We start from the raw sequence: 72,089 nt of genomic DNA on the forward strand, positions 1-72,089 counted from the left end.
CTGAAAAAAAAAACTTTTAGGATCAGTTATTAAAAAATAACCGATCCTAATAGTAGTAATCTGGATCGGTTGTTTAAAATAACCGATCCTAATAGTAGTAATCTGGATCGGTTGTTTAAAATAACCGATCCTGATGTTTTATTGAAGCTAAAAAAATATTTTTATTTATTTGACCAGCTTCCATATATATTTTGCTGGCCAGCATCCTAAATATTTTTTTTTTGCACAGTAAGAAACAATAATCAAATATCATATACACATCCTAAATTAAATATCATACACATCTTAAATTATTACAAAAAATTCATGTTCATACAAAGTTTTGTGAAGCATTACATATTATAACAAGAAATTTAAATCCAAAAAAAATTAATTAACAAACATACAAGTGACTAATTGAGCTATTTCTTCAATTAACACACATTTATGCAATTAATGTAAAGCACAACAATAAAAAAATCAATAATTACCTCTTTTGTAATCACATCACTTGAGATTAAAAAAGATCCTAAAAATAAAAAACAAAGGTAACAATTAGATGGAAAAACATTTTACAATAAAAAATACAAAAAAAATGTGTTTTTAAAGTATAATAATGAGAAAATTAGATAAAGCTAATACCGTGATAGTTGATCGGCCGGATGATTAAGTAACTTGAGCGAGATGTCCTCAAGACTGTAAAACAATATACAAACACCATTAATTAATTTTTGAAATAATAAACAAATTAAAAACTGACACAATTGAGCCAGAGGTGCGAGAGGCTCGGCTTTGAGAGGAAGAGACGGAGAGAAAGAGAGAGAGAGACACGGAGGAGAGGGAGAGACAGAGACAGAGAGAGAGACACAAAGAGTACTGAGGATTTGAGAGGGAGATACGGAGACACAGAGAGAGAGACGCTAAGTTGAAAATGAGAGGCGCGAAATGAAAATAAGAAGAACCCTAAGCAGGTTATATAGGGAGTAAATAGTATTAGGATCGGTTGTTTATAAAAAACAGATCCTAATAGTATCAGGATCGGTTTTTTTATAAAAAACCGATCCTGCTACTAATTTTTTTTTGGCAGAACCAACTTTGAAAAAAATAGTATCAGGATCGGTTTTTTATAAAAAACCGATCTTGATACTATTTTTTTTTTATTTATTTTTTTTGCAGAACCAACTTTGAAAAAAATATAATATCAAGATCGGTTTTTTATAAAAAACCGATCCTGATACTATATATAAGAAAGATCACTGAGGTAAACCCCACTCATATTGATGGTCTATCAACCATCAAACGGCTACCATTTATTTTTTTTTCTGTTTGGTAATGCATGTACACAGATAAATATTAAGAAAAATGTGAAAAATATAAAAATTATTTATTTGTGTTTGTATGGCCAAATCAACTCTACTATGATCAATTTTGTACAATTTTATTATTATTAATGGCATCAAATCTTTAAATGGAATGTAGACCGTTCATTTCTACATGATCATCCAACGATGGGTCTGTAATTAAATGACATGTAATAATTTTTAAAATAATCAAGATATAACATGGAACATTAATAACGTAAAAGTGCCGAAGGCCCGACAACTGTAAGTTTTGATCCAACGTAAATTATTTACGGCCGTGCGATGTTGCTATATTGTTTTGCTTTGATGAACTAGTACACGAATTCCGAATTGTATCAAATTTTATAATGGTGAAATTAATATGACATTCTTTCATTTTAACGGTTCTGATCGACCAAATGCTAATATTCGTATTCGTTTCTTCACAACCCTACACAACAAGGGTTCAAGTCCTATGTATATTATTATATGGCACAAGTCATTGATGCATGATGCATGATTGTATAAAAAAATTCAATAGTCAAAATGACTTCAAAATGAAATATCAATGTCAAATAATTAATTATATTATCACATAAATTTTAATAATATAAATTACATTAATTTTCATCAAAAAAAATTTATAATTGAACCATATGCCATATACAACAGCCATATATATATTCTATTAATCACCACACTAATTACATATAACACAAATTCCTAATTACATATACTTCTCAATATTAAAATTACAAACATAAATATTTTAAAATATTGAAAAAAAACTAATTATAAAATGAAATTTGCTATCTCAATTTTGAAGCTGTCACTGTGCCAATTTGCTTTCAATCCGAACAGAGCATTTTAGACTACATACAGCGCACCACACAAAGTTGGTTCTGCAAAAAAAAAAAATAGTATTAGAATTGGTTATTTGAAATAACTGATTCTAATACTATTTTTTTTTTCAAAGTTGGTTCTGCAAAAAAAAAAAAAAGTATCAGGATCGGTTTTTAGCAATAAAACCGATTCAGATACTATCAGGATCGGTTATTATGTACAGAACCGATCCAGATGCTATTTTCTGATATATTTTAATTTGTTAGATGTATTTAAGTTATCTGGATCGGTTATTATGTATAGACCCGATCCAGATGCTATTTTCTGATATATTTCAATTAATAAGATTTATTTGAGATAAAAATAATATATAAGATTTATTTGAGATATTTCAATTATCAGGATCGGTTTTTTGTTAGAACCGATCCTGATAGTATCAGGATCGGGTTTTATAAACAACCGACCCTGATAGTTGAATTATTAAGATCGGTTATTTAGAATAACTGATCTTGATAGTATCAGGATCAGTTCTAACAAAAAACCGATCCTGATAGTTCATAAATCAGGATCGGTTGACAATAAAACCCGATCTGAATAGTTTTTAAGATCGTTTTTTTTAAGAAAACCAATTCAAATACCTTTTAGGATCGGTTGGCTCATATAACCGATCCAAATAAGCCGATCCTGATTCCAGTTTTTACACTAGTGAAATGAGTTATTTTGCTATAGTGATATAAGAGTACCAATAAAATTCTAGTGACATTATCGTGATACATGTTTTGGTTTATATATAAGAGATTGGGCTACTCATGCGGTATACATAACAGATCATTCCAATTTTCTTTTTTCTTTGACCTGAGAATGGTGAAATTCGGGAGTTGCTAGCATGATGAAACTTTCTCTTAATTACATAATTAATGGTTATTTTATATTGTATTATGAATGTTAAATGGAAGAAAGCATAGGTAATGTAAGCGCTAGCTGGACTTGGTGAAGCAGCAGTTGCCGAGAGCCTCATGCAGCACAAGTACACTTCTATGGAAGAGGACGTACCGATGCTGCATTCCATAATAGGTTTAATTTTTCAGTTTCATAAATCATTGTTAAATTGGTGTTTTTATTCCAAATTGGATACATAATTAAAGTTACTACAAATATTGTATGTTGGTTGGTATTTTGTACTAACTTTGGTTGGCAACGATTAATTATTATATCTGACAAAAAAATATGTTGGTTGGTATTTTTTTTAAAAGGTTGGTAGCAGCTACCAAGATTATATTAATAAATGTGTTCACAAGGTTGGTAGCGGCTACCAAGATTATATTCAATTTGTTAATCTTATAATATGTTGTATGAGCTTTTATGAGATGTGCCTTACCATAAAATAAATATTGTTTACATCATCATTATAACAAAGTAGACACTTTTTGCGAGGGAAAAAACGCATTTAAGACGGACGTCCGTCGCAAAATGTACCGTCGCAAAAAGAAAAAACTGAACAATTAATGAGAGTAGTCCGTCGCAAAAAGTCATTTTTTATCCTCGCGAAAAGTGTCTCATTCTTGTATATATGCCAATTGCATTAAATTAACCAATGTGGTTTTAACCAAACATCAATTCGCTTGACTCTCAGTACAAATTGGAAATATAATTATTCCATTGAAGTGCATGCTTCATTTCATCTGGCTATTACGACCTTGTCAAGTTAATTCATAATCAGATATAGTAAGGGACCATCTCTTCTCCTAATTCATCAAGACCCGCATTGCTAATGTTTGAGTCGCCATCTCTTGTGTCAACTCGATCAAGTTCAGTTCTAACTTCTCAGCAGCCTCCCCATGGTTCTAATTGACAATATGACACATCTGAGCATTATAAAAGCTAACAGAAGGTCAATATCGGTGATGCAATTATTTTGGTGTTTATCAAAATTGTGACCCATTTTAAATTGGATCAAAAAAGGTTTATATAGATCAAATTTTTTGTTTGTGAGAATGAGACAAGACTCAATAAAATACAAGTTCAGGTGACACCAATTATGGAAATCAAGGGGGTCGCACACATATGCTTAGTTTATGAAATTAAGATCATTTTAATAACAAATTTGTGCATATTTGACACCAATAATATCAGTACTAGATATTATGAAGCTAAGAGGTAGCAAGCTAGCTCATTAGTTTTGGATTGATCTTTAACTGGTCTTAGGAAATAGTATATATGCTCTTTCATTTGGTTCCTTCCAGTTGCTTATAAAGAAGAAAGTGATTATTCTTAAAATTAAACATATGAAATAGGTTTCTAATTATTTTTTAATTAATATGTCTGCAAATTAGCATGAAACAGCTTTGAGGTTAGTATATTTGTTGTTTCATTATATTCATTATATTCATTGTTTCATTATATTCATTGCATGTTATCAAGTAGTAGGTAGGAAACACTTTGCTTATTATATTAATAAATATATGCCTGTTGTTTATATATTGTTAATAAGAAAATTTCCCAACGATCCTTAGGAGATAACTAATTTAAGTTTGTTGATGGCTGTTTACGAGTAACATCAATACAATTTTTTAATGCGCACTTGCAATATAATTTAGTCTTTCATCAACACACAACACATTCAACTATACTTTATATTAAATGATTAATTGTTCCCATGACATCATGAGGGAATTATATATATGATGCTTTCGTGCAATGACGAGGACCATTTTTTTGGGGTTTATTGTATATGTTAATTAATAATCACAAAAACAAAAAATTGGTAATTAAGACGTTCCAAATTATGGCCATCATAAAATTTAGCGAATTGATGTTTGGTTAAAACCACATTGGTTAATTTAATGCAATTGGCATATATACAAGAATGAGACACTTTTCGCGAGGATAAAAAAGTGACTTTTTGCGACGGACTACTCTCATTAATTGTTCAGTTTTTTCTTTTTGCGACGGTACATTTTGCGACGGACGCCCGTCGTAAATGCGTTTTTTCCCTCGCAAAAAGTGTCTACTTTGTTATAGTGATGATGTAAACAATATTTATTTTATGGTAAGGCACATCTCATAAATTAAAGCTCATACAACATATTATAAGATTAACAAATTGAATATAATCTTGGTAGCCGCTACCAACCTTGTGAACACATTTATTAATATAATCTTGGTAGCTGCTACCAACCTTTTAAAAAAAATACCAACCAACATATTTTTTTGTCAGATATAATAATTAATCGTTGCCAACCAAAGTTAGTACAAAATACCAACCAACATACAATATTTGTAGTAACTTTAATTATGTATCCAATTTGGAATAAAAACACCAATTTAACAATGATTTATGAAACTGAAAAATTAAACCTATTATGGAATGCAGCATCGGTACGTCCTCTTCCATAGAAGTGTACTTGTGCTGCATGAGGCTCTCGGCAACTGCTGCTTCACCAAGTCCAGCTAGCGCTTACATTACCTATGCTTTCTTCCATTTAACATTCATAATACAATATAAAATAACCATTAATTATGTAATTAAGAGAAAGTTTCATCATGCTAGCAACTCCCGAATTTCACCATTCTCAGGTCAAAGAAAAAAGAAAATTGGAATGATCTGTTATGTATACCGCATGAGTAGCCCAATCTCTTATATATAAACCAAAACATGTATCACGATAATGTCACTAGAATTTTATTGGTACTCTTATATATATAGCCCAATCCCTCGTGATACAACATTGGTTTTAGCTTGGTTTTGGGCTTGGGCTTGGGCCTGGGCCTTACTTTTCTCCATGCTCTATTGATGAATAATGAATGTATAAGCAGTACTTGTACAGCGCATATCGATGTAGAATTGCAAGGGGAAATGTTTGAGTGCAAAATTCAATAATTCAGCTCGACTTTTGATAAAATTTGGTCCCTTAGATGTTGTTCAGCACAGTACTGCGAAGCAAATTATGTATTAGCATCTATTATAGAAATTACAACTTAAGTTTTACCTTTTTTGTTTTTTCTACTGACTCTGTCAGCTTTTTCCGAAAAAAAGTTTTATCTTTTTCGCTACAAATGTTTCTACAGATATTTCTATTATATAAATTACTTTTACTAGATGGTCATAATGCAAATATTCATAATTCTGAAATTTTAGAAGTCAATGTTATAATGAATAGAGCACTTTTAATGAAATAAATGATAATAGTTTTCAGGCCCAAACATATCTAATCCAAATTCAATCAAATTTGTGCTCAATTTTATTATCCAATTAATAAATCGACCTAACCAATTGCTGGTATACCTATCACGAATAATCTGTGTACTGTGCAGTGTTGTTTGCTGAAGCACCATCCATTAACATGTACACACATACAAACAATACAGGAAACAAAATATACATTTGAAATTGCAATTTAACCTGAGTCACAGGCACACAGCAATAACCACATCATGAACAGAACTTCATAACAGCCAAAAAAAAAAAAAAAATTAAAATAGTTCAGGAGTACCTTAATCCAGTTTCATCGAGTTCTTGGTAACAATTTATTTTTCTAACTGGTTTCTAGAATCAGAACATAACATATTATTTCAAATTTAACAAAAATATGTAAAACACAAAATCAGCCTATGCTTTCAGTTATTCGCATCACTGTCACCTACACTTTCACCCGCTTTGAAAGCTCATGCTCGACCCTTCATTGATATTCCATCCTTCAATCCATACACACAACAATAAAAATTAATGTATCAAGAGAGACTTTGAAATAGCATATTAAACAATAACCTTACTGAAAACAGTTATTTTTATAATCAAATCAGGTCGTTTTTTCTTCCAGAGGGATTCGAGAGAGACTTTTCTATTATTATAATTTTTTTGTTAGAAGGTTGGTGATCATTAGCAAACTGTTTGCATTATCATATATAGACATCCGCAAAAATAAAGGGACAAGAGCTTAGTTAGCAGCAACAATGCAAGTAATATGAAAAATGAAATGTTCATTTGCTGAACCAGGAGCAGTTTTAGGCCGTGTTCGGCAGCTCCGTTCCCATAGGAAATTGATAGGATTTGAGACTAATTCCCACTTAAATTCCCAAACCCGTTCGGACAGACAAATTTTTTTCAATTATTCCTATATTTGTTCCCACCACAGTTCCTATATCAATGCAATTTGGTAGGAATTAAAAACGGAGCTCGGAGTGAATTTGTTTTTTCGCATCCCCTCTCTTTTTTTCTTTCCGCAAATTACAGTACAAATAAAACTAAACTTTTTTTTTGTCTTTTTCCTCTAGTGCTTTGTACCTGCTTGATAAGCGGTATATATAAGCACCCTCTGTTCTCTATAATTTTAATGGTGGGACTAAAGACCAAAACTGATTCGGACACAAATGCACTCATACATCATTAAATATTTCCTGTTGGCGCTCTCTCTATGTACTTTATTTATTATATAATGCGGATTAAAAAATTGAACCATGATAATGGTAAACTAAGTAATAAGAAGAAAACAAGTATTATACTCATTAAATACACCTTATTTAATTATAAAAATATTTGTATTTTATAAAATAATGATATGTTATGATTCAATATATTTAATTAATTATATGTAACAATTTTATTAATTAAAATAATTATATAAAATTATGTTTACCAAATGTTACAATTTACAACCCATTAAAATATTAAATTTACAATATATTATTCGTCTAAATAAATAGATGGTGGTACGACAGTTTTTTTTCATTGTAATTTTATGTTTAATTAATATAAAAACAATTTATATTTAATTACTTTTTTATATTAAGCTAACTTTAACTTAATTGGTTAAAATCAATACAGAACAGAACGCTATACTATTCAAAAAAGATAATTAAATAAAAAATCATTTATAACTAAACTAAACTAAAAACAATTAAATAAATATGCATATTTCAAAATAAATCAAGATTTCCCGCAATTAATCCCATGATACAAACGAACACTCATTTTCTCATATTTTCATAATTAATCCCATGCATTCCATACCCGTGGGTTCCCACTTTTTCAAAAGTGAATTTCCATTTCCATTCCTATTCTCATTCCGTAATCCCGTGACATCCGAACACGCCCTATAAGTTAACAAATCCTATCAAGGAATTATGATTACAGAATAAAAAATTTTATTGTTCTAAAATTTAAATACTCAAATAAAAATAAAATTACGAACCTGATAGATTTGATTCCCAAATATCACTTTCTAAAATATCTCTCCAACCCTTTTCATCTGCTTCATGCCTAAGGAGGCTTGCAATTGATTTCACAGCCAATGGTAATCCACCACACTTTCTCACAATTTCCCTTCCCATATTTACCAAGTGTGGTGGCACACTGCCACTTGTACCACTAAATGCATAATGCTGAAATAACTGCCAGCACGAATCTTCAGGCAAATTAGTTGGGGTAAAACAGGCCGTTGCTTGCATGACCTCTGCAACCTTTTTATTTCTTGTTGTCACGAGAACTCTGACCATATTTGCTTCTTTAAAAGGAACCCAAAAAAACTCCCATAGACTTTGATTCTCGTTCCACACGTCATCTAAAACAAGCAGTATTTTTTTTCCCTTCACAATTTTTGCAAGCTCTTCTTGTAATGAACTCAACTCACTCACACCACAATTTATATTAGAGATTGATTCAATGGTTGCTTTGATGAGTCTCTTGACATCAAATCCTTCATAGACACATACCCACCCAAATAAATTAAAGAAATATCCATTCCTCAAATCATTGTAGACAAGTTGGGCAATGGTGGTTTTTCCGATGCCGCCTACGCCAACAATTGAAATGACTGAAAAGTATTCTTGTTCAGATAGTATGAGACCGATGATCTCTTTTAGTTCAGCACCTCTACCAAAAATGGTCATCTCATCTATCATGTGACCTGTTGGAGATCGTAAAATTGCAATGTCAGGACACCTGCAACATTGAACACGCACATAACAAATTGGCCCGGATGGAATTAACCCAGCTGGCAGAACACAAAGCAAATCACAGTATTCGATTTCCAACTTTATAAGTGATGATGAAATGCTCTGCCTTTTTAGAGAGGAATCACCGAAGCACTCAGTAGATTCCACTTCCACCAACTCCAATTCATCTATCTTCAGTAATTTCAGGGCTTTACAGGAAAAAATTGTCAGTGTTGCCAACATATCTAGAGCCCCTAGTCCAGTAATTAACTCTAGGTTGCCACAGTCATCAATATACAAATTTTCAAGCCGGGAGGGTAGCCGCTCCAACTGCAGAATTTGAAGACCAGAACATTCATGAATCTCGAGTCTTTTGAGAGTGTGAAGATTGCTGAATGCAAGAGATTGAAGATTGTTACAACTCTCTAGCGAGATTTCTTGAATTGACTTCAAGGACAATGGATCTCTCATCCATCGTGGTAATGTGGGAGACTGATAATTTTTTATTTGAAGTTCCTTGAGGTTAGGATGTGGCTGGAGGTATTCTAACAAGGAAAAATCTACATCATCTGCCCCAACTACCCTGCCCACTTCAAGTTTATCGAACCATGCCAAAAAATCAAATTGATCTATCTCACCTTCTTCTGATATGATGCTTAACATCAGCTCTGATTTTGCACTGGAAGGAAGTTTTGTAAATTCAGTCTCCCAACATAAATCCAAAGTTTCAAGTTTGCACTTATTTCTCAAGTTAGCATGCTGGGCATCTTCTAAATTAATCACGTTCTCTAATCCTTCAAAGTTTGTCATTAATCACGTTCTCAAGTTAGCATGCTGTTCATTATTACGAATTTTAAATAGTACATAAAGTTTGTCATTAATTTTATAATTGTATTATTTATATTATTAATCTAAATGCTTATGTATGTTATGCTTGCATCATTGTTAGTATAATTTGTCAATTATTCATTCTATGCTCATATTCATAAGTGTCAATCATCCATTTCTTATCCACACATATTAGCATAGATATGGTTTATTTATTTCCAAAATTAACTTGACTACAAGACTTTTTTTAATAAAAAAATATCATTATAAAAATTAAACTTTCGAAACAAAATCCGAAGGATAATCTTAGTATAGAAAGATTTACAAGGTTCATCATGTACATATATATTAGCAAATTTTCAAATGATAAAATAATCATTTATGTGGAATAGTTGACTTGACTTAGGAAGAAACTTGACAATTATCATATCAAGGCCAAAGGATATTAGTAATTATCATATTATAGCCAAAGATTATTTGTAGATAAAATTAAATTACTATAAAATAAAACAATACATAATATAAATAATGAATGTTTTGGTTTGAATTTGACATATCCATATGCATAAGGGAGGCTTGATTAATAAAAACCCAAAAAAGTGTTAGATTATTTCTCTTTGTCTAATAATGTTATTAATAGATTATTACCTACTATTTCACTAAAGTAAAACCCAAAACAAATTTCTTAGTACAGTTACAAAATTATTTAGATTTTGAATTGTATCTAGTTTATTACCAAGTATAGTTGCATGGAGACTTGGAGTTGTTTTGTCTTGATGAAACAGTTGAATGGAAAAGTAGACAAGTTTTTGTGAAATTTTTGAATAGTTTTTATAAGAAAACAGAAAGAGGCAGGTAAAGCAATAAAGCATTCCTCCTATAGTTCTGTATAGTACACTATGAATTATGAATGAATCAAAAGTGAGTATTACTTTATTTGGAAAAAAGGTTGGAGACAGCTCATATAGCTTGGTACTATTTGGCTAAAATTTATAAGTGTACTTTGAGTTGCAGATGTCATCAAATATATATTATTTCTCTCCTAGGTAACTTTTAGTATGCCATAGTAACTTGGTTAATGTATCAGTTACTTTCTTGTACTACTTTTATTTTGAATCAACGTTACCAGTTACCACTTGCATGTCACATGTAAAGTTTGTACGTAGTAAGCATTTTTTATTTTTTGATGAGTAGACTAGAACTACTACTTACTAGGGTAGACATCTATCTGTTTGTCATGGTTTTATGAAGCATGTTTATGTTTTTGTTGAATAATAAAAAATGAGGCATGCAACTGAGAATTTTTTTATCCGTAGAAAATATCAAAAACAAGAGAGGTGGAGAAAGAGTACAACTGAAATTTTATGAATACAAAGATCGATATAGATTTTACCGATCTAAACCGCATATTTCTGGCATTCTCATACGAGCAGCATAGCATAAATCAAGAACTAATAGATAATGAAGCCACATAAAATCCAAACATATCTAAACATGTACAAAAAAATAAAAAATTAGTTTGGTTTGATAAAATCTATACCGATCCAAACTTTAGATAGTTTAAATCAGTAAAATCTTAGGGCCTGTTCGGATGTAATCCCAAAAATATTGTTCACGTGGGAAAAAAAAAATTCACTCAGACTGAATTTTTTTTCCCACGTGAACAGTAAATTTCAGTTCAAACTTTTTCTATTCCCGTTCCTATTCTCATTCCCACTGTGCAGCCGAACAGGGCCTTACTGATCCTTGTACTTATTAAAAAAAATCAATTGTACTCTTTATGTTTCTCTCTCTCTCTCTTTTTTTTTTTTGGTATTTTCTACTGATAAAAAGTTTCTCTATGCAACTAATCTTTATAACGCAACATATTACTGTTAGATATTAAAATTAGAGTGAGTCTATGGTACTATGCATATTACGATTTGGCACCGTGCTACGGCTCTATATTTGAGTTTTCAAATCCTAACGGTCGATCCGAACCGTTCATCTTGTTCTCCATATTAATATGTGTTTGGAGACCAAATTTTATATTTTTTAAAATTTTTTTTACTATTTTTTTAGATTTATTGAAATTCACTGTTTTTGGATGGTCCAGAATTTTCAGATCAAGTGATTTTCTAAATATCTAAAAAAATAGTAAAAAAAATTCAAAAAATGTAAAATTTGGTCTCCAAACACATATTAATATGGAGAACAAGATGAACGGTTCGGATCGACCGTTAGAATTTGAAAACTCGAATATAAAGCCGTAGCACGGTAACAACCCGTGATATGCATAGTACCATAGACTCACTCTTAAAATTATTTTATCAGAACGGAGAGGGCCTATAAATTTGGAAGCTGTTTCGGCCCATTTAAGCCCATTTTAGAAATCTAGTCCTTGTAATTTTCTTTGTTAAGTACATAAACCTTTGAAAGGTGGTCGTCTGATTTGACGGATATTACAAATTTCATTGGTGGAGCCCATAATTGTGGTCATATTGGGCTTTGATTTATATTTTGCAGGCTTTTGGAAACTTCTAGTCTTAGAATTGTGGTCATATTGGGCCTACACACGTCGTCTGAGACTTCTTTTCATTGGTGAAGCTTTTTCCATTCGGTTCTCATATTCCCATGCAAAAATGCTATCTTGCAGAAATATCATGACAGGTTATATGGTAAGAAGACAAATTAAGGAAAAATATATATATATAGAGGTAGGCTAATATACAATCGATTGTTCCTGAGGTCCCGTACAACTAAGTCATTTTCTAATTTTTAAAGTCCAAATGATCGATCCAAACCGTTCATCTTGTTCTCCATATTAATATGTGTTTGGAGACCAAATTTTACATTTTTCTGAATTTTTTTACTATTTATTAAGCCACTTTGAAAACCGCTGATCCAACGGTGGCTTAACAAAATAGTAAAACCAGAAGCTACCGTTGGATCAGCGATTTTCAAAGTGGCTTAATAAATAGTAAAACAATTCAAAAAAATGTAAAATTTGGTCTCCAAGCACATATTAATATGGAGAACAAGATGAACGGTTTGGATCGATCATTTGGACTTTAAAAATTGAAAAATGACTTGGTTGTACGGGACCTCAGAAACAATCGATTGTATATTAGCCTACCTCTATATATATATATATATATATTTGATTTTTCAATTGTAAGTTGAATGCAATATGACGGTTCACAGTTTATATTGCAGCGGGATTCTAAATAAGAGTTATGTTAGCAGTATTATTTGAAATTCCATTTCACATAATGATTAACTCGATAGTTATTTTAAATATCATAACTACTAAAATAACCCTCAAATTCTGTTTCTCTCTTCTTTTTTTCATATTTCTACCGATAATTTTTTTCCAGGCAACTAATCTTTATAACACAAGATATCTGTTCTAAGAATAAATAAAATAATGCTAGCTAGATATCACTCTAAGATATTCAAATTGCTTTATCAGAACAGAGCGGGCCTAATAAATTAGGAAGTTGTTTAGGCCTATTTAAGCCTGTTCCAGAAGTTTAGTGTTTGTAATTTTTGTATGCTTTTGTGAGAAAGCACCTCAGTCACCTGGTTGTCAACTGGTACTTGTAATTAACTGTTTCAGAAATCAAATGAGCTTTTAGCCTTTTTAAAAAAAAAAAAAAAAAAAAGGGACTTTGTAATTTTCTCTATTAAGTACATATGTTTTTTTTGTAAGATGGTCAGATTTGACGGATAGTACAAATTTCATTGATGAAAAAAATGCCTTGAAAATTGTATCCCCACCTAAATATATGAATCATGTAAATAAAGATTTTATTGAAAATGTTAAAATACTAAAAACGAAAACATTATTCATGAAACCCATGACTGTGCATTTTGTTTGGTCTACATGCAAATGAAACACCATTATTGTCAAACAAAAGATAAAAACAATTTAAGCATTCAAATGCTTGGCATCTCTGTACCAAATAGTATTAATATAGTTGGGCCTCCACAGCCCGTCTGAGATTCATTTCATTCGTTGAGCCCAGTATTGTGGTCATATTGGGCTTTGATTTATGTTTTGCACGCTTTTGGAGACTTCTAGTTCAAGTCGAAGGCACTAGGCAAGGTGATGCTTTTTTTTTTCTTCTGCTGTCATATTCTTCAAGGAGAATTTCATATATACCACTCAAAAACTGAGAAATTATGTATTTACCATTCAAATTTCTATAATTACATATTTACCATCCAAAAATCTAATAACTAACATATTTACCTAATTAATAAAAAAATAAGACTAATTAAGTTTAAGATTATATAAAATATAATAAATAAGTTATTTAGTCTCTTCTTATTTTCTACCCCTTCTTTTGCGCACATATTTCCATCCCATTTTTTTAGACATAACTTCTGATTTTCACTTAAACTCTCTTCTCATCTCGTCTCTCCCGCTTAAACTCGGAGAGAAGGGGCAGCAGACTTAGATATAAGAATTCCAACTCCAACTTAATCGTTTTAAAAAAAAGGAATCACTCCAACTTTTTCAACAAAATAACTCATATTGAATTCGACGCTGATATTGTAACTCGTTATCAAAAGTAGTAACTGAGTTTGGGAATCTTTGTTTTGCTACTGGCTCAGTTTGGGATATCTTTTTGTAATATTTTTTTATTGGGTATAAAGGAGAATGGTTCTAAGGAAAGAAAGAGAGGGTGCTAAGTTAATCCTTGATTAATTATAGTTTTAAGAAAATTAAACATAATTAATTTGAGTTTAGGGGTATATTTGATATATACTAAAGTTATATTGGGTAAATATGTGAGTTATTAGATTTTTAGATGGTAAATATGTAATTACAAAAATTTGAATAGTAAATATGTAATTTCACAGATTTTGAGTGGTATATATGAAATTCTCCCTATTCTTTATGTAAAGATGCGATTTTTTTTTTTAAATAGAACAAAATATTTTTAACAAAAACAAGCATTATTGATTTGAATTCTACAAAAAATGATTCCACCCATCCGCAAGATCAGTAGAGATACAAAGACGTTTGCTTCACTGGATCAGTGGAGCCATTTTATGACTTATCTAAACAATTTGTTGAGAGAAATCAGCAAACATGTTTATGCCTCAACCAATCCACATAATCAGTTGCAACCTTGGTAATAGTTGTCAATTAATTTTTCAAGTGTAACTAGCTAAGGTACAATATTTAATACAACTTTTAAATTATGGCGGTTCGCAATATTGTAGCTAGCGAGATTCCAAATAAGCGCTATGTAAATAGCAGTATTATTGGAAAAGCCATTTCAAATTGAAATATTGTACCAACATTTGTCAGGAAAAATAATTACTACATTCAAATTCAAACCATAGCAATGGAATACAAAGTTCAAAGATGCGATTAAAAAAAAAAAAAGGTTCCCAGCATTTTGCACTTTTTTAAATATTTGGAACGAGTTCTCTTTCGAAAAGACCACCAAGCCTGTAGCGCACTAAAAATAAGGGCCATTCACCAATGATCTTGGAGAGGAGTGGAAGGATGGTGCATAGTACCAGTATGAGAATTGCAAGCCACAAGTTGTTTTGCGCAATCACCGTGAACAAACCGGTACCAAACGCAAGTGCAGTAGCCACGTAAGCACACCACATGAGAGCCCTTGTTGTTTTTCTGTAATTGACCAGGAAATCCAAGTCCTCCCATGTCCCCAAAATACAGAGAAATGCGACAGAAAGGGAAGAACACATGGCTATGGTGTCAGAGATGAGGAACACCTGAAAAGCAACTTTCCTTGAAAAAATGGGTAGGCCGGCATCGGCGGGATCAGAACTGAATCCTCCTGGCAATGTAAAAGCCGCAGCAAAAGTGATGGTAGCGAGGAGGGCAGCGACCAGAGATGTGTTTTGCGTGTACTTTGTTGTGAGTGACTTCACCTCCTGAATTCCTTGATTCTTGATTGTCTGTTTTACGTAAACTTCTGCTGCGTATTTCCATGGTGATGGAATTACATTTGACAATAATGTGAACGACTCATTCTGTGACAGCAAAAAAAAAAAAAAAAAAATTATGCATGATTTTTCTTGTGCTTATATAAAAAAACACTAGTTACATCATGATCATTAGAATTAAGGACATGTACAAATTTTAATACTAAATTTAAGTGTCGCGTGTAAGAGCAATGAAAATGAATTAACTTGTAATACCCATTTCAAAGTCTTCCATAAGGCTTTCTGTGCGTGGGCTCTGGTAACTGCATTATCCCCGAGAAAATTAAAAGCAGTGCAATCCTGTTCTGCATGGGTTAGTAAAGAACGAAGGATCTTTGGGTTGCACTTGCTAGCAGCCAAATGCAAGGGAAGCTGGCCTTTGTAGTCAGCTTGGTTAATAAACCTATGAAGTTGGGGTGTTCTTACTATGTAGTTGATAATATCCAGTTTCTCATTTTGAATAGCGTGATGGAGTGCATTTTCCCCAGATATGCTGGTAATATATACAGAATCTGGGCAAGTGTTCAGGATCTCTTTTGCAATTGACAGATGGCCCATTTGCGCTGCTATAATAAATGGAGTAGATCCTAGTTTTGCATGCCTCATATATGTGAAATTATCATTAAATTATAAGAATATCTTAACTAGATCGAGATTGTTGTCAGTTACAGCTCTCTCGAACGGAGTGTATCCACGTTTGTCCTTCTGGTATGCTAGTTGGGGACGTCTTTCCAACAGTTGCTTAGCTATACCTAACAGTACATGCCACGATAAAATTACAACATTTACCAAGACCACCTAAAATCTATAAGTAAGTGGTTCAAATGTGTGCAAGGATTGAGCAACGATAGTCGCTCCAAGAGTTTCTGGAGTGATGGCAATAACAGCTCGCTCCAAGGCTTGAGCATAGGCTGGGAAATGACATGAGACAACTGGGCGATGTGGATTTCAGACTTTCAGGTATAGGCAACAGGGGCACATATAGAGTTGGTGTGGTAGTTGGGAGGTACAGTTACTGGTGGGGTTGCTTTTGTGCTTCATAGAGTTCTTAGTTTCACAAAACGAAATGAGTACTTTTGACTTTTGAGTTTTGTCTTCTGACTCTGAATGGTTGGACTTCAGATAATTTGAATGAATATTTAGAGTGAAATTAATCAGGCTGCAAAATATTACTTTTCTCAACGGAAGTACATAAGGACTTAACTACAGTTGTATAAAAAATCTCTAATCAATAACCCTTTGATCGGAATAAAAACCAATCAAAATAGAATTCAATTCAATAGAAAAGAGACGAAAAGAATTGATTTGAAAATGAATTTCCTTGATCAGAATATGGATACAAAAGGAAAGAATTCAATTCTAAGTAGTAAGAAATAGCCCTAAAAGTTCATTGAATTACCAAAATTGCCATGAATAACAAAAATGCAAGAAGAGGGTTAAAGAGAAGACGCAAACTCACCCTCCACAGCTTCGCCTCTTCTTCTTCCCTGTAGCCACGAACCTCGGAGACCCACAACTCCTCTCTGTCTCTTATTTTTCACTTCAGCCACAAATCACGAGACTCACAACTCCGCCTCTCCGCCTCTTCTTTCTTCTAGCCGGAAGCGGTGTAAAAAGAGAGCCCAACGAGGGTAGTTGTGTATTTTTACTTTGACGAAGATGATTCTCATCAAATCTCTTGCTTTTGCGCTGGATTTCCCTTCGCGATTTCGACGCCTCCAAATCGCATAAAATCTTTTCTTTTCCCGCTCGTCGCTCTCTTCCGATCAGGCGAACAGTGTCAATTCCATTTCTCTTTCTCGTTTGCACGAGAAAACCTCCCTTCCGATCAGAGGGTAAGTATGAAAAATAACATGCAAAGGTTTGGGCTTATAAGTAATGAACCTGTGTATCCGGATAGCACAGCAACATACAGAGCTGATATATCTTGTGGGCCAAAATCCGTGGAAAACGGGATTTGTAGCAATCGATCTACAATGTTAGTATATCCTCTCCGGACCGCCATAAACATGGGTGACTCCCCTGCGTTGGTTATTTGCACGGACAGTCGTGGCTCTATATCCAAGAGCTGGAATGCCAAATTTTCAAAGCCATTCTTAATGGCAAGATGGAGAACATTTTCTTTGCGCCTATTGATCTTCAAAAGCATGCGGCTCAACAACCTCCCTTCTTCCAAATCATCTTGGTGCATATAGTGTAATGCAGCAGTAATAATTGCAGAAGCCATCAAACGGTTAGGTGCCATCAGAGCGGCCATCAGTGGGGTCTCACCATCAGCGTTGGTTCCGTTGAGGAGGTAATGGACCCTGGAAGTGTCGCTGGACAAGACTTGATTTGCAAAGTCATGATGGCCGAGCATGGCAGCAATGTGAAGGCAGTTGTTCATGTGACGGTTGGTACAGAGCAGGATATCAGGGTTGGCATCCATCAAGTTGATGCAGTGGCTGAAATCACCTTTTACACATACCTTGAAGAACTCTCGTCGTTGTTGTTGGTCCATTGGGATAAAAGGTGGGTTGGAAGGGGAAGCTGATAGAGATGAAGAGGAAGTTGATAGAGATGAATTGCTTATGCTTTGTGGTAGTTGAGTGTCCATTGGGATAATAAGTGGGCTGGAAGGGGAAGCTAAGCTAGCTGAAGAGGAAGTTGATAGAGATGAATTGCTCATGCTTTGTGGTAGTTGTGTGTCCATTGGGATAGCAGGTGGGCTGGAAGGGGAAGCTGAGCTAGCTGAAGAAGAAGTTGATAGAGATGAATTGCTCATGCTTTGTGGTAGTTGTGTGTCCATTGGGATAGCAGGTGGGCTGGAAGGGGAAGCTGAGCTAGCTGAAGAGGAAGTTGAGAGAGATAAATTGCTCATGGTTTCTTGCTTACTTTGTTGGTAGCCTTAATTTGTGTATTGATCTTGAGAAGATAAAATGGATTTATATATCTAGCAAGTTAAGAAACTTGTCGCACGTTCTCACATGTTAGCTAGCTGTACACAACTTACAAACAGAAGATTATCATTAATTAAGGAAAATAATATTTTATTTATGTTGTATATGATTAGTTATCCTTATTTCGTAATTAAAAGAGGACACCTTTCTAAACAAGAAGAAAGTAAAGAAAAAAAAAATAGACTTGGATAAAGTCTTTTCGAATACTCAGAAGATGGATGCCCTAAACGCTTATACCACATCTAGATTTGAGATCTTCGATTTAAAGGTATACTTGTAGTCAGATGAGTTAATTTAGTTTTTTAGTTAATTAATCTTCAAAAAATGAATGGCTCTTTTGCAGTTTTTATTAGTCTCTTTCTTCAAAAAATGAGTTAATTTAGTTTTTTAGTCAGAAAGAGAATGGGCACTTATGATCAAGCCCGCTCTTTTGCAGTTTTTATTAGTGTTTTATTTACTAGTTAAGTGTTGAGTTAATTCTATATAATTCCATTTGGAACTGTAAATAATTCTTTTTTATCAATATATTGTTGGCTGGCTTCTTGCCAGTTGACCTTAAAAAAAAAAAAATGAATGGCTCATATAAATGAGATCTGCTTAATTTGCTGATGCAACTATTTGTTTTTATTAACAGGAAGCTTAAATTCGAATAGTGGATTATAACTAGTACCTCATGGCTTCTCTAAAAGATAAGATTTCACTTTGTCTGAATTTTGGAGTCTTGTTGTGGCATTTTTCTTAAATATTCATTAGATTTATATTTACTAAGAGTGAACACGATTTCCCTATTTTTTTTTTTTTTAAAGTTCCTTCTAGTAAATATTACTCTAGTTTGAACTTAAGTACATAATAAAAATGTGTATAACTTAATAAGACGAGACAAAGCCATAATCTTCTCAAAGCATAATGCATGATACATTTGTGGATTATTATTATTTTAAAAAAAATAAAATAAGGCCTGACAAAGTTAATGATTCTTGCTTTCACAATACCAACCCTTTTGCAAGATTTAATAGACCTGTGTTACCCTGATACTTCATATATAGTTTGTACCAATATCGGGTAGGTACGTGTTTGATACGCTCCCAATACGTATCTGATACGCTAAGTAGCATATGGGATTATTTTAATATATATTTGACTTGTCGATACGGTGTCTGATACGTCTCAAATACGTCTCAGATACATCATGATTATTTTAATACATGTGGAGGATCTTTTAGTTAGTTTAATTTGTTATGAAGTATGACTTCAATTTTATGGACTTAAATTTTAGAATAGTGTATTTGATTTGAATTTATAATGGATGTTATGGACTGTGATATATATGTCCATCTTTCAAGTTTTAAATTAATTGACAAGTTAAATTTGTTGTAAGTTCATGACAGTTCAGTGAATGATTGTGTAATTATGCATTTGTTTTTCTGCTATATTTGTAATAATACATGTGTTCAATCAATTTTTAAACTGCCGTGTAATACAAGTGTTGAATTAATAATATAATTAAAATAATAAAAATAATATATATGATAAGCATATTGTATTTTAGATTTTGAAAATTACTGTATCTTTGTATCCATATCGTATCCAATACGATGCCCTTACCCGTGTCCATACAACAAAGAAGAGATACAACTATAGGTTAATTCTTAAGAAACCGAAGGTTATTTCCTCACACAACAACTCTGTTAATTTGTTAGTCATTTCCTATTTTTGTTCAGTACACATTAACAGCTTGGTACAGATATGTGTGATCTGAGCTCGACTATTTAATTAATGCCCTTGATTAATTAAACAGATAAAGTGCGTAGATCTCGAGATCTTCCATTAATTGAGTTGGGCCCTCCATGTGATCAATTCTTGGTTTCTTCCGAAAATTATATATACAGAGCAGTTGAGCAACAGAGTTACTGAATTAATTAATCAAAATTAAATGAATGCACCTCAGATCTACCTTTATATATACTATAATTATTTCCTCCATGTGATTGCTTTGTTGCTTCGATAAAGACTGACAGAGTTCTCATTTCTTAAAATGGATTTCAAAATTTAGTTCACCGTGAACATATAGCACACCGTCGACACCGAACTATATATACATGCAACAACCAAGCTTTCAATTGCATATTTGCACCTAACATAATCATAAGATTTAATTTCCAGTTTGTATATCCACTGAAGATTTGTATATTTTTAAATTTGAAATAAAAAATATAATATCGTATAGTGCTTGGGGAAGTAAACAAGTTGTTGCTATACATTAACGAGGAGGGTTCCAATGCCTCATGTTTTTCATATCTCATCATAGCTCATATCTTATATTTTCATTTTCAAAGTTTAAATTATCGATCCGAACCGTTCAACATGATATCCAAACTAAAATATGACTGGAGATAAAATTTTATAATTTTTGGAATTCTTTTACTATTTTTTAAGATGGATAGAAAATCACTATTTTTTAAACGGTCGAAAATTAGTGATTTTGTGCCTATTTAAAAATAGTAATTTTTTTTTCCAAATATTCTAAAATTTCATCCCCAGTCATATTTTAGTATAAATATCATATTGAGCAGATTGGATCAACAATTTTGCCTTTGAAAACGAAGATATACAATATGAGATATAATGAGGTATTGGAACCCTCCTCTTAACATTATTACCAATTTAAAAAATTTAAGAAACAACTAATTTCTCTTCTTTGTGTAAATAACTTTTCTCTAATTTCTCTTCTAAATACACAATAGTATATACTACATTCAGTATTCATTAGATTTATAGTCCTTAAAATAAATATATATGCCTCTAGTTTAAACTTAAGAACGTGATAAGAAGGTACATGCATGACTTTAGTGGCTGACTTGACTCGGCCGAGTAGTAGCGGAATTGGCCGGATGCGAACTAATTTTTTCGGAGTAGACTCAAGGGGATATGACCAATTTCCACTCAGTCTGTTGCTTCTAGAGCAAAATAACCTCGTTTTCTTAATTCAATTGAACCAATTTTGCATTCTTACATGACCAATTGAAGGGATTTGGGACAGAAACATAGATGTGACATGCAACTCGAAAACAAGAAAAAAGAAGTTTAAACATTATAAAATATAGAATAGACATGATGTACGAGCGAGTGTACTGTTTTGTTTGAAGAATATAACTTGATTCATTGTGAACTGTGTCCATACAAGTTTAAATAGACAAGGTTAGACAAAGGTGACCTGTTCTGATGCACAGATTAAAATATTGAAGACTTCGCGTAGTTGAAGACCTCGTAGATAATTTTTTTTTTTAATATTCTCTTTCCATTTTTTAGTACATTTTTTAGAGTTTTGATAGTCTCATCTCATTATTTTCAAACTGAAACATAAATAGAATCTCTGTAATGAGTTCATAATGTGCACAGAGGCACTACTGTTAACCCACTACGTATTTAAGAGAACATGAACTAAAAATCTTTCACAAATTATGAAATTTAAATCATTACTCTTTTTAGCGTGCCAATCTTTAAATTTCACTGTCCTTCCTCATGCATGTGTCCACGCTTCTTATAGTGGTGACACTTAGAAGCAGGCACGGGTTTTGTACTAGATATACTTGCATTGTTAATACCAGTAGCAGTATTAACTTTATTTTTACCCAGCCCACAAGTTACCTACGTAAATTTCCAAAACTTAAAAAGAGCTTTCTGATTTCTGCACAAAAAAGATTACCCACAAGTTACCTACATAAAAAAAAATCTTCACAAAATTTAGCATATTTTTTTAATTTCTGAATTTTATGCAATTCTGCCCTCATAAACTACAAGGCAGTGGCAATCTGTGGTTGTTATTTTTTGTAAGACAAAATAGAAGAGAGATTAAGAAAACAAATTATATTGTAATCTTATTTTCAGCTTTACATGAGTCTCTATTTATAATTACAAGACATTCAAAAAACTAGCTAGCCATTGAAATGCATTATTCTATATTGCTATTAATTACAAACCACTATTTCCTACAGTAAACTATTTCCTATAAGACACTTTCCTATAGTATTAAATAAACTAACCATTATAATTTGAATTCTATTTCATATTTTAACTCTATCTCTCAAGCTAGGAATGTATATATCGTACAATCCTAGATTGCTTGTAATTTTCACAAATGGACTTCGACCCAAAAATTTGGTGAAGATATCATGACGAGTTGATCTTCACCTTTTATGTTGTTGTACCAAATAGTAATAACATAGTTCGGCCTCCACACCTCGTCTGAGTTTCTTTTCATTGGTGGAACCCAAAATTGTTGTCATATTGGGCCTTGATTTATATTTTGCACGCTTTTGGAGATTTCTAGTTGAAGGCAATAGCTAGGTAAGGTGAAGCTTTCTCATTCTGTTCTCATATTCCCATGCAAAGATGCAATTTTGCAGAAATATCATGACAGATTATATGGTAAGAAGACAAATCAAGGAAAAAAAAATTATATTTGATTTTTCAATTGTAAGTTGAATGCAATATATATGAGGGTTCACAGTTTATATTGCAGCGAGATTTAAAAAAAGAGTTATGTTATTAGCAGTATTAATTGTTGGAAATGCCATTTCACATAATGATTAACTTGATAGTTATTTTAAATATCATAACTACTAAAATAACCCTCAAATTCTTAATAGACAGCATAACTAAAATTTGAACTGAAAAACTACGGTAACTAAAATGTGTTCTATTTTCATCAAAGTCGCTATTGTACACATATCATATAAATACTTAAACCTTACACTAATAAAAAATCAATAGCAAAATGATACTTTGGATAGGTAGAATCTATATACCGATCTTTCTAATTATAAAAAATCAGCTGTACTCTTTCTATTTCTCTCTTCTTTTTTGATATTTCTACCAATAATTTTTTTTCCATGCAACTAATCTTTATAACACAAGATATCTGTTCTAAAAATAAAATAAAATAATGTAAGATATCACTGTTAGATATTAAAATTGCTTTATCGGAACGGAGTGGGCCTAATAAATTAGGAAGCTGTTTAGGCCCATTTAAGCCTATTCCAGAAGTTTAGCCTTTGTAATTTTTATATAACTTTGTTAGAAAGCATCTGAGTCTCCTGCTTGCCAACTGGTACCTGTAATTAATTGTTTCAAAAATGCAATGAGCTTTTAGACTCTTTTTTTGTAACACCGTGAAATTTTAAAAATATTAATATTGAATTAATATTTAATTGTCAAATTGAATTGAATAGATATGGAGATATATATGTGTAGAGGGAAGTATTGAAAATATACAAATTTCACCTTTTATTGAATATGGAACAAATTGGAGGGTCTATTTTGAAAAATGTCCAAAATGCATGTAAATAATTCAACTCCCTTTCTCCCTTCGTTGCTCCCTTGTGTGTTTGCTGCCAAAAGAAAGAGAAGGAGAGATCATCTCTTCTCTCTTAAAAATCCACCAAGAAACCTTGAGAAATTGAAGAAAAGAATGGAAATTGTTGAGAATCTCTCTCTAGTGGCCATCTAGCTTCTCCATTGGTACTCCTTTTCTCTCCTCTCTCATCAAAAATCTGAATTTTATCTCCATTGCTAGGGTTTTGCTCAAATATGAAATGTTTGTATAAATGATGAGTAATCTATCTCCATTATGCTTCTAGGTTGTTAATTTAGTGATTCTCTTCTCAATTCTATCTTAATCTTGATTTTCTATCTAGGGTTTGGTTCAAATCCGAAAATTAGAGAAATATTTTGATTTGCCTAGTCTAATCCAACAAACAAAGGTGTTGATTGGTAAGTTCTTCTCTCACTCTCTTAAAATCTGAAATCAATTTGGTGTTGATCTCTTTTCTTTGTTCCCTCTTTTGTGTATGGTGATAATTAAACAAAGTCATAATATTTTTGATGAAGTGCTAATATTGTCTCCGAAAGGCTTAATATTTATTGTGTATGGTGATAACTAAACAAAGTCATAATATTTTTGATGAAGTGCTAATATTGTCTCCGAAAGGCTTAATATTTACTGTGTATGGTGATAATTAAACAAAGGCATAATATTTTTGAGGAAGTGTTAATATTGTCTCCGAAAGGCTTAATATTTATTGAGAAAGGCTTGATTATTTATTCCAAAATAGATGATACTGATTGAGAAAGTCTCTATACTGATTAGGAAAGTCTTCATATTAAATAAAAAGGAATTTTAAATCGGAAGGCTATTAAATAGGTCTCTTTTATTTGTTCCCTCTTTGGTGTATGTTGTTGTTCAATTGGAATCCAAAAAAATGAACTTTGCATATTCTATGATGTCCAACGTATTGAATCAAAATAGCAAGTGTTGATGAATAAACTTGATTTACCATTAAATTTGTGACTGCACAGTGGGCAGATTTTTAGGCTGATTAAGAAGCTAATTTGAATGGGCAATTCTAAATCATTCTGGACTAATGAACAGTCTATTTGATGCGTCTCGGAGTCTAGTTTCTAGTGGTTCAAGTTTCAAGTTGTTTGGAGTTTCCTATAAAAAGTTATTGCAGTTTTAGTAACCAAGGGTCAGAATTTAGGGCTGCTGTCTATAATTCTGTTTTTCATTTATTTTGTGTTCTTGTTTACTCTTTCTCCAATAGCGCTCTCTATTTTTAACACCAAGAAGGTGGATACAAAGTTATATGGATTATGTTAAGGAAAGTATATATGTTAATATAGGTGTAGGCTTGGTTGAGCAAGATTTTGCGGGATCTTTCGAGACGTCCGAACCATAAGTGCGAGATACGCTCTTCATAATCAGGTGCGGGGGTTCACGGGATCTGTTTTGGATTCTATTACTTAGAATTAAATAACGGTACATGTATATATATATATATATGTGCTTATATATATACCGATTGAATTGTTAATTGACTTATTGTGCGTGACCTCATGTTGGATCTCTATTGTTAGCATTATTTGCAGCATTGCATGAAAATAAGTAATGATATAATTGAATTGATATGATATTGTTGATCTAGCATGTTGGTATTGTTATTCGATTGATTGTTCTATCGTTTTGATAATTGAATGGAACCACAGTACTGAAATGTGAAGAGGGCAAAGGATAAGTTAATTGTGAATGAAATGAGTGAATTGTAGGGACGATGTCTAGCTAGCTACTAGACTTTGTCTCAGGGCCCATATGCGCATACGGTGAATAACCCTAATTGTGGAGGGTATCGGTAACCAAGGAGAAAGGCAGAGCTAGGTTAACTGATACCAAAAAGGTAGAGTATAGCAGGAGGATTGAAACTGTGGATAATTGATTGTTATTGGTCTCTCTTTGGAAGAGTGACAACCCGTTGCATGATCGGGAGATATGCAATCCTAAATTGGAAATTGACGAATTGATATGGATGTTTGACTATAAACCAGACCAGAGAAATGTTAAGCCAAATGAGATGGATAGTCGATATCTATCAATTGTAACCGGACTTAGCAATTGTATCTGTTATACCAAACCATTCCATGAATTCTTCGATTTCATTTGATTGTGATATGAGTTGGATTTCAATTGCTTCTATATATGTTGCATATGCATTTCTTTTATCGAATTGTTGAATTGAAACTCGTTGCGGGTTTATTTAGTTCCGGTAATGGATTTCTTACAAATCCAGTAGCCCTGACTAAATTCCGCACTGAGAAAACGGTTGACAAGTTTTCTCACCCCCTATCCCCTCGGGGAACTTTATTCTTTTGTATGTGTTTGCAGGTAAACGCGAATAGAAGGGATTCGATTGCTCGACCAGTGAGGTTTAAGCCGCATAGCGATAGGGTATGCCTCACATTGAGTCCATTTTGATGTCGATAGGGTTTTGGTATGGTATTTGTGTATAACCATGTTATCGGACCGTGTCGAGTGGTTTTGTAAACCTAATTGTATATTAAACGTTTACTGTGATTTAATATGAATTTTTTTTATGTTTTAAACTGTGTATAAAATGTTAATGGGAATGGTTTATATTGATTTGGAAATATGGGGATCGATCGAGTTGAAATCGGGGAAAAGAAATGGTATAAAATGGGAATTGATTTGGGATTGTTTAATCTTTCAATTATATAGTTATTGCACGAACTTATATATACTATTGAGTATATTATCATCATCTATAAATGTATTTGTATAAACATGATTTTAAATCGAATTAAATGAGAAGTGGTGATGTTGTAAACCGATATTATGTTAGGTTTACACCGTAATTGCCTTGTGAATGTATAGTCATCTATATATTCACGGCGTAACTGCACGACCCCTAGTTCCGGGGTGTGACATTTTTTTAATATAAAAAGGGACTTTGTAATTTTCTCTATTAAGTACATATGTTTTTTTCTAAGATGGTCAGATTTGAAGGATAGTACAAATTTCATTGACGAAAAAACGCCTCGAAAATTGTATAACTAACATTAATCAATCAACAAGAAAATATCCCACCTATATATATCAATCATGTAAAGAAATTTTTATTGAAAATGTTAAAATAATAAAACGAAAACACTATGCATGAATCCCATGACTGTGCATTTTGTTTGGTCTACATATATGCAAATAAAACACCATTATTCTCTTTTCTTTCTTTGTATTTTCTACCGATAAAAAATATTATCGGTAGGGAACCAATATTTACAGCGCAAGATATCACAGTTATATATTAAAATTGTTTATCAGTACGGAACGGGCCTAATAAATTAGGAAGCTGTATCGGCCCATTTAAGCCCTCTTAAAAATCTAGTCCTTGTAATTTTCTCTATTAACTACGTATGCTTTTTTATGATTGTCGTCGGATCGATTGACGCATAGTACAAATTTCATTCATGAAATAAATCCTTTGAAAATTGTATAACTAGCTATTAATTAATCAACCCATGACGACTGCATGTGCATTTTGTTTGGTCTACATGACTACATGAAAATGAAAAATCATTAATTTCAAACAAAAGATGATAACAATTTGAGCATTCAAATATTAGGCATCTTTGCACGAAATAATAATATATTGTTTTCATTGGTGGAGCCCACAATATATTGTTTTATATTTTGCAGGCTTTTTGAGACTTCTAGTTCAAGGCAATAGCTATGTAAATATGAAGAAGAACCAAACAAAAGCAATGACATGCAGCGACTAATTATTTTATGTTTGTTCTTTTTATTTTGTTTTTCTTCTTCTATTTCTTTTTTGCAGATACAAGTTTGTTAGAGTTTTTGAGAAGAGGGAGAAGAGCTAAAGGGAGGAGAGACACAGCATACTGAACTTTTTAACTTCTCTCTCATAAAAAATTTAAATTACATATCATATATAAGAATGCATAGCTAGCCCAATGGTCCAAAAGCAATTTCGATAATAACATAACATTATACATTTGATTTTTTTCTTCAGAGTCATCATACAACGAAGGCTCTCAAATTTTTTAAATAACGATCCAAATCTCTACCATGAGTTAGGATTTGATTTTGCACGTGTTCAAATATTTGGAACGAGGTCTTTTATAAAAGTACCACGAAGCCTGTAGCGAACCATTAATAGAGGCCATTCGCCGATGATCTTGGAAAGGAGTGGAAGAATGGTGGACAGTACCAAAATGAGAATTGCAAGCCACAAGTTGTTAGGTGCTATGACTGTGAACAAACCGGAACCAAACGCAAGTGCAGTAGCCCCATAGGCTGACCACATGAGCACCTTGGTTGTTTTTCTGTAATTGAGCAGGAAATCCAAGTCCTCCCATGTATTCGAAATGCAGAGAAATGCAACAGTGAGGGAAGAACACATGGCTATGGTGTCAGAGATGAGGAACACCTGGAATATTGCTTTCCTTGCAAAAATGGGTAGTCCAGCATTGGCGGAATCAGAACTGAATCCTCCCGGCAAGGTAAAAGCTGCAGCAAAAGTGATAGTAGCGATGAGGGCAGCGACCAGAGAGGTGTTTGAAGTGTACTTTTCTGTAAGTGATTTGACCTCCTTAATTGCCTGTTCCTTATTGGTCTTTTTTACTTCATCTCTTATAAAGTATTTCCATCCGGAGGGAAATACATTTAACAATAATGTGATCGACTCATTCTGTGTAACAGAAAAAAAATAAAAAAATATGCATGATTAGTCTTGATCTTGTATAAAAATAAAACACGAGCATTATCATGATTGGAATTAATGAAATGTATAAACTTAATACTATATTTATGTGTGTGTAAGAGCAATGAAAATTAATTACTTACCCATTTCAATGTGTTCCATAACGATTGCTGTGCATGGACAATGTAGAATGCATGATTCCCGTTAACATTTCTGGCAGTATAATCTTGTCCTGTATGGGTTATTAAAGAATGAAGGAACTTCGGGTCACACATTCTAGCAGCTTGATGTAGGGGAAGATTGCCATTGTTGTCGGCTTGGTTCATAAGCCTATGAAGCTGGGGTGTTCTGAGTATGTAGTGTACAATATCCGGGTTCTCAAAATAAATGGCATGATGGAGTGCATTTTGCCCAAATTTGTCGGGAATATAAACAGAATCGGGGCAGGTGTTCAAGATCTCTTTTGCAATTGATAGATAGCCTTTTTGCATTGCCATAAGAAATAGAGTATTTCCTGTTATTTCATTCTTCAAATATGCGAAATTATCATCAAATTCTAAGAATATCTTGACCAGATCGAGATTGTTGTCAAGTACAGCTCTCTGGACAGGATTCGTTTGATATTTGTTTGTACGCCATGCTAAATGGGGCCTTCTTTCCAACAGTTGCTTAACTATACCTAACAATACATGTCACGATAAAGTTACAACATTTACCAAGATCAGTTAGAATCTATAAGAAGTAAATGGTTCAAATGCGTGTAGAGTTGGCATGGGAGTTCTTAATTTCACAAAACTAAGTGAGTTCTTAACTTCAGATAATTTGAACGAATATTTCGAGTCAAATTAATCAGGCAGCAAAATAATACTTTTCTCAACGGAAGTACATAATTAAGGACTTAACTACAGTTGTTTGTACAATTGCATACAAAATCTCTAATCAATTAGTATGAACAAATAACATGCAAAGAATTGGGCTAACAAGTAATGAACCTGTGTTTCCAGATTCCACAGCAACATACAGAGCTGAGTCGTCTCCTGGGCCAGAATCGATCGACAATGGGATTTGTAGCAATCGCTCTACAATGTTAGAATATCCTCTCCGGACCGCCATATACATGGGTGACTCACCTGTGTTGGTAGCTTGCACGGACAATTGTGGCTCTATCTCCAAGAGCCGCAATGCCAAATTTTCAAAGCCATTCCTCATGGAATGATGCAACACATTTTCATTGCGCCTATCAACCTTCAGGAGCATGCGGCTCAACAACTTCCCTTCTTCCAAATCATCATGCTGCATATACCGTGATGCAGCAGTGATGATTGCAGAAGCCATCGATAGGTTAGGCGCCATCAGAGCAGCCATCAGTGGGGTCTCACCATCAGCGTTGGTTCCGTTGAGGAGGTAAGGGACTCTGGAAGTGTCGCTGGACAAGACTTGATTTGCAAAGTCATGATGGCTGAGCATGGCGGCAATGTGAAGGCAGTTGTTCATATGAGGGTTGGTAGAGAGAAGGATATTAGGGTCAGCAACAATCAAGTTGATGCAGTTGCTGAAATCACCTTTTCTGCATGCCTTGAAGAACTCTCGTACTTGTGGGTCCATTGGGATAACAGGTGGGCAGGAAGGGGAAGCTAAGGTAGCTGAATTGCTCATGCTTTCTTGCTTGCTTATTTAGTTGCCTTAATTGGGTATTGATCTTGAGAAAATAAAATGGATTTATATAATTAACTCGACAAATTAAGAATTGAGGATATATATAATAGATGGGCTGAATAGCTGATGGTTGCTTGCTTGTTTGCTTAGTTGCCTTAAATAGGATACTTCCCAGTGAAAGATATAAAATAAAGATTTATACAACTCGACAAGTTAAGAATATTGAACTCTCATGAGATTGCCAGTGGGCTCAATCATTACTTCCCTTTTTGTTTAGATTGCTTACGTTTAGCTGAGGTTTTTGAATACTTTTGCTTTTTTAAATTGAATGCTTTTCTTTTTTAATTTGTTTAGGTTAAGCCGAGGTCTTTGAATACTTTTTATTTTCTAAATTGAATTGATGCTTTTTCTTTTGAGGCCTTTGAATGCTTTATCTTTTTTGTTTTAATATGCGTCGGTCCAGTAAATATGTGTGGGGTCTAGAAGTGTTTAGAGACTGGTACCCTTTCATATATAATTGCAACCCATTCAAGATTAACTGGATCACGAAAACAATTTCCAAAAGATTAATTTTCTTAATTAATTGAATTCGAAAGTTTACCCCAACTTTAATTTAATTCAAAAATTCATTCAAATTTTCCAAGCTTATTTTTCGTCTCACTTACAACAAATAAAGAGATATGATAAGACAACAAATCAAGGAATGCTGATGCCATAAATGGAAGGCAAACTAATTGTGACAAAATATAGAACATAGCGTTTTCAGAAAAAATTGTGCCAAAAATAATGGGAAATTAATTTTACAAAAAATGGTTCGTAAATTGTACGAAAAGTGCCAAAATTCTGGAGAATATACCAAAATAGTGGCAAAAATTGTACCAAATTTGATATAAATAATGCAAAATTGTACTAACGGTTTTGTTAAATAAGTGTCAAAAAATAATATCTGATTTTACCAAAATGGCCCGTTAATAATACCGAAATTATTCCAAAACGTGTCAAAATTCCCGAAGCCACTCTAAATTGCACCAAAGGTTTTGAGAAAATAGTGCTGAAAATTAATGCAAATTTTACCAAACCGTAGAATAAGTAATAAGCCAGAATGTTTTGATACCATGGCAATGACAGTGGGCTCAATCATTACATGCATACTTAAAGGGGAATATGGACTTGAAAGCAACAAGGAAGGTATTCAATTTCATATTTGAACCAATGAGATGCATGTTTAATTCGCATGACAATGACAGTGAGAGCAATCATTACATGCATACTTAAAGGGGAATATGGACATGAAAGCAACAAGGAAGGTATTCAATTCCATATTTGAACCGATGAGACTATTTGTATAGGTCCACTCACTCCAAAATTAGTTTGGATTGGTAAAATCTGTACCGATTCAAACTTCAGGTAGAATATCTACGGATCATTCTACTCATAAAAAATAAGCTGTACTTTTTTTCTGTTTCTCTCTCTTTTATTTTGATATATTCTAGGGATAAAAAATTCCCATGCAGCTAATTTTTTTTTTTTTTTGAGTGGAACAGCTAATATTTTATAACGCCAGATTTCACCGTTAGATAAAAAATTCTCCATGCAAATAAAAATTGTTTCATCAGTACGGCCCATTTAAGCCCGTGTGCAGTCCCTGTAATTTTCCGTATTAAGTATGTATGTTTTTGAGATGTGGCGGTAGCACAGTTAGTTATAAGAAAAAGTTCTAAGACTATGATTATCTAAAACTCGAAAGTTCGAGACCCGCTTACAACTTTGCAATTTCTGCGAATCTTTCCCAAAAAAAAGTACGTATGTTTTTTCTATGATGATCGGATTTGACGGATAGTACAAATTTCATTGATTAAACAATTGATTTGAAAGTTGTATAATTAACATTAATTAATCAACAAGAAAATACAAATACAAAACACACCATATCCCACCTATATCAATAATGTAATGAAAGCTTTTGTTAAAAATGTTAAAATAATAAAAAAAATGAAACATTATTCATGGAATGGTATACATGTCCTAGCTAGTAGAATGAGATCCGAACCGTTTATTTTAAAAAATCATTCAGCTGAGAATTTAGATCCAATCACTCCGTTCTCCTTTGCAGCTGTGGTTTTCTTGATGAGTTGGCAAGTTGTAGTTCCATGAGATTGTTTTTGCTCGCTCGACTTATTTGCCAACAAAATAATCATGTAAAGAAATACATGCAGCACATCCTATATAACGCTGAACTTGATTGATTTGTTAAATGATAGCCAACGTGAGTTGATCTTTTAAATATCGGCTCATAAAGTTATGGGCCCATGACCTGTTGTAGACAAACAGAAAAAAAATTGTTATGGGCCCATGGCCTGTTCTTAAATATCAGCCCAGTAAGAAGACAGACGACCAAACATAACTATATACGAATATTTAGCACTCAATGCATGGTAAAGTAACCCTCCAAATTATATCAAGCAAGGTGTTTCCTACCTAATCTTAATAAATGCAATTTTCATGCGGTATGCGGAAGGCTATCGCATACCACATATACAGTATGCGGTTGCATATACAGATTTTAATGTGAAACTATATATACGGATTTAGTGCGTCGTGTACCTATATATATATAAAATTATAGATGTTTTCATAGTTCATACACGTAAATTAGGAAAAAAAAAAGACGTCTCCATGCATTTGAAAATGGAGAATAAAAGAACATAAATTAAAGAAAAAAAAGAAGAAAAAAAAAGAAAAAAAGAAGAAGAAAGAAATGGTTGTAACTGTCAGTGTACATGGCGTGGGCCAATTTTTCTTTTTGAGGATTATAATATAATCATTCCATTAATAATTTTGTAACAAGACTACTTTAAAATTTCAAAATTTTTAAAAATAACAACTACCCAGGACCACTTTAAAATTCTGTAAATAGATGTGTAGAAAAAATCAAACAAAAATTTCAAATTTTTATCAATTTTTTTTATAATTTCTTTCAAAAAAAAAAAAAAAATTTCAATTTTTTTCCCAAATATCCTTCTAGATGCAATTTTCAATTATTTTGAATTTTGTAAACGTTACCACATTACTCTGTATATAGTTTCGTTGAATCTTATAAACCGGTAAAAAAATTTTAATTTTATTTTATTTTTCAAATATGCATCTAAATGCTACTTTCAATTGTTTTAAATTCTGTAAACCTAGCCACATAACTCTGTAGATAATTTCTTTAAATATTGTAAAGCGATGAAAAAGTATCAAATTTTATTTTTATCAATTTTATTTTAAAATTTGCATCTAGATACTACTTTCAATTGTTTTGAATTTATAAACCTTATTACATAACTCTGTAGATAGTTTCGTTGAATATTGTAAGCTGGTAAAAAATATTCAAATTTTTTTAAAAAAATTTGTTTTGCTAAATTCTGCATCTATATGCTTCTTTCAATTATTTTGAATTATGTAAATCTATCACATAACTTTGTAAACTTAAGTGTTAAATTATGTAAACTTAACTTGTAATTTGTGAATTTTATCTTTTTTGATGTGTTGCATCCAAAAACTATAATTTTAGATTTTGAATTATGTAAACCATACTGTAAACCTATCACATAAATCATGTATCATATAAATCATGTTGATAATGTGCCAACCTCAGTCAAGAATTCTGTAAACCTAATGCATGAATTATGTAAACCTAATGTATGAATTCTACAAATTTAAAATGATTTCAAGTGTATAAAACTTAATTATATTAATATGTCAAAATTTTGTAAACCTCAGTCAAGAATTATGTAAACCTAATGCAAAAATAATGTAAACCTCAGTCATCAATTGAGTATGAACACCATGCCACTGAGCAGGAATCAATTATCGAAGTTCATGTTAATTTGACGAGTATTCGTCTGATGCATTATCAGACCACGATGCGGTCGCACCTGTTCGTAAGCTACAATGCTTGCACCCGGATGTATGGAACAGCATGTTCTTCTGCTTAACTGAAACCTGTTTTTGTCGCTAGTGCTTGCATGGGCTCCCCCACGGCTTCCCTGAGTATCACTTCTAGTGTAGGCTCTTTCACGGCTTCCCTGAGTATCAGGTCTGCTAGTGTGGGCTCTCCCAGGGCTTCCCTGAGTATCAGGTCTGCTAGTGTGGGCTCTCCCAGGGCTTTCCTGAGTATCATGCGGACTTATGCTAGCATGAGCACTCCCATGGCTTCCCTGAGTATCATTTGGTGGTACGACGGTGGCCACACTTCTCGACGTGCTTTTCAAACAGAGCAAAAGAAAGACTGCCTTTGAATTCTGTATTATGACTAGAACTAATTATCTTAATTGAAACCTAGTGATGTCAGTAGAAAGAGAGGGATTTGTATTTATGACATAAAGGAAAAATTAATTATATTAATTAAAACCTGTTTATATTGCTGCTGCTACCAAGGGCTGTCATTGCGCTTCCCTGAGAGGACCTTGATGGAGGCTGAGGTAGTCTTTCATGTTGTGGGAGTAACACATACAAAAATAATATGGAGGTCAATCATATAAAATTTTCACAAAAAGTTAATTTTACGGTACCCATAGCATTTTGTATTAAAATATATAGCAAAGTCATGTCTAAGCATTGAGTTTTTCAAAATAAATAGGAGTCAATTGGTCCTCATTAAGTGAATGTACATCTGCCTCTGGTGACCTACGTCTCGGCATGCTTATATTACTCATAGTTATTTAATTTTATTTTACCATGGTTGTGCTGTAGAAGCAGAGATAATTTTCCAATGATATAATAAAAATAATGAAATAATTGAAACCTCAGTGTGCTGCAATCGCTCGCATGGGTTCTTGCAGAGCTCTGAGGATCATATGATCTGTAGGTCATCGTATTAAAAAGAAGAGAATATCTTTAAATGATGTATTGGCAGACCTAATTAACTTATTAAAATTTGGTGATGCTGCAAAAAGAGAGGGAGTTATTTAATGGCAAATAGGTAGAATTAATTTGATTAATTAATTAAAAATTGTTTGTGCTGTTGCTTCCATCAAGGGATCCAACAGAGCTTCAGGGCATGGTACTCAAACTGCTGAAACACCAAAAAAGGAGAGGCAGAGATAATTTTCCAATGATATAATAAAAAATAATGAAATAATTGAAACCTGAGTCTGCTGCCAATGCTCGCATGGGTTATCGCAGAGTTCTGAGGATCATATGTGATGCTGCTTCCATCAAGGGATCCAACAAAGCTTCTATACATGGTACTCAAACTACAAAAACACCAAAAAAGGAGAGGCAACTAGAACTAATTAACATAATTACAATAATATGGTCTTTTAAGCATATAGTTAGAAGTAATTAATTATAATTAAATTAACTAAAACCTGATTCCGCTGTATCTACTTGCATCGGTCGCAGTGCTTCTCTGAGGGTCAGACGATGGTTGATAGGTGACCGTCGACGGTCTTCTCATATATAATAAAAGTTGAACTATAATTACTTAATTGATTGTAAACCAGTTATGTTATAGCTAGAAATAACAAAATTTATTGAAACCTGCTGATTATGCTTGGATTGCTTTGACAAGAGCCTGTATAGTTGGTTGATTGTCTGGTGGCTGACCTTATCGACTTACTTTAGTATTTCCGGGATGCCATTGATAGATACTATTGATTCCTGACAAAGAGATGAAAGACAAACAACTAAATAGTTGAAAATGCAAAATACATCCAGAGAATTAAGATATATTGTCAATGGTACATATTATATAATTCGTGGAATTTGTATCTATGATCCATCTTTATTAATTTTTGTTTTGTGATTATTAATAACATATACAATATAGCCCAAAAAATGGTCCAAGTCTTTGCAGGAAAGCACAATATTATTCCCTCGTGATTTCATGGGAATAATTAAATCATATTTCAAGTAAAGTTGACTGAGTTGATGAAATATTACATTATTCTTTAATTAATGTACGTATCTAATTATATATGCACCGGCCAAAAGGAATGTCAATTGCTGGTGTGCATTAAAAAAATTCTATTGATGTTTCTCAGAAACAGCCATTTCTAATTGCTGGTGTGCATTACGGATCCTTGAGACTTTTCTAATTAACAATATATAAACAAAATCGTATATAATTAGCAATACATATCTAGCACGGGTGACAACTAGAAGCTAAATTATTCATAGGTGAAATTGGGTATATATTTACTCTTCAAAACTTCACTATTTGAAAATTTTCTCGTCTAAATTATAATTCAGGATATTTATTCATTAAAAACACAATACATCAGTCTAGACAAGATTACAGTGTAAAACAAACCGTTATATATGCCGAGAATAGGATAAACATCTACAACAATCTTAGAGGTAATATGTAACTTTGATTTTCTTTTTAGATTATAATTCGAAAAGGATAATTATGAGAATACTAGTATTTGTCTCTTGGCTTGAGCTTCTTTCAAGATGCTTGCGACAAATCACCGAGTTGAAATTCTCGATGTGGCTATAGAATCCACGACCAATTATTTATGTGAAAACTATAAAATATTGGTATGTATGGATGCATGCTGATACAATTATCAAAAGAGTAACATGGATACAAGTCTCAAATTAATATTAATCAACGTATCCTTCATTCCTTCGTAAGTCCTAACCAAAGTAGGCATTTCCTTCAATCATAGGTGGAGGTTGAATTAACGAAGTACGTAAAAGATTTGCACTTCGAAATATAGTTCTGATTGACATAAGATATCAATAGCTAAGAGTTGCATAGGGATGCAATTAACAAAGGGTTGCTCACCTAAAATAACTTCTTAGGTGATTGGTTTAGTGTTTTCTTCATAATTTGTTTTTACAAAATGTTAATTGGAGTTCTTGCCAGTTACTTTGATTATGATTTAGAGTTTATTACTATAATTTATCTAATTATAGTTTTCCAATTCAAGTCCTCAACTCTCCGAACGAACTACTACTAAATAAAACTCAAAGAACAAGTCGATCAAAATCAACCAATATATAAAACAAAAACAAAGCCAACTATTTGCTCCTAGGGCATTACACCGGAAATTTTTATTCATAAGAAATAAAATAAATAAAATATTAAAAATAAGAAAGTTTACTGGAGAATTCTAAAAATAAGAAGGCAACGTTACGTGGGACTCAAAATAACCACGCATCTCACTTCAAAAAAAGAAAAAAAAATATATATATATATATATATAAGTGGGACATCAAATGAGAACAAATCAGCAAAAAAAAAATCCAAAAGTGGGAGTCCAAATAAGACAAGCAATTGGAAAAGATAAAAAAAAAAAAAAATCTAATGTGGGACTCCAAATCCTACCAAAGACCCGAATTTTTTTTAAGTCTTGTCGCTCTCTCTATCTTCCTCCAAAATGCTTCTCAAAACAGTGACAAGGCTGCCCTCAAAATGCTCCTTTTTATTTTGAAGTTACTCTGGCTACTCCTCATAACGCTCCTTTTTATTTTGAAATGGTTTAAATAAAGGCCTATGTTAGGATTTAGGGACTATAATGACTTAAATTTATTGCATATTTTTAGCAGAATACGTTTAATACTTGAAGTTTTGGTAGGATTTGTTGGGATGGGTATAGATCAGGGTATGATTTGGAGTCCCACTTTGGAGTTTTGGTAGGATTTGGAGACCTAGAATTTTATTTATTTTATATTTTTCTGGTTGTTTGTCTTATTTGGAGTCCTACTTTTAGAATTTTTTTTCCGGATTTTGTTTTTATTTGGAGTCCCACTTTTTTTTTTTTTTTTGGCATGAGGTGCGTGTTTATTTGGTGTCTCTACGGGACTCCAAATCGTAACATTGCCTTCTTATTCTTAGAATTCTCAAGTAACCTTTCTTATTTTTAATATTTTATTTTATTTATTTCTTATGAATAAAAATTTCAGGCATAACACTATCATGAGTATAGCAATTAATAAATCCTAGCCGACCAAAACCAACGTACAATATTGAGTAAAATTAATTCTTTATCCAATTTCGAATAAAACATTTTATTAAGGGTGTTTTATTAAACTTAAAAAACCTATTTATGTAATTAAAGTTGTATTTCTGAAAATGGGACACAAATTGTTGTGAATGAGCCATTGTTTTATACAACTACAATGAAAATCGTGACCGCAATCTATCCTCCCTAGTTCGTCTCCTTCAACATATTCATCCTGAAACGATTCCAAAAAACAAGAAATATCAAATTATTTAATATTAATTAATCCCTTTCAAAAATTTAGATACAAATTAAGCTCCAAAATTTAATAAATCCTTTCCATCCATGTACTGCACATATAATCAGTAGGGAAAAGGTTGCTTAGCACACCCAAAAAAATTAGAATTTTGCTTTTTTAGGTCAATGCTTTCTTTGTCAAATGTCAAACATTGCACGGTCTTTATCTGGTAAAAGAAAAAAAGAATAATTTGAATTTGACAAAAACGAAGAAAAAATAAATAAAGAAACATAACAAAAATCTCACATCATAACTAGACAAGGTATCTCTCCTGGCCACATGCATCGCATCCACACGGGCCCCCACCTCCCTCCCCTTCCTCCAAATCTCCGACGATGACAAATTCAACTCCCTCGTCAACTGATCGGCTTCAATCGATTTTCAATAAATCTAAAAAAATAGTAAAAAATTTCCAAAAAATATAAAATTTGGTCTCCAAGCACATATTAATATGGAGAACAAGATGAACAGTTTGGATCGGTCATTTGGACTTTGAATCCAGTGATTTGTAGTCCAATGCACAAAAATGCCTGTGCATTATAATGTATGGTAACCTTACTCTCTCTCTCTTTATATATATATTCAATTATGTATTACTCTCATGTAAATAATTAGCATATTTGGGCTTAAACCTTTACAGTTTGTATATGTTAGTTTTATAGTTTACGGTCTCAGTTTTACAATATTGTTGGAACTACAAGTTGACTCGTGTAGTTGGTGTCACACCGGATCAAAAGGAGAATATCAAGATTCTTACCAAAATCGAATTCTTGCTGGAATTGAATGATCCTGCTGAAATTAAATCAATTATTACCATAATTAGTTGATTGAATATCGTCCACCATATAGGCTGATTTACTACCAAAACTTTGTACCAGGGGTAATCTTACCAAAGTCGTGTGCAGCTCCAAAACTGTCTATAAAAACCAAGTAACCCTCTGTTTTAAATTGCTTGAGTATTGGGTGAGTTGTAACCAGAAATTATTATGAAATAAAAAGTGTGTGTGTGTGTGTTGATCCGTGGAGTGCGCTATAGGCGATACCACGTTAAAATCTCTGTGTTCGCTTGATCAATTTTCTGTGATGATGTTATAATTTTGTCAAATATTCATGTTTTATTTCACTTTTCAATATCCATATATATAAATATTAAAAATTTAAGAAAATAAAATAAAATTATGAAAAAATATATATTTTTTTAAATCTAAAAAAATTAATTTTGAATTTTTTTTTTCGCATAATTTCAGATGTTATTTAGAAATAAATGCATGTTTGAGAAGTGGTCCATTTTGAAATCTTCTAGAAGTTGTCCCTCTAAAAGTACAACAAGTGGTCCCGGTGTAACTACATGCAGTTTGGCAAGTTGTGCAAGCTGCAAACGGTTAGCAACAAATTCAGGATCACTTGCAAGAGTCACTGGTTGTTAGAATTTTGAATTACTTATTATATAGGATTTGTTATTGAAGTATACAGAATATTATTGTAAAATTGAACAACACATTTAAAACCAGAGATGTGCGGGATGTACATGCGAAACAAGAATATTATGGTAAAATTGAAGATGCTTTAGAAGTCCTCTTCTAGTGTTCTTGAGCATCTTATGGATACTCGGAAACAACTTATAGAGCACTGGTATCCGTTTTTTTAATTCCTATATTATTATTTTTTAAAAAGAAAATTAGGTATTTCCATCGATTTTCATTCAGAAAATTTTATTCCCCGAGATATATAGTGATTTTTGTTTTCATGCGTTGTCACAGCACGAGGGGTGGTTGTGTTGAGTTTTGAATTTCGTCCTTAATAGAAAGAAGTTCCCGTGAGATGGCCTTTTCATAGACTTTTTATACTCGAACTAAGAAAATGCTTTGATTTCTCTCGACGGGCTTGTGATTATGATGAATCCTGAATGCATCTTCCCTTTACACACTTATTGGATGGAAGTTTTTCGGATCTGTGTATAATGTGTCGTGTATGATTAACGTTTTTGTGGTAGCGCAAAACCGAGCTAGTAAGAACGTGACTCATTTTCTTCATTAAATTATAGGACAAAAGTCCTACGTTGAGTTGAATTTTGCTCCTCTTTGAGTGATGTATTAGTTGAACTAGCTAGTGTCCTTGTAAATCTCCTGATCAGACCGTGTCAATATTTAATACAAGTTTTTAATTATGACGGTTCCCAATATATTGCAGCTAGATTCTAAATATATAATAGCTATGCAAATAGCAATATTATAGCAAAAACCATTTCAAATAATTGAAATATTGTACAAACATTTGTCAGGAAAAATAATTACTACATTCAAATTGAAATCATACCAACAATGGAATTCAAAGTTCAAAGATGCGATAGAAAAAAAAAAAAAAAAAAAACAACAACAAAGTTCCCAGTACTTTGCATTTTTCTAAATATTTGGAACGAGATCTTTTCGGAAAAGACGTCCAAGCCTGTATCTAACCATTAATAGGGGCCATTCACCAATGATCTTGGAGATGAATGGAAGGATGGTGCAGAATACTAGTATTGGAATTGCAAGCCACAAGTTGTTGGGAGCAATGACTGTGAACAAACCGGTAGCAAATGCAACTGCAGTAGCCTCATAAGCACACCACATGAGCACCCTCGTTGTTTTCCTGTAATTCAACAAGAAATCCAAATCCTCCCATGTGGCCAAAATGCAGAGAAATGCGACAGCAAGGGATGAACACATTGCTATGGTGTCAGAGATGAGGAACAACTGGAATGTTATTTTCCTTACAAAAACGGGTAGTCCGGCATGGGTGGGATCAGGACTGAATCCTCCTGGCAAGGAAAAAGCAGCAGCAAAAGTTATAGTAGCGAGAAGGGCAGCAACCAGAGAGGTGTTGGAAGTGTATTTTTTTGTAAGTGATTTGACCTCCTTAATTGCCGCCTTCTTGTTCAATTTTTTTGCCTCATCTCCTATTTCATGTTTCCAGGTGGAGGGAATTTCATTTGACAACAATGTGAACGTCTCATTCTGTGACAGCCAAAAAAAAAAAAAAAACACTAGCTATATCATGGTTGGAATTAAGGAAATGTACAAATTTAATACTAATTAAATTTAAGTGTTTTGGGTAACAACCTAAAAATTAATTAACTTACCCATTTCAAAGTCTTCCAAAATTCGTGCTGATGATAGACTGTGTTAACTGCAGTACTCGCGGATTTATCTACAGCAGTATAATCCTGTCCTTTATGGGCTAGTAAAGAACGAACAAGCTTCGGGTCACACTGCATAGCAGCACGATGCAGGGGACGCATGCCATTGTTGTTGGCTTGGTTAATTTGCCTATGAACCTGGGATGTTTTGAGTATGTAGTCAAAAGAATCTAGTTTCTCAAAATTAATAGCATGCATGAGTGCATTATCTCCATTTATGTCAAGAGCATAAATAGAGTCAGGGCATACGCTCATGATCTCTTTGGCAATGGACACAAATCCTTTTTGCACTGCTATAATAAATGGTGTCAGTCTTTCCGTCTTGATATATGCCAAATTAGGATCATATTCTAAGAATAACTTGACCAGCTCGAGATTGTTCTGAAATATAGCTCCATGCAGCGGATTTCTTCCAGAAGTTTCTTTGTGGTATGCTAGTTGGGGCCGTTTTTTCAACATTTGCTTAACTATACCTGATAGTACATGTAACAATAAAATTATTTCATTTAATAAGACCACCTAGAATCTATGAGAAGTGAGTTGTTCAAATGCATGGAGCGAGCAACAATACTGGCTCTAAGCCTGTCTGGATCGAGGGAAATAGCAGCTCGCTCCAGGGCTTGAGCAATGGCTGGGAGAAGTGGTGAGACAACGGGTGGAGGTGGATTTGGGACTCTCAAGTAGAGGCAATAGTGACGTATAGAATTGGTGAGGGAGTTGGGAGGTGAACTTAGTGGTGGGGTTGCTGTTGTGCTTCATAGAGTTCTTAATTAATTCTCAAAATTAAATGAGTAGTTTTGAGTTTGAACAAATATTTTGAGTCAAATTTGGCTAGTTCAGAAGCTCAGAATAATGGTTTTCATAAATGATGTATATTAGAACATAACTACAAACAAATTTCATAAGAAATCACTAATTAATTAGGACAAAAAATAACATTCACATAATTAGCTTATAAGTAATGAACCTGGGTGGTTGAAATTCACAGCAGCATGTAGAGCTGACTCTTTATCTGGGCCATCAACTGCCGATGATGGGATTTCTAACAATCGCGCTACAACATCAGAATATCCTCTGCGTGCTGCCATGTACATCGGTGACTCACCAATGTTGGTAACTTGCTCAGCCAATCGTGGCTCTTTCATCAAGAGCTTTAATGCAAACTCCTGAAAGCCATTCCGCATGGCATGATGCAATGCATTTTCTTTGCATCTATCAACCATCAAGAGCATGCGGTTGAACCCTTCCTCCAAATCGTCATGCTGCATATAATGTGATGCAACAGTGAAGATTTCGGTAGCCAATGGAAGGTTAGCCGCCATAAGAGCAGTTATCAGTGGGGTCTCTCCATCAATGTTGGTGCCGGAGAAGAGAGAAGGGTCTTTGGACCAGACCTTCCTTGCAAATTCGTCATAGCCGAGCATGGCAGAAATGTGAAGTAAGTTGTTTTTGTAAGGAGTGGTAGAGAGAAGGATATCAGGGTTGGCATCAATCAAGTTGATGCAGAGGTTGACATCACCTTCAGCGCATGCCTTGAGGAGCTGTCGTAGTTGTGGGTCCATTGTGATGACAGGTGGGCTGGAAGAGGAAGCTGAGCTAGCTGAATTGCTCATGCTTTCTTGCTTGCTTATTTAGTTGCCTTAATTGGGTATTGATCTTGAGAAAATAAAATGGATTTATATAATTAACTCGACAAATTAAGAATTGAGAATATATATAATAGATGGGCTGAATAGCTGATGGTTGCTTGCTTGTTTGCTTAGTTGCCTTAAATAGGATACTTCCCAGTGAAAGATATAAAATAAAGATTTATACAACTCGACAAGTTAAGAATATTGAACTCTCATGAGATTGCCAGTGGGCTCAATCATTACTTCCCTTTTTGTTTAGATTGCTTACGTTAAGCTGAGGTTTTTGAATACTTTTGCTTTTTTAAATTGAATTCTTTTCTTTTTTAATTTGTTTAGGTTAAGCCGAGGTCTTTGAATACTTTTTATTTCTAAATTGAATTGATGCTTTTTCTTTTGAGGCCTTTGAATGCTTTATCTTTTTTGTTTTAATATGCGTCGGTCCAGTAAATATGCTTTATCTTTTTTGTTTTAGAGACTGGTACCCTTTCATATATAATTGCAACCCATTCAAGATTAACTGGATCACGAAAATAATTTCCAAAAGATTAATTTTCTTAATTATTTGAATTCGAAAGTTGACCCCAACTTTAATTTAATTCAAAAATTCATTCAAATTTTCCAAGCTTACTTTTCGTCTCACTTACAACAAATAAAGAGATATGATAAGACAACAAATCAAGGAATGCTGATGCCATAAATGGAAGGCAAATTAATTGTGCCAAAATATATAACATAGCGTTTTCAGAAAAAAAAAATTGTGCCAAAAATAATGGGAAATTAATTTTACAAAAAATGGTTCGTAAATTGTACGAAAAGTGCCAAAATTCTGGAGAATATACCAAACTAGTGGCAAAAATTGTACCAAATTTGACATAAATAATGCGAAATTGTACTAACGGTTTTGTTAACTAAGTGACAAAAAATAATATCTGATTTTACCAAAATGGTCCGTTAATAGTACCGAAATTATTCCAAATTAAATGTGTTAAAATTCCCGAAGCCACTCTAAATTGCACCAAAGGTTTTGACAAAATAGTGCTGAAAATTAATGCAAATTTTACCAAACCGTAGAATAAGTAATCAGCCGGAATGTTTTGATACCATGGCAATTTAATGACAGTTGGCCCAATCATTACATGCATACTTAAAGGGGAATATGGACATGAAAGCAACAAGGAAGGTATTCAATTCCATATTTGAACCGATGAGACTATTTGTATAGGTCCACTCACTCCAAAATTAGTTTGGATTGGTAAAATCTGTACCGATTCAAACTTTAGGTAGAATATGTGTCGATCACTCTACTCATAAAAAATAAGCTGTACTTATTTTGTTTCTCTCTCTTTTATTTTGATATTTTCTAGGGATGAAAAATTCTCCATGCAGCTAATTTTTTTTTTTTTTTTGAGTGGAACAGCTAATATTTTATAATGCAAGATTTCACCGTTAGATAAAAAATTCTCCATGCAGATAAAAATTGTTTCATCAGTACAGCCCATTTAAGCCCGTGTCCAGACCCTGTAATTTTTCGTATTATGTATGTTTTTGAGATGTGACGGTAGCACAGTTAGTTATGAGAAAAAGTTCTAAGGCTATTATTATCTAAAACTCGAAAGTTCGAGCCCTGCTTACAATTTTGCAATTTCTGCGAATCTTTCCCAAAAAAAAGTACGTATGTTTTTTCTATGATGATCGGATTTGACGGATAGTACAAATTTCATTGATTAAACAATTGATTTGAAAGTTGTATAATTAACATTAATTAATCAACAAGAAAATACAAATACAAAACACACCATATCCCACCTATATCAATAATGTAATGAAAGCTTTTGTTAAAAATGTTAAAATAATAAAAAAAAATGAAACATTATTCATGCAATGGTATACATGTCCTAGCGTAGAATGAGATCCGAACCGTTTATTTTAAAAAAAATCATTCAGCTGAGAATTTAGATCCAATCACTCCGTTCTCCTTTGCAGCTGTGGGTTTCTGGATGAGTTGGCAAGTTGTACTTCGATGAGATTATTTTTCCTCGCTCGACTTATTTGCCAACAAAATAACCATGTAAAAGAAATACATCCAGCATATCCTATACAAGGTTGCGCTTGATTGATTTGTTAAATGATAGCCCAACGTAAGTTGACCTTTTAAATATCGGCTCACAAAGTTATGGGCCCATGACCTGTTGTAGACAAACAGAAAAAAAAAACGTTATGGGCCCATGGCCTGTTCTTAAATATCAGCCCAGTAAGAAGACTTAGACGACCAAACATAACTATATACGAATATTTAGCACGTAATGCATGGTAAAGTGACCCTCCAAATTATATCAAGCAAGGTGTTTCCTACCCAATCTTATTAAATGCGGTTTTCATGCGGTATGCAGAAGGCTATCGCATACCACATATACAGTATGCGGCTGCATATGCAGATTTTAATGTGGAATATATACGGATTTAGTGCCTAGTGTACCTATATATATAAAATTATAAATGTTTTCATAGTTCATACACGTAAATTAGGAAAAAAAAAGACGTATCCATGCATTTGAAAATGGAGAATAAAAGAACATAAATTAAAGAAACAAACGAAAAAAAAGGAAAAAAAGAAGAAGAAAGAAATGGTTATAACTGTCAGTGTACATGGCGTGGGCCAATTTTTCTTTTTGAGGATTATAATATAGTCATTCCATTAATAATTTTGTAACAAGACTACTTTAAAATTTCAAAATTTTCAAAAATAACTACCCAGAACAACTTTAAAATTCTGTAAATAGATGTGTAAAAAAATCAAACAAAAATTTCAAATTGTTATCAATTTTTTTTATAATTTCTTTCAAAAAAAAAAATTTTTTTTCAATTTTTTTCCCAAATATCCTTTTAGATGCTATTTTCAATTATTTTGAATTTGGTAAACGTTATTACCACATTACTCTGTATATAGTTTCGTTGAATCTTATAAACCGGTAAATTTTTTTTATTTTATTTTATTTTTCAAATATGCATCTAAATGCTACTTTCAATTGTTTTAAATTATGTAAACCTAGTCACATAACTCTGTAGACAATTTCTTTGAATATTGTAAAGCGGTAAAAAAGTATCAAATTTATTTTAAAATTTGCATCTAGATGCTACTTTCAATTGTTTTGAATTTATAAACCTTATCATATAACTATGTAGATAGTTTCGTTGAATATTGTAAGCTGGTAAAAAATATTCAAATTTTTTTAAAATTTTTTGTTTTGCTAAATTCTGCATCTATATACTTCTTTCAATTATTTTGAATTTTGTAAATCTATCACATAACTTTGTAAACTTAAGTGTTAAATTATGTAAACTTAAATTGTAATTTGTGAATTTTATCTTTCTTGATGTGTTGCATCCAAAAACTATAATTTTAGGTTTTGAATTATGTAAACCATACTGTAAACGTATCACATAAATCATGTATCATATAAATCATGTTGATAATGTGCCAACCTCAGTCAAGAATTCTGTAAACCTAATGCATGAATTATGTAAACCATATGCATGAATTATGTAAACCTAATGTATGATTTCTAAAAATTCAAAATGATTTCAAAATTTTGTAAACCTCAGTCAAGAATTATGTAAACCTTTTTTTATTTTTTGAGATCCAAGAATTATGTAAACCTAATGCAAAAATAATGTAAACCTCAGTCATCAATTGAGTATGAACACCATGCCACTGAGCAGGTATCAATTATCGAAGTTCATGTTAATTTGATGAGTATTCGTCTGACGCATTATCAGACCACGATGCGGTCGCACCTGTTCGTGAGCTACAATGCTTGCACCCGGGTGTATGGAACAGCATGTTCTTCTGCTTATCTCTTCTCGTTGGATGAAGCAGCTGCTGTTCAGATTAAATGTCCCGATTTATTTGTCTATAACATAAAAAAAATTCAGAAATCCAAACATAACATCATTTTAAAAAAATTCGTAATGTTTGACAATGTTGATAAAAACACGTAATAATACTAACTGATCGTATCCAAAGATGTGAACAACATCAAACAATAATAAACCGAACTAATATAACATAATACCCCACAAAATACTAAGTCATACATAAGATAAACAAAACGGAACAACAAAAACAAACATCTAAACAGCAAATACTGACATGGCGTGAATCTTTGCATATGTCGTCGATCTCTGAGTGGCAAAGTGCTATCGTCGGGCAGCTCCTCCTGGGTGATTTCTGGGTGGGTACATCACTTGCGTTTGTGTCCCAAAAAAGTATTGTGCCAGATCGTCAACCTTCTGACTATACGATCCATCTGATTCATACGGCGGTGGTGCCAGATCCTCATAACTGAACCAAGTCGGTGTGTCATATGTACTGGGAATGTCCTCATAACTTAACAAGTCTTCTAATAATATATATACGTAGAACTATTTAAATTAACTGAAACCTGTTTTTGCCACTAGTGCTTGCATGGGCTCCCCAACGGCTTTCCTGAGTATCAGTTCTGCTAGTGCGGGCTCTTTCATGGCTTCCCTGAGTATCAGTTCTGCTAGTGTATGCTCTCCCATGGCTTCCCTGAGTATCAGTTCTGCTAGTGTGGGCTCTCCCATGGCTTCCCTGAGTATCATGCAGACTTCTGCTAGCATGAGCACTCCGATGGCTTCCCTGAGTATTATGTGGTGGTAAGACGGTGGCCACACTTCTTGACATGCTTTTCAAACTGAGCAAAACAAAGACTGCCTTTCAATTGTGTATTGTAGCTAGAACTAATTGTGGATTTTTTTTTATGACATAAAGGAAAAATTAATTATATTGATTAAAACCTGTTTATATTGCTTCTGCTACCAAGGACTGTCATTGCACTTCCCTGAGATGGAGGCGGAGGTAGACTTTTATGTTGTGGGAGTAACACATACAAAAAAATATGGACGTCAATCATATAAAATTTCACAAAAAGTTAATTTTATAGTACCCATAGCATTTTATATTAAAATATAAAGCAAAATTATATCTAAACATGGAGATTTTGAAAATAAATAGAAGTCAATTGATTATAATTAAGTGAATGTACATCTGCCTCTGTTGACCATAATTCTCGGCATGTTTATATTTAACTTAATTTTAAGTCATGGTTTTGAAAATCGGCCAACACCGAGTCAACTCGGTATCAGCGAGACCGGCCCGAGTTTCTCCCGAGTCTCGTGACTATGCAATTTTTTGAGCAAAAATCGGATGAACAATGCTTGACTTGGCCGAGTCAAGCCGAGTTAGACCGAGCTGAGCCGAGTTAGACCAAGTTATCTCGGTTGGACGAGTTAAATACAAAAGATTGATAAAATCAAGGTTAAATCGAAATAATTGGCCGAATTTTCACTCATTCTCTCGTCTCTGGAGCAAAAGTTTTTGTTTTTGTAACTCAAATCGAACCAATTTTGTATTTTTGGCAAGACAATAGAAGAATTTGGGGGAGTCGCTGTTTTGAAAGGGGCAGTCGCGTTTCACAGAGGAGGTTTATAAAATTTTGAATAGTCTTGGTGCACATATGGTGTATGGTTTTGTATTGAAAATATAGCTTGGTTTATTGTGAACCGTCCAGACCGGTTATTAAATAGAGAAGTTGTTTCGCAATGTAGATTGTAACATACTAGTTTTCTAATACTTGAAAATATTATTTTGATAAGAAGTCAAACTCGTAATCGAAGGAATTATTATTACGATATAACATGTTTAAACTCTCCTTAAAGTACTGTAAATTTATTTTGAACAATTATTTGGGAAAATTTAATTTCAAGGTGATATAAGATATTAGATAGATCGCCAATTTCTTGAAATGTTTTATAATTTGTCTAACAATATATTAATTTGAATTAAGATTTATTTTCAAAAATATGCATTATTGGAATTTTAGTACTTTATTAATCAATTTCTTTGCTATATATATAAAGGCATAGTCTAAATGAACCCATCATTTTGAATAATTAAATTGTTGTTGAATTTCATTTATATTATAAAAGTGTAAGAGGGACACGTGTTAACCACTTACAATATGATTACTCAATATTTCAATTATGCCACTCACCTAACTCCATTATTTTTTTTCCCGTATTATGTTTTTGTCCCTCCTCTTCTTATTCTTTTTGTCTCCAAATTAATCATCTCTCATATTTGATTATTTTTCTTGTTAACTCCGCCAACTCAATCCCTTCCACCTACACGCCATCATACCCTCACCATGTTGTACATTTCAATCTCCATTGATGTTGCCACTAGAAATTGGAAAGAATATGAAGGGATCTGGAAATGACATAACAACCAAAGCATGCAAAATAATAGAAGGTGTGTGCTCAAATTCCTTGTCACTTATTTCAAGTTCTTGGCATAGTTCACTCTTCTTAATTATTCCTTTGCTTGATTTAAAGTTTGGTTGCCCCTTAAATAGCACTTCCTTATTTTTGGCCATGTACACTTGAATTTGAGATTATTGTTGGGATGCTTGAGATTAATTGTTCAAAACCATACAAAGAGTCTTTAGTTCGAATCTAATCAAGCTTTAGTCCAAATTTGGGAAATATAGTAGGATTGGTATTATGAAAATTGCTACTCCATTAGAAAATTTAAGTAGTTTAGGTGCATCCAAATTAATTTGGAGAAAAAGAAGTGAATAATTATTTTTCTTAAAAGCTTGATTTCATTCATATTTTACCTTTGCAAGATGTGTCCACGAAATTATTTTCTGACCAGAAGTTAACCAAAGAGAGAGTCGGTGATATATTGTTGTATTGCAATTGACATCTTTTATGTCCTTTACTGAGGCTCAATTAGGAATTTCGCAAGTTCTGTCGGTAATGGTTAACTAAATCGATAGAGGGCTTTATTGGGCTACTAAATTGATCTCATTAAGTCGGCATAGGCATAGACCCTGCATGGATGGATCAAGAAGTATCGTCGGACTGTCCATACAGTAGCAACACGCTGATTATATCGTCCCGAAATTGCCAAGGTGCGGATTTCGAGTTATTCTCAGATTCCTCGAACTAATTTTATTATTGTTGTTTTCTTGTCAATTCCATTGCTTGTTGTTGTGGATTGCTTATTTGCTTGATTATTAATTAGTCGTAATTAAGTTCTTGAATGGTGCTGAAATTTACAAAGTGATAGCTAAATTATAATTAGTACTTGGTTGCATGTTGATTGCTTGATCATTATGATTTAATTGTGGGATTATTTGGTTAGTATTGTCAATTTGGTTGCTTGATTTGGTACGTATGGTAGTGGTACTTGGATAATGCATAAGATTACATGAACCATGAAAGTGTCATAATAAATGGAGATTATAATTAGTGACCCATGCAATACTTGGTCCCTTAATTGTAAACCAAATCGGTGTGTATAGTGACACTTTAGACAAGTATGTGGTAATTTGAACATGTATACATAAGCCTCAAGTATGGTATTTGACTATTTCTATATTGATTTATGGGATTAGAGAATGGCATGATTGAATAATTTGGTTTATTATTATTTGAAATGTGATTTGGTTTGCTTGGTTGCTATTGTTCTGATAATTGCTTGTTGATTTCTAATTGTTTGTCTTACTATAGATCTTTGTTGAAGTTTTGAATTGTTTGTGTGATAAGAATTGCATGACATGCATGTGTGCTACAAAACATGAGTCTAACAAATATACTTGGGTTGAAAAGTAAGCATGATTATTTGATCCTTGTGCTGAATGCATTCTTTCATTTTATATTTGCATGCATGAGCATACTTTTATTTTGAAATGAAAGCTTGACATGATTTGGAAAATAATGATTTGAAATATGATATTGTGAACTGTGTTAAAGAACCAGATGTCTGAAACCTAACGATCATGTATGCGCCCTATTCGGGGTAAGCGTGTAATTTTTGTTATGTAGGCGCTGAACTTGTAGCGCATAACATAAATTGCATAGGCGCCATATTCGGGGTAAGCGTATAATTTTTGTTATGTAGGCGCTGAACTTGTAGCGCATAACATAAATTGCATAGGCGCCATATTCGTGGTAGCGCATGACTCGGTTATGTAGGCGATGTACTTGTAGCGCATAACTTTAGTCATGTAGGCGCCCTATTCGGGGTAAGCGCATAATTTCAGGTTATGGCCATAACAGAAATTGTGTAGGCGCCATACTTATGGTAGCGCATGATCGGAGTCTTATATGAGTCTTGATGGTCATGTAGGCGCTGAACTTGTAGCGCATGACCGAGGTCATATAGGCGCTGTACTTGTAGCGCATGACCCAGTATTGTTAATACCAAAATGGTTATCTAATATAGTTATATTTTATTCTATCATGAATAGTCTTGAACAAAGCATGATTATATGATATGGTTGCACAACTAAATTGGATTGAACTTTTTAAATCTATTGCACATGAGCATTGCATGTCATAATATTTATTTGCTTGATTGGTTTGCTATAAATTGTTTTTATGACTTGCTGATTATAAATTGTTTCTCTAAGTAGCTCATTTCTTTCACGGTATTTGAGAAACTTCTTAAATTGAACTTATAATTATGTTTCTTGACTGAATATAGTTGGTAATTTATATCCTTGAACTCTTAGATTATTGTAGTATGTATTGTTTTGCTCAGTGTTGTTTTGGTTTCAGTTGGTCGGATCTAAGGATAACTCGACTGGAACTGAATACCGCACTGGGAGATTTTCAATCTCTCACCGCTCCACTTTGTGGGTTCCAGGTACGGAGCGCAAGACGCCGAGGTGAGATGTCAAACACAAAAATTGCGGAATTTGCCACAATAAAAATATATGTTGTTTCCGATAAATCTGCTATAGTATTTCATTTGTATTTGGTTATACCATATCAGATTTATATCGATTTGTTTTGTTACATATAACTCATGACACTTTGAAAAAAAAAAAAAAATACTTCATGTATTGTGGCTTATCTACTTGTCATTGGTAATGTATGTATAATTATGTTGTGTATTAAAATATAATCGCCTTGCGCTGATGAGCGCGGCGGGTTGTCAATCCTATTGTCAGGATGTGACATAGATCAGTCTAAACAAGAATCAATATTTTATTAAAAAAAGAGTGTATGGTCTAAACAAGAATCAATTATTTAGTAAATAGGGACAATAATTAATAATAATAGAGTTTTATTATTTTTTGATTTGACTAAAGTAAATGGTGATATATTTTTCATTTTGGCTTAATAAAAATATAATATTAATTGTTTATGAAATAAAATATTTTCTATGAAGATAAATATACTCATACAAAATAAAATATGAAAATGTAAAAGTTAAAATTAAACATTTTATTTGTCTTTTGTGAATTTATTGACCTTTATAATTATTTAGGGAATAGTCTATTTAATATTTAAATTAGATAAATATTTATTTTTAAGTAATACACCACAAATTTGACTGTTATTTGTCCATAATTATTATGAGGGTTGGAGTGGATTATTTGATTATAATATTTTGTTTACATAGTTTTCTTACAAATTATTTTCTTTTATCAATTTTTCCTATATTTTGGCTACGAAACAAGTTTCTCCCAAAAAAATCTGAGTTTCCGATCTGATTCCGGCCGATTCATCCGATTCCGATTTCATAGCAGGTATCCGATTCCGAGTTTCAAAACCATGATTTTAACATGGTTGTGCTGTAGATATCCCAAAAAGGATTGAATTGATGATAGGAGGCGCCAAGATCACAAGCCAATCAGGTGCAAGTTTTTTCAAACTCACTCTTTGGGATCCTGCGATGCATTTAATGCAGAAAACTGTTTTCCATGGTATCAAGATATTCTCAGGCAGATTGGCATTTACTTTTTATGAAAAATATCAAATGATGTGCTGGGATCAAGGAGATTTAAATTTGAATATTAAGTTCTTGGACACTATTAAGAACGGTAATTTTGCTTTGGAATTGGGCCAAGAAAAAAATAACAGCAAGGCCACTCTAAGCCCAATGGAGGAACTAGAATTAGAAGGCCCACAAGCGCAAGAGGAAGAAGATTTAAATGAAAGCCCTCCCCCTGGTTATGACAAGCTGATTCAAGGTCCCCCTCCAGGTTTTGACAATCTGATTCAAGGCCCACCCCCGGGCTTTGAGCTTACGACATTTCACCTCACTGGAGGCCCATTTTGTAATCTGAATTCAGGCACAAATCTTTCTCTTGAAGCTGAACAGGTGCGCAGAAGCCCTAGGCTTCTGAAAAAAGGAAGTGCCATGAGTCTGGAAAGAAGAAATACAATAAGAGGATCAACAAACCAAAGAAAGCACGTCTGGAATACCAGCAGACTTTGGATCTGTTGGAGATGGAGCAGGCGAGGCTAGTGATTGAGATGGCAGGGATAGAGGTGAAAGGAAAGCTGGAAGAAGAAGTGGCAAAGATCATTCTGGGATAAAGAAAAATGAAGAAAAAAGTCACAAGTAGTTTTGTTTACATGCTTATTTTATCTTCTTTGAATGATGTCAAAGTGTTTTATTATGATAAGTGTTAGTCATTTAAGAATTTTGAATGGTGCTGCCAAGATATTGGAGCATCTTTTTGGGGACAAGGGTAGAAGGTCTTTGAATGATGGAAGGAAGGGGCTTTTTGTTTTAGGTAGAAATGCAAGGAGTATGTCAGTAGAGATTTTAATGTCTGGGTGGTCTGCTATTAAGAAGATATCAAGTTGTTTTTATGGATTTTGTGTCAAAAATTAAAGTGCTTTCTTGGAATGTTAGAGGTTTGAATGAAAAAGACAAAAGGTTGGCAGTGAGGCAGACGATTCTAATCGAGAAACCTGCTGTAGTATGTTTTCAAGAAACAAAAATGGAAAACATAAATGATACAATTGTAACTCAAGTATGTGGAAGAAGATTAAAAGAATTTGAGTGCTTAGGGGCTGATGGTACAAGAGGAGGGATTTTGGTTGCTTGGAATGCATCAAAATACAAATTGGTAAAATGTACTAGAGGTCAATACAATGTTACAGTAACACTGGAACAAAATGGAGATTGTTTTCACCTAACTTCAGTATATGGGCCAACAACAGCACAATTGAGAAGAGATTTTTTCAATGAAATCAGAAGCCTACAACAAAGGGATAATTTGCCATGGTTATTGTGCGGAGATTTCAATGTTATCCTTTTGCAAGAAGACTGAACTAATGTGAATACCAGCAACTGGAGGGAATCAGAAAAATTCGCTGATCTGATCATGGATCTTGACTTAATCAACTTACCATTGAGAGGGAAAAACTTTACTTGGTCAAACTCGAGGACAATGGCACGACTGGATAGGTTCTTATTATCTGTCAGCTGGAGCATTTCATATCCAAATTCAAGACAAGAGGCAGTGGCCAACACGTCTTCCGATCACACCCCACTGATCTACACTGCTGATACGGGCTTTAAAAAGACAAAAATTTTCAGGTTTGAAAATTTTTGGCTCAAATCTGAACAATTCAAGGGATTTGTAAGACATTCTTGGCAGCAGATGGGAAGTGCAACCACATCAGCAGATTTAAAGGAAAAGCTTGCCAAGTTGCAATCACAGATAAAGGAATGGACAAGCAAGAGAATTGGAAACATTAAAGAGCAAATTGTAACATGCAGAAATTTTATGGATTGGATTGGCAAAGTTCAAGAGATAAGAACCATAACACAGCTAGAGAAGTGGGTTCATATTGTAATGAAAAGAAGATATGTTGATTTATCCATGATGGAAGAGGATATTTGGAAGCAAAGAGCTAAAATAAGATGGGAATCCAAAGGAGACCGCAATACCCGATATTTCCATTCTCTGGCCACATCTTCTAAAAGAGGAAATGCAATTCATGCGATAGAACACCAAGGGAAAACACACATAACACAAGCTGCCAAGGCACAAGTATTTTGGAATTTCTATGCAGAATTAATGGGGAAAGAATCTGATGAATTGCCTACAATAAATTGGGAAAATCTATATAGCTCAGATCAAGGATTACAAGAATTGATACAGCCCATTACAGAAGAAGAAATCATTGTAACAATTAATGAGTGGCCTTCAAACAAGAGTCCGGGCCCGGATGGATTCACGGGGGAATTCTATAAGGAATTCAAAGATGTTCTAATTCCAGACTTACACAAAGTGATAAGAGACACTGGAGAATGGATCTAATCTGGACCAACTCAACACATCTTACATTGTGTTGATTCCAAAGAAAGAAGATGCAAAAAATCCACAGCACTTTAGGCCAATAAGTCTTCTCCATGGAATACAAAGAATTGTCTCCAAAGTATTGGCTAATAGATTGCAACCTCACATTAGCCGCTTGGTTCAAGACAGTCAAACAGGGTTTGTGAAAGGAAGACAAATTACAGAGGGATTTTTGTATGCGCAACAGATTGTACAAATAGCAAGGGAGAACAAAATACCAGCTGCCTTGTTTAAAGCAGATATACACAAGGCTTTTGACACCGTCAGTTGGAAATTTTTGTTGAAAATCATGGAAAAGTTGGGTTTCCCTTCGAAATGGTTACAGTGGATTTCGAATTGTGTTCTTAGAGGAAGCTCTCAAATTATAATCAATGGTCTCTTGGGAAAGAAAATACAACTCAAAAATGGAACAAGACAAGGCGACCCTTTCTCTCCATTGCTATTCATATTAGCAATGGACTTCGTACCAAGATGGCTAAACAAACTTGTAGAAAATGGAATATGGCAACTGCCTTTTCTAGAAATGAAACCTTGCTTATTATACGCAGATGATTCACTGTTCTTCATGAAACCGGACTTGAGGCAGGCCCAAGCTTTAAAAATTTTCTTCACAGTTTTCAGACAAATCTCGGGTTTAGCAGTAAGCATGGAAAAATCTGAATTATTGCTTATCAATGACAATTTGCACCTCTCACACCAATTGATCGAGACACTGGGTTGTAAACAAGGATCCTTTCCATTTATTTATCTCGGGCTACCCTTATCTGACAAGAAACTTTCAAAAACAGCCTACATACCATTGATACAAAAAATAAACAACCGACTACAAGGATGGGCAGCAAGACAATTATCAATTGCAGGGAGGCTGGTCTTAATAAATGCAGTCCTTTCATCCATTCCAACTTACTTCATGTCAGTCTTCAAACTGCCGGTATGGGTGATACAAGAAATAGATCGAACAAGGAGGAAATTTCTTTGGAAAAAGAACTCAAGCGATGAAAGAGGAATTCCCTTAGCGAACTGGGAATTAGTTTGCAGGCCAAGGAAGATAGGGGGATTGGGAATCATTGACATCACTGTTTTTAATGACGCATTGTTGGCAAAGTGGTATTGGTACTGGAACAAACCTGAATCGAAATTGTGGAAATCTGCATTTTATTCCCTATTCGAAATGGAAAGACTAAGTGATTTGCCGGACTGCAAGTTCTTCAAGCAAACCTTGAGTTCAACTCAGAATTTTTGTGAATGTGCTATGAAAAGATTGGTAGGAGATGGAAGGAGAATAAAATTTTGGCAACAAAATTGGGGATATGGTTTTCTGAAGCATGAATTTCCATTATTGTATAAAGAAGCTATAGATCAGAATATGGCTTTGCAAGAAGCAATTCAAACTCAAACCTTCATGGATTTGTTTAGAGACCTACTTCTTAACACCCCACAAGCACAACAAGAAGAAATGCTCAGCCAACTTCAACAACTACAAGGCATTCTAACAAATCAAATCTTGCTAGATAATATACAGGATGATGTACAGTGGAAGCTTACAACATCAGGGGTATTTACGGTAAAATCAATGTATCATGGGATGAAAGATGAACCATATATCAGAGAGAATGTCCATAGAATATGGAAGTTGAAAGTTCCTCCGAGAATAAAAATTTTTGGTTGGTTGACTTATTATGAAAAAATTTTGACGGCTCAAAACCTACAGAAGAAAGGGTGGAATTTACCAAGTATGTGTGTATTGTGTAGAAGACAAGTCGAAACCATCAAACATTTGTTTTCTGAATGCATAGTATCCTTGGAGGTATACAACACACTTACTGGTAAATTTCAGTTACAAGACAGGAATTGGCAAAGAGAATTACATGAGGAAGGCGCACATAGATGGATCGTACAGAAAAAAGGAGACTCAAAGAAAAAGGAAATCTTGTTACTGGCCATGTTTATTTGTTGGAGAGAAAGATGCAATAGAATTTTTAGAGATCAATCTAAAAATGTTCAACAATTGGCAATGGAGGTTCAAGAGCAGTGGAATTATGCACACTAACACAAGAGATGATTCAATTGGACCAGAGAAGACAAGAGTGAAGAATTAGTTACTGGTACAAGGATCGGTACCAATGACAGAGATACTGAATACAAATTAGAGAAGGAAGTTACATGATGATGGTGCGCAACAATGGATGGTATCGTATTTTCAAAATAGTAGTGCAAAGTGACATAAGAAGAGATGACGGAAGTTCAATAACAGTGGATCTCTCCTCACTGACAAGAGTTTTACAATTTTTGCATTTTAAACCTTGCTTTTGACAGATTTTTTTTTTCTTCATATTCAACTAGGTTGAATAACATTAAGTTTCTGTAATTGATTTCATGTTGAAACTTTTTATGATCAATAAAACAAATAAGGACTAGATTCTTATTTTTCCTCAAAAAAAAAAACATGGTTGTGCTGTAGAGACGGCAGAGATAATTTTCCAATGATATAATAAAAAATAATGAAATAATTGAAACCTCAGTCTGTTGGCGTTGCTCGCCTGGGTCGCAGAGCTCGGAGGATCATATGTGCTGCTGCTTCCATCACGGGATCCAGTAGAGCTTCTGGCAGTCAAACTACTGAAACACCAAAAAATGAGAGGCAGTGCTTTAATGGCATATATATGCAGCTTGAACTAATTAACATAATTATAATAATATGGTCTTTTAAGCATATAGTTAGAAGTAATTAATTATAAATTAACTAAAACCTTATTCTGCTGTATCTACTTGCATCGGTCGGCGGTCTTCTCATACATAATAAAAGTTGAACTAATTAAATAATTAATTGATTGTAAATCAGTTATGTTATAGCTAGAAATAACTAAATTGATTGAAACCTGCTGATTATGCTTGGATTGGCATGAGTGGAGCCGGTATTGCGGATTGTGCTTTCAATGCCATGAGTAGAGCCGGTATTGCTGATTATGCTTGGATTTCCATGAGTAGAGCCGGTATTGCTGAATATGCTTTCATTGCCATGAGTAGAGCCGGTATTGCCGGATGATTGGTTGGTGGATGACCTTACCGACTTACCTTCGGATTTTTTGGATGCCATTGATCCACGATCTGTAAATATGCTAAATTTGTATACCAGAATTAAACAGATGGAGAGCTAAATGAAATACAGAGAAAGATATATTGCCATTGGTACGTATTATATAATTCGTGTAATTTGTATTAATTTAAATGGATTGACATAATCCGCACACGCTATTTTGATTGACAAAGTCAAAATATTCATGTATTATAATTACTTTGTTTTTCAAAAGCAGGTCAATGAATGGAACTTGGTACGTAGACGCTAGCATCAGCAGTCCAATAAAATATTATATTTTTTTGAAATATTGTTACTATATTTTAAGATTGATAGAAAAATCATGCATCATTGGTCGACAGTTTTAATTACGAAATAATGATTACATATTTGATTAGGCTTAGAACTTCATCGGGGAAACAGATCTTGTCTCTGTCAGACAATTTTTTTCTCGCAGGTTATAATTTAGTTAGGAACTTAATTTATTTCCAACAAAGATCTATACGTCTTTATTTAAAAACTGTAACTTTTTTAATAGATACAATAGTACATGCCATGCATGGAACTGTCTATTGCTATTTTATTTCGATGTGATTATTAATTAAGTACATATAAAATGTAGCCCAACAAAATGGACCAAGTCATTGCAGGAAAGCACCATATAATTCCCACATGATGTCATGGGGAATAATTAAATCATTTACCAAGTAAAGTTGACTGAGTTGATGCAAAACTAAATTCTTCTTAAATGTAGTATCTAGTTATATATATATGAATAGCAAGTGTGCATTAAAAAAATGTATTGATATGTTACTCGGAAACAGCTGTCTGCAAACTTTATTTAGTATTCTCCTTACGGATCTTGAGATAACATAATTATAATTAAAAGTAGGAAGCTTTACATCTATAGAAAAAGAGAAAAAAAATAAGTGGCAATTGGAAATATTTAGAGGTGCTACTTTTACCCGATTACCCGGATCCGATCCGGAACCGAACCGGATCCGACCCGGAACCGACCCAGATCCGATTAATTTGGATAGGGTATGGTTTAAAAAATATAACCGATTAAATTATGGGTATGGGTACAAAATTAATAATTTAATATCCGACCCGGATCCGAACCGGAACCGATACTGTAATGGGTAGGATATGGGTATCATTTAATTATCCGACCCATAACCGGACCCGACCCGATACCCGTATAAATACCCGATAAAATATATATTAATAACTCTGCATCAAGTTTTTGTATTAGATAATATATTTCAGCTGAGCTATAATTTGATAAAACTTAACTAAATTTATGCTACTGTTTTACACTACCCTTTAATTACATCCTTTAATTTTTGTTCTATATTATACACATGTGACACATGACAAATGATTGTCAAATTTATTCTTCCATAACCAGCTTATTTTATACCTTTTTTCTTCTATTACATTCAATTCATAGATTTTTTTTTAATTATAAAAAAAGAAATTATCATCTCTAATATTTTACTTTCTAAAAATTATATCTCCTCCATCCTCCTGAATTCAGAAGCTATTAACAAAAAACTGAATTCAATATTTTTTGTTACACCATGAGTACTCGAAACAACCAACAACCAACTAATAATTTAGAGTTATTATTTTTATTTTGCTATGTAGCATGATATATTTTATTATTTATAAACATGATTAATAGTATAATTTTTATTTTGCAGTAGTTTTTAATTTATATTGTAATGATTTATTATATGAGATGTTTAAGAAATTATAATTATATTTAAATGTAAATAATTTCTCGAATACTTTGGAGTTGTGACCTATACCCGCTCTGGATCCGGAACCGCCCCGTATCCGAACCGGACCTGATAATCCACAAACAAGTTACGGGTATCTATCTACCCGGAACCGAAAGACTAGACCCGAAATATCTACGGGTAGATAGGTATCCGGATCCGGACCCGACCCGATTTGAAACAAATAAGTATATGGATCGAAATTTGGACCTGAACACTTTTAGGGTCCGGGTCCAAATATAATAGTACCCGGACCCGATCCGACCCGATAGCACCTCTAGAAATATTATTTCAAAATTTGATTCGGTAACATCCTAAAATATTTGTTACCATTTTTGAAAAAAAAATAGAACAATGCGTTTTAAGAAAAATTTGTGCCAAAAAATAATAGCAAATTAATTTTACAAAAAAATGGTTCGAAAAATGTATGAAAAGTGCCAAAATTCCTGACAATATACCAAAATAGTGGCAAAAATTGTACCAAATTTGACATAAATAATTCAAAATTGTACTAACGGTTTTGTGAACTAAGTGACAAAAAATAATATCTGATTTTACCAAATAGTACCGAAATTATTCCAAAATGTGTTAAAATTCCCGAAATTACGCTAAATTGTACCAAAAGTTTTGGCAAAATAGTGCCGAAAATTAATGCAAATTTTACCAAACCGTAGAATTAGTCAATCATTACATGCATAGTAGTTTGAACTTTCATAAATATTTGGAACGAGTTTTTTTTGAAAAATACCACTGTAGCGAAGCATTAGTAGAGGCCATTCACCGATGATTTTGGAGAAGAGCGGAAGGATGGTGCAGAGAATTAAATTGGCATCAAAGTGAAACCTTTAGGCTTAAATTGCTAACAAGTTGGCTTGGCTCGGTTTGTTGGGTCATGAGTTTGAGTTCAAAGTACTAATTTTTCAAATTAGTGCGCTATAGATAATTAATAGATGGATCCGTATTCTCCCAGGTATCTGATCTGACTCAACACAATTGAAATGGACGGTCCATATTTAATTTCAGCCCGTGCATACTTGAATTAATGGCGTAGGGGGGCAGTATTGTTTGTGCTTTGAAATTCATGCCAAGTTAAAATTTCCAATTTCAGGATGTCCGATTCAATTGTACTCTGTCAGGTAATCTGAGGGGATGTGAATTCGATAAGAGAAACCCCCACCCCCACCCACCCACACACACACGCAACAATGACCGGGCCTCCATCCATCAACCATAGGTATAATTAATTAGGTAATGGTTGCCACTTTCCACCTTCCTTTTTGTAATATTTTGCATTGTATGTGTAACAAGTAAGGTTACTCCTTGTATGAACTGTGTAAGTTTCACTCCTTGTATATATGAACTGTGTAAGTTTCGTTGTTCTAATGAAACTGGGCTTTACTAACTTTTTACCAAAAAATATTTTGCATAGTATGTTTTGATTAGGAGGCAATCATACTGGCCTGGTCATCAATTTTTAATTATTTTAATTATTTTTTAGACCTTCCTATAATTAATCCATTCACATTTGTAGCATACATTAAAGAACAGTTATCCCATCAATAATTTATTTTGTTTTGTTGACGAATGTCAGACGGGAGATCAACGTCTCGTCTTTTCTTTCTTTTTGTATTATAGCATATGGTAATTAACTTCCCGGAAGTTCCAACCCCATATTAATTTAATATAAATCTAATTTTGTTTTACTCGTTGAATTTGTCAAAATTATTACTCTATACCAAGCATTTAAAAAAAAATTAATATATGTCAAATTATTGTTGTGGCCCTTTGAACGTTGTTTTGTTTTATATTTTGTGCTTACTGGAACATCTCTATTGAAATCCATTGTTAATTAGAATTCTTTTGGGTCCTCTTTTCATGCTTCCTCTTCCGTTCTCCCTTGTAGCTAGCAGTTGATTTCATAATGAGTTGGGCCTGCTGTAAACACCATTTTTCTTTTTTTCTTTTTTCTTTTTGTATATATAGTATATTTTGTATAAACAGCAAACAAACTTAGATAATATAAAAAACTGTAACATGCGCATAATATAAAATTAAATATAACAAAACATGAACTTTTGTTAGACTATTATTGCATAAATTAATACCAAAACATGAACTTTTGTAATATATTTTTTAGTATGATTTGATTAGAAAGCAGTCATAGGACTGGTCATCAATTATCTAGTCACTGTTAATTAATTAAGTATAGCTCCTGGACGAGTGGAAATCACTATTTTTATAATTAATTGTTCTTGGTCCTTCCTTACCTAAGTTTTTTTTTTTTTTTTCTATTATTGTTTAATTAAACATTCCTCTAATATTTTCACATTCCTAGCATTAGTCAGTCATCTAATCACTAACTCTTTATTTTATTGTTAGATATGTTGCATGGGACATCAACGTCTGGAATCTAGAGTCGTTGTATATTCTTCTATCAAGTATTTCTCTCTCTATATATATATGGTTACTTCCCGGAAGTTGCAACCCCTTATTAATTAATTTAAATATAATTTTGTTTTACTCTGGGGAGGAAGTTGCAATGGGGAGAGTACTCGACGATTGCATATTAGACTCTGACAGTATATTAATCAATGTTTGTTTCACCTAGCTTCTACCCTTTTATTTTTTTTCTCTTTTTGACGAGTGGATGGGGTAAGTCGTTGAGGCCAATCCTTCATTCTGGAGTAAGGCCTGGATGCTATGGATAGCATAAGGTCATCCATGCTACGGCTTTAAAAACTTATTGTACAAATTTTAAATTTCGATTTACGTAGCTCAGTAAATTTTTGTAGAATACCAATTTATACCATTTTTTATTATTTATAAAATAAATGGCAAACAATAGCCTAAAAATATTGACAAATTTTTTTTTTTTTTAAGTCATGTTTTGCCATCTTTCATAAATCATAAAAATAGTAAAAATTCGGTATTCTACAAGTTCATTATATAACCAATTTATTATTGAGCTACTTGGATTGAAGTTTCAAGTTCATACGATAAATTTTTGAAGCCGTAGCATGGATGGCCTTATGCTATCCATTGCACCCAAGTCTTACTCTTCATTCTATGTTGACGTACGATCAAAACAAAATTTGCAATTAATTAACAATCCTCCAAGTTCTTGAGGCACGTAGCAGTACGTGTGTTAATTATGTGTCGTGACTCATGTGTCACATGTCGTGACAAGTTCTCAGTAAAAAAAGGCACAACACAACATGAAACACGGCACAAAATGACAGGAAAAACGTTCCGAAATGACATGAAGAATAGTGTATACTTTGTTGTTGTTAAATGCTCCGAAATGACACGAAAAATGTTCATAAATGTGTTTTTTTTCTTGCGAATAGTGTCAACATTGTTGTTGTTAAACGCTCAAGATACTGCATGGCATGTTGTTTTTTCAACATTAGTTCTTCAATCTAAATTTGGCAATAATCGTTTCATATTTTTTAGGAACCTTTCTAACTCTATTACAATAAAAAAAATTAAATTACAAAAAAATATATTAAATATGATTAAAGATAACTGTTGACCTGTTGATTTCCTAAATAATATATTACAATAACACATTTGTCCTCGAAAACAGTCAAATTAGAAGATTGATATTTTTCTAAAACGTTACATAATTTTTATTTTTTACGATGGGTAAAATGGGCCTTCTTAAATTTTTTTATGAGTTTCCGTCTTCCTTTTTGTATTATTTTACTTATTATATTTTGATTAGAAGGCAATCCTATAGTAGCCATCAATTATCTACCTAATCACTACAAGTAGCACACATGGACGACCCGAACTAATTTGTTTTTATTATTAATTATTATTGTTCCTTCATGACCTAAATTCTTTTTTTATTATTGCTTACTATTTTAGACGTTCCTCGAATCCATTCACATTCTAGCTTGGACAGATGTCTAATTAATTACTAATTAATTTTATGTTTTGTTTTCTTGAGGGATGTTGGATGGGACATCAACGTCTGGACCCTTCGTTCCTTTTATATTGTTCTACAATATATATGACTACGTACCATCACGGAAGTTGCTATCCCTTATTAATGGGCTAGGCTACTATGACATTGGTGTTATTTGAAATTAAATAACACCAACTTTTAAACCCTTAGATCTGCCTTGAGATTCGTACAAAATAAAGTGCTTGAACAGTAAAAGCGGATATTACGAATCTCAAGGCAGATCTAAGGGTTTAAAAGTTGGTGTTATTTAATTTCAAATAACACCAATGTCATAGTAGCCTAACTCCTTATTAATTTAAATATAATTTTGTTTTACTCGTTTAATCTGTCAAATTGAAGTTCTGGACCTTCGAACGTTGTTTTGTTTTATATTTTGTGCTTACTTGACTGCTCCAACATTTCTATTGATATCCATTGATAGGATTTCTTTTGGTTGCTTAGGTTCCGTCTTCAATACACATGAAAGATAGGCTGCTCCGTATATAGGCCCTTCTATTTCACCTACCATAAGTAATGTGCTATATATATATGGAAGCCACATGACAATGACAGTGGGCTCCACCAATTAAGCATTGGTGATGGGTGGGTGGAAGGCCACTGGGAACTAGAGTTTCCACCTTTCTTTTTGTAATATTTTGCTTAGTACGATTTGATTAGGAGGCAATTATTCATACTGGTCATCAATTATCTAATCACCAAGTAGCTAGTTAATACATGGACGACGTCAAAGCACAATTTTTATTATTGTTATTGTTCCTTCTATTATTGCTTATTAGACCTACCTCTAATCCGTTCACATTCTAGCTTGGAAAATTATCTAATCACCAATTAATTTAATTTTTTGTTTTGTTTTGTAGAGGAATGTTGGATGGGACATCAACGTCTCGACCCTTAGTTCTTTTTATATTGTTCTAGCATATATATTATTACCATCACGGGAGTTGCAATCCCTTGTTAATTTAAATCTAATTTTGTTTTACTCGTTTAATCTGTCAAATTGAAGTTCTGGCCCTTTGAACGTTGTTTTGTTTTATATTTTGTGCTTACTTGACTGCTCCAACATCTCTATTGAAATCCATTGATAGGATTTCTTTTGGGTCCTCTTTTCATGCTTCATTTTTCGTCCCCCTTTGTAGCAGTGTATTTTTTTATGAGTTGGCAAGTTGTTCTTAGATGAGATTAATTTTCCTCTCGATTTGATTTGCTAAAAATTAAGATTGGAAAAAATTACAGCTAATTTTCAACAAGTTGGAGCTTGATTTGCTAAATAATATATAGCCCATGGCCAACGTAAGTTGACCTATTTAATATGGGCCCATATATGTATAGGCCCATGGCCTAAGGGCCTGCTGTAGACAAACTCAAATATATATATATATATATATATATATATATACTAGTATCGTGCCCGTGCGTTGCAACGAATATATATTATAAGATTGAATAGAATATGAAGAAACTTTATTATTTGACATTCACACAAAATTAAAAAATATTTAAATGAAAACAAAAGACAAATAAAACAACAGAAATCCAAATAATAAATAACAATAAAAGAAATAATAACAAATGAAAAAAAAAGACCAAATTTTGTGCTTACTCTTCATTCTATGTTGACGTACCATCGAAACAATATTTGCAATTAATTAACAATCCTCGGAGATAGCTACGGCACTTAGCGGTATGTGTGTTAATTATGTGCCGTGACTCGTGGGTCACATGTCATGACAAGTTCTCAGTAAAAAAGACACAACACAACATGAAACATAGCACAAAACAACAGGAGTAACGTTCCGAAATGACACGAAGAAATGCTCAAGATACCACATGTCATGTAGTTTTCCCAACATTAGTTCTTCAATCTAAAATTGGCAATAATCGTTTCATATTTTTTAGGAAATTTTCTGAATCTATTACAATAAAAAAATATTAAATATGATTAAAGAAAACTGTTGACTTGTTGATTTACTAAATAATCTATTACAATAACTCATTTGTCCTCGAAAACTGTCAAATCAGAAGACTTGTATTTTTCTAAAATGTTACATAATTTTTATTTTTTACGATGGGTAAAATGGGCACTTCTTAAATTTTTTATGAGTTTCCATCTTCCTTTTTGTATTATTTTGCTTATTATGATTTGATTAGAAGGAAATCCTACTAGCCATCAATTATCTACCTAATCACTACAAGTAAGTAGCACACATGACGACCCGAACTAATTTGTTTTTATTATTAATTATTATTGTTCCTTCATGACCTAAATTCTTTTTTTATTATTGCTTAATATTTTAGACGTTCCTCGAATCCATTCACATTCTAGCTTGGACAGATGTCTAATTAATTACTAATTAATTTTATGTTTTGTTTTGTTTTGTTTTGTTTTCTTGAGGGATGTTGGATGGGACATCAACGTCTCGACCCTTGGTTCTTTTTTTATTGTTCTACCATATATATGACTACCATCACGGAAGTTGCAATCCCTTGTTAATTTAAATCTAATTTTGTTTTACTCGTCGAATATGTCAAACTAATGTTCTGGTCCTTTGAACGTTCTTTTGTTTATTTTTTTGTGCTTAGTTGACTGCTCCAACATCTCTATTGAAATCCATTGTTAGGATTTATTTTGGGTCATCTTCATGCTTAATTAATTTTCCGTCCTCCATTATAGCAGTGGATTTCTTAATGAGTTTGCAAGTTCTTGTTAGATGAGATTATTTTTCCTCTCCACTTAATTTGCCAAAAAAATAAGAATGGAAAGAAATACAGCTTATCTTAAATAAGTTTGAACTTGATTTGGTAAATAATATATAGCCCAAGATAAGTTGACATGTTATATATATATAAAATGTATTTTGGATAAACAGCAAACAAATAGAGAAATATATATATAAAAAAACATGAACTTCTATTAGACTATTGATATAACAAACCATAAATTAATTTTGTTTCACAACATTTCGCCTTGTTCGCTCCAATCTCCAACGAAAATGGCTCAATGTCAAGTATGCTCAATACCTTAACTGCTCAAGGAGAAAATCAATCAGTTATTTTTTAAGAGAGAGAGAGAGAGATATGAAGTAGTGCATAAAATAACTAGCTTCTCTGATTGTCTCTTGGCCCCCCCCCCCCCCCCCAATCTTTCACAAGAAAATCAATATTGTTCTCTTAGTTGCAAAAATCAAGATCCACTTTACGCTTCTTCTCTTCTTTGCGAATGGCCCACTCTCTCCGGAGCAATTGCAATCTGCTTTTGGTGCTCTCTCTAATTCTATGCAACAACTTCTTGAAATTGTAGGCAACCTCTTGCAACCCATGCATGGCTGTGCATTTTGTTTGGGCCATCATGGAAATGAAATCTGGAGGGAAGAAAAACCATTATTTTTCAATTAAAAGTTAATAACAATTTAAGCATACAAATATTTGGCATCTTTGTAATGTACACCCACTGTATTTACAAGTGATTCGATGGAGCTGCTTTCTTGAAAATAGTAATAATATAGTTGGGCCTTCACAGCCCGTTTGAGATTTTTTTTAATGTCCTTTTAATTTTTGTTAGAATTATTTCCTCCATGTGATAGATTGGTTGCTTCCATAAAAACGGACAAACCTTCTGTGCAGCATCCATGAATATATAGCACACGGAACGAGCTGTGCGATACCCAAGCTTTCAATTGCATCTTATCAATTAACACTACTACAAAAACGTTAACCATGCACGACTTATTATGGATGGATTCAAAAAAATCCACATTAACAGTGTGTAATGAGAGGATACGCTTGCGCAAATAAAACCTCAAACATACCGATATGGTCATAAAAAACCCAACCATGTATTAAAATTTTAGCAACATATTCAATTGTATGTCCAGATGGAATTTATCAACCTTTTACAAAATTTGTATTCAATACTTGTACACTTCGTTAATGAAAATTAAATCTGTATGTCACTGAATATTAATCTAGATCCTTCATTTTCAGAACCAGAATAGATTGATCAATCCAACTAGTCGAATAAATTGGATTTCACTTACAACTCTAGAAAAATTATGTCTTTTTGATATCATATACAAACCTTTATTATATAAACATTAAAACTCTTTTCATTTTGATTGTGAATATCTCAATGAAATCATTTTAAAAGATAAATATTCTAAAACTCTGCACTATTATGTTTAAAAAATAAAACATGTTTACTGCTAATTTATAGTTCTTAAGCATCAAATTCTTACAAACAAGTAAAAGACCAATTATGCAATACATGTATAGACTGTAGAATGCCGATAATGAGACAGTCATTATTAGTCGTATTAACTTTTCATTGAAAAAAGTAACTGATGACTTCCTGCTGCACATATAATTAATTTGATTACATTCCAGTTATTTTAGTACCAGTATTAGAAACTATATATTTTTTGTCAATAACACTGTCATTGATGTACACACATAAAAAATTTACAGAATTACAGTACCTAGCGAAGTGGGTATTGCTCAGTACCAGTGGATCCGGATTCTCCGAATAGAATCCAGACCAATCCGGTCCTTGGTGGAATGCTCCGGGACCCTTCAATATTGTGCTAGAGCAGATCGGATGGTCTGGATCTAAAATCAAATTTTGAGTTACTTTAGGGGATCTGAATTCTGGTCCAGGCGTGTTTAGGTACTGGTATCACTGGATCTGATGCGGGTTCATGCAGTCTACCCTTGGATATGTAACTGCAACCATTGACTGTGCACTTATTTGTTTAAGCTATCATGCAAATGGAATCTGGATTCCGGATGACTGAAAAACCATTATTTTCAAATAAAAGATTATAACAATTGAAGCATGCAAATATTTGGCATCTTTGTACTGTACAATCTGCGTATTTGCAAGTGCTGAAGCTTCTTTCTTGAAATAGTAATAACATAGTTGGCCCTTCATACCTCGTCTGGGAATTTTTCATTGATACATTAGAGCCCACAATTATGGTCATATTGGGCTTTGATTCATTTCCAATTTGATTGAAAAATATAATCATATCATAAATACTAAAATAAGCCTAAAATTATTAATACATAGATAAACTAAAATTTGCACGCTTACATAAATGTGCTATATTTAATATGAACTGTAGACGTTATTGTACACATGATGAAAAGTACTTCAACCTTTCACTAATCAACTTACTTATTTTCTGCTCAAATCTAAGCATTAAGTAAAAAATCGTGAGTATTAAAAATAAAATGAGTACTATCAAAAAGGAAGGAGAAGAGAAAAATGAAAGGAGTATTAAAAATAAAACATAGAGATGACGTGTACAAGTGGAGTTACAAGGGAAAGAAATTATGAGACAAGAGAGAAGTGGAATCCATATCCTCTAAGGTAACCAAATATTTCTGTTTAGATTTGGACCTTCTGATCGGAATTCGGGCTCAAGATAAAATGCACCAGGCCTTTTAAATGTTTGTGGAGATTCTGTTTGGATGGTCTGGATCCAAACAAAAACATTTTGTTACCTTAGGCAATATGAATCCAGAGAAGAGAACGTGAACCATCCTTTGTCAGAAAATATAATTACTACATTCAAATTGAAACCATAGCATTGAAATTCAAAGTTCAAAGATGCAATAGAAAAACATATATTGATCATTGGTTGACAGATGAGAGCACTGATCAGATATGATTCATATGAAGAAGAGCCAAACAAAAGCAATGACAGAGACTACATAGCTTGCTTCATAGCCAATGGTCCGAAAGCAATTTAGATAATAACATAACAAAATCCATTTGAAAAATTTCTTCAAACTCATTCCACGAAGCCTCTCACATTTATTAAAATAATGGTACAACTCTACTATTAATGATTTTAAACATTTTCAAAAACTTTAATGAGGTCTTTTCGAAAAAGACCTCGAAGCCTGTAAAAAAGCATTAATAGGGGCCAGTCACTGATGATCTTGGAGAAGAGCGGAAGGATGGAGCAGAGTAGCAGTATGAGAATTGCAAGCCACAAGTGTTTGGGTGCCAACACCGTGAACAAACCAGTACCGAATGCAACTGCAGTAGTCCCATAGGCACACCACAAGAGCACCCTTGTTATTTTCCTATAATGCAGCAAGTAATCCAAGTCCTCCCATGTTGCCAAAATGCAGAGAAATGTGACAGACAAGGAAGAAAACATGGCTATGGTGTCAGAGATGAGAAACACTTGGAATGCTGTTTTGCTTGCAAAAATGGGTAGTCCCTCATTAGCAGAATCAGAACTAAATCCTCCTGGCATGGTAAAAGCAGCAGCAAAAGTGATAGTAGCAAGGAGGGCAGCGACCACAGAGGTCATGGTAATGTCCTCTTTGGTAAGTAACTTCACATCCTCAATTTCTTGCTTCTTGATTGTCTGTTTTGCTTGATCTGTTATTATGTAGTTCCATGAGGAGGGAATAATGTTTGACGACAATGTCAACGACTCATTCTGTGACAGCAAAAAAAAATGTTGGTTAATTTTTGATCTTATATTTAAAAGAACACGCTATATCATTAATGGAATTAATAACTGCATAAATTTAATACTATATTTAAGTGTTGTGTTTAATAGCATTGAAAATTAATTAACTTACCCATATCAAAGTCTTCCATGAGTCGGTCTTTTTATAAACTAGGCAAAGTGCACTCTGGTTAAGAACATTAATAGCAGTGCGATCCTGCCCTTCATAATATATTAAAGAACGAAGCAGCTTCGGGTTGCACTTGTTAGCAGCGAAATGAAGGGCAAGGTCGCCATTGTTGGAGGCTTGGTTAATAAGCTTGCGAAGCAGGGGCGATCTGATTATGTAGTCGATAAAATCTGCTTGCTCATGATAAATAGCTTCATGGAGTGCATTAAACCCAAGTTTATTGGGAGTATAAACAGAGTCAGGGCATGTTTTCAGGATCTCTTCTGCGATCGCAACAAAGCCATATTGTGCTGCAATAATAAATGAAGTATTTTCTTGTGCTTCATGCTTAATATATGCCAAATTATGATCATGCTGTAAGAATATCTTCACCAGGTTGAGATTGTTGTCAAGTACAGCTCTCTGTAGTGGATTGGTTGCATCTATGTCTTTATAGTAGTCTAGTTGCGGTCGTCCTTTCAATAGTTGTGTAAGTATACCTGACAGTACATGTCATATTAAAGTTAGCAATACCAATTTATTTGTTTAAATCGGAAGAGGCCCAAGCCCATTTCTTGATAATTGTAGAAATTTGCTAAACTGGCTTATCATATCGGTAAAAGGAATGTAATAGGGGACTGGGTACTAGTAGTCTGGTACCGGTTCCTGTAATATTGTTGGTTTCTAGTAATGGAAATCGGTGGGATAACCACTTTACATCAAAAAATAAATATCGGTAAAAGGAATGTACTATAAATTACTTGTATGTAGTATTTTGTATTTAATTAGAATCCTCTACATATTTGTATCTTGTACAATCTAGAAAAGTCAACCGACATAAAACTAGTATA

The 72,089-nt window shown here is 33.1% G+C and overlaps 5 protein-coding genes across 5 annotated transcripts in view; all 5 read right to left on the minus strand.

The window, feature by feature from the left end:
- Positions 1 to 6,626: 6,626 nt before the first annotated feature.
- LOC144546229 (uncharacterized) lies at positions 6,627 to 9,905 on the minus strand. The gene is made up of 2 exons (XM_078294773.1): positions 8,354 to 9,905; positions 6,627 to 6,857 (listed from the first exon to the last, which is right to left on the minus strand). The coding sequence occupies exons 1-2, from the start codon at positions 9,903 to 9,905 to the stop codon at positions 6,811 to 6,813; spliced, it is 1,599 nt and encodes a 532-aa protein (XP_078150899.1). The 3' UTR covers positions 6,627 to 6,810.
- Positions 9,906 to 15,256: 5,351 nt separating this feature from the next.
- Positions 15,257 to 16,493, minus strand: LOC144546475 (protein ACCELERATED CELL DEATH 6-like). The gene is made up of 2 exons (XM_078295027.1): positions 16,089 to 16,493; positions 15,257 to 15,920 (listed from the first exon to the last, which is right to left on the minus strand). The coding sequence occupies exons 1-2, from the start codon at positions 16,476 to 16,478 to the stop codon at positions 15,327 to 15,329; spliced, it is 984 nt and encodes a 327-aa protein (XP_078151153.1). The 5' UTR covers positions 16,479 to 16,493; the 3' UTR covers positions 15,257 to 15,326.
- An 11,485-nt stretch (positions 16,494 to 27,978) lies between these two features.
- Positions 27,979 to 30,514, minus strand: LOC144546474 (protein ACCELERATED CELL DEATH 6-like). The gene is made up of 3 exons (XM_078295025.1): positions 29,874 to 30,514; positions 29,025 to 29,560; positions 27,979 to 28,869 (listed from the first exon to the last, which is right to left on the minus strand). Exons 1-3 carry the CDS (start codon positions 30,484 to 30,486, stop codon positions 28,276 to 28,278), a joined length of 1,743 nt encoding a protein of 580 aa, XP_078151151.1. The 5' UTR covers positions 30,487 to 30,514; the 3' UTR covers positions 27,979 to 28,275.
- A 10,640-nt stretch (positions 30,515 to 41,154) lies between these two features.
- On the minus strand, positions 41,155 to 43,534 carry LOC144546090 (uncharacterized). The gene is made up of 4 exons (XM_078294622.1): positions 42,918 to 43,534; positions 42,522 to 42,695; positions 41,894 to 42,423; positions 41,155 to 41,768 (listed from the first exon to the last, which is right to left on the minus strand). Exons 1-4 carry the CDS (start codon positions 43,510 to 43,512, stop codon positions 41,175 to 41,177), a joined length of 1,893 nt encoding a protein of 630 aa, XP_078150748.1. The 5' UTR covers positions 43,513 to 43,534; the 3' UTR covers positions 41,155 to 41,174.
- Positions 43,535 to 67,773: 24,239 nt separating this feature from the next.
- Positions 67,774 to 72,089, minus strand: part of LOC144546230 (protein ACCELERATED CELL DEATH 6-like) — a 4,894-nt gene continuing 578 nt past the window's right edge. The window contains exons 3-5 of the mRNA XM_078294775.1: positions 71,203 to 71,742; positions 70,499 to 71,057; positions 67,774 to 67,964 (exon numbers count right to left, since the gene is read on the minus strand). Coding sequence (XP_078150901.1) covers positions 67,774 to 67,964; positions 70,499 to 71,057; positions 71,203 to 71,742 — 1,290 coding nt within the window. The remainder of the gene's footprint in view (positions 67,965 to 70,498; positions 71,058 to 71,202; positions 71,743 to 72,089) is intronic.

This window comes from Carex rostrata, chromosome 29, assembly GCF_964058835.1.
Source record: "Carex rostrata chromosome 29, lpCarRost1.2, whole genome shotgun sequence".
Taxonomy (NCBI): Eukaryota; Viridiplantae; Streptophyta; class Magnoliopsida; order Poales; family Cyperaceae; genus Carex; species Carex rostrata.

Bases quoted from the DNA above. Each gene is read 5' to 3' on its own strand.
- LOC144546229 (XM_078294773.1), bottom strand. From the start codon at position 9,905: ATGACAAACTTTGAAGGATTAGAGAACGTGATTAATTTAGAAGATGCC. The intron at 6,858-8,353 runs GTTCGTAATTTT...TATGGATTGAAG, and splicing joins TTGGGAATCAAATCTATCAG to GATGGAATATCAATGAAGGG.
- LOC144546474 (XM_078295025.1), bottom strand. From the start codon at position 30,486: ATGGACCCACAAGTACGAGAGTTCTTCAAGGCATGCAGAAAAGGTGAT. The intron at 29,561-29,873 runs GTTCATTACTTG...ATGTATTGTTAG, and splicing joins TGTGGAATCTGGAAACACAG to GTATAGTTAAGCAACTGTTG. The intron at 28,870-29,024 runs GTAAGTAATTAA...TCTGTTACACAG, and splicing joins TATGGAACACATTGAAATGG to AATGAGTCGATCACATTATT.
- LOC144546475 (XM_078295027.1), bottom strand. From the start codon at position 16,478: ATGAGGCATGCAAAACTAGGATCTACTCCATTTATTATAGCAGCGCAA. The intron at 15,921-16,088 runs GTATTACAAGTT...TTGCTGTCACAG, and splicing joins TATGGAAGACTTTGAAATGG to AATGAGTCGTTCACATTATT.
- LOC144546090 (XM_078294622.1), bottom strand. From the start codon at position 43,512: ATGGACCCACAACTACGACAGCTCCTCAAGGCATGCGCTGAAGGTGAT. The intron at 42,424-42,521 runs GTATTGTTGCTC...ATGTACTATCAG, and splicing joins TCCAGACAGGCTTAGAGCCA to GTATAGTTAAGCAAATGTTG. The intron at 41,769-41,893 runs GTAAGTTAATTA...TGGCTGTCACAG, and splicing joins TTTGGAAGACTTTGAAATGG to AATGAGACGTTCACATTGTT.